The sequence below is a fragment of the Carassius gibelio genome, chromosome B22 (genome assembly GCF_023724105.1).
Source record: "Carassius gibelio isolate Cgi1373 ecotype wild population from Czech Republic chromosome B22, carGib1.2-hapl.c, whole genome shotgun sequence".
NCBI lineage: Eukaryota > Metazoa > Chordata > Actinopteri > Cypriniformes > Cyprinidae > Carassius > Carassius gibelio.
The window spans coordinates 558,203-630,291 of NC_068417.1; the positions used below are offsets into that span (position 1 = coordinate 558,203).

Below are 72,089 nucleotides of genomic sequence, written 5' to 3' on the forward strand. Positions count from 1 at the left end.
TATCATCGAGGTGCCCTTCGAGCGGATTGGAATGGACATAGTGGGGCCGTTGCCGAAGTCTGCCCGAGGGCATGAGCACATCCTGGTCATCGTCGACTATGCCACCCGGTACCCAGAAGCAGTCCCCCTGCGGAAGGCCACCGCAAAGTCCATCGCCCAGGAGCTGTTTCTGCTGGCCAGCCGAGTCGGCCTCCCCTCAGAGATCCTGACTGACCAGGGAACCCCCTTTATGTCCCGGCTAATGGCTGACCTCTGCCGGCTGCTGCGGGTGAAGCAGTTGAGGACCACTGTTTATCACCCCCAGACTGATGGCCTCGTAGAGAGATTTAACCAGACCCTCAAGCAAATGCTCAGACGTGTGGCGGCGGAGGACAAGCGGGATTGGGACCTCATGATCCCCTACGTGCTCTTCGGGATCCGCAAAGTTCCCCAGGCCTCAACTGGCTTCACCCCCTTTGAGCTCCTGTTTGGCCGTCAACCCCGGGGCCTCTTGGACGTGGCCCGGGAAGCGTGGGAGCAGCAGCCGGCCCCGCATCGTACCGTCATCGAACATGTCCGGCAAATGAGGGAACGGATCGACCGAGTGATGCCGTTAGTCCAGGAACACCTCACCAGGGCCCAACAAGCGCAGCAACGTCATTATGACCGGACAGCCCAGCCACGGGAGTTCCAACCGGGAGACCGCGTCATGGTCCTGGTCCCCAGCTCCGCCTGCAAATTTCTGGCCTCCTGGAAGGGGCCCTACTCGGTCGTCGAGAGGGTTGGACCGGTCACTTACCGCCTGAGACAGCCGGGACGACGGCAGGCGGAGCAACTCTACCACGTCAACCTCCTAAAGAAATGGGTGGGGACCCGGGACCAAGTAGCTGCCCTAAGCCTCACCGAGCCCGTGGTTGTGGATATCAACCCCCACCTTTCGGCTGCCCAGAAGACGGAGCTGCAGCACCTGGTCAGTCAGTTCCAGGATGTGTTCTCCTCTCAGCCCGGGCAGACCAACGTGCTTCAACACCATATCCGGACGCCCCCAGGAGTCGTCGTTAGGCAACGGCCCTACCGAGTCCCGGAGGCTCGTCGGCAGGCTATTGAGGAAGAGGTCCAACAGATGCTAAAGTTGGGGGTAATAGAACCATCCCGGAGTCCGTGGTCCAGCCCCATTGTGATGGTCCCAAAGCCGGATGGCACCCTCCGCTTTTGTAACGACTTCCGCCGCCTGAACGAAGTCTCCGAATTCGACGGGTACCCCATGCCTCGGGTGGACGAACTGCTGGACCGGCTAGGAAGGGCCCGGTATATCAGCACCCTAGACCTAACCAAGGGCTATTGGCAGGTACCGCTTTCCGAGGCCGCCAAGCCGAAAACCGCCTTCTCCACCCCCAGTGGCCACTGGCAGTACCGGACCCTTCCCTTCGGCCTACATGGGGCCCCCGCGACGTTCCAGCGGATGATGGACATCCTCCTGCGGCCTCACCAAGCTTACGCGGCCGCCTACCTGGATGACGTCGTGATCCACTCCGAGGCGTGGGACGAACATCTGGATCGTCTGCGGAGGGTGCTCTCGGAGCTCCGGCGGGCTGGACTTACCGCCAACCCCCGAAAATGCCACCTAGCCCTCTCTGAGGCCAAGTACCTGGGCTATCAAGTCGGCCGAGGACTCATCCGGCCGCAAGACAAGAAAGTTGAGGCCATCCACGCCGCACCAAGACCGGAGACAAAGACCCAGGTACGAGCCTTCTTGGGGTTGGCGGGTTATTATCGTTGTTTTATCCCCAACTTCTCCTCTTTAGCCGCCCCCCTGACAGACCTGACCAGGAAGGGGCAGCCGGAGAAAGTATGCTGGACCCCGTCGGCGGAAGAAGCCTTCTCCCAGGTGAAAGCAGCACTCACGTCCTCGCCGGTACTCCGCGCCCCAGACTTTAGCTGCCCCTTCCTGCTGCAGACGGATGCTTCCGACACAGGACTAGGAGCGGTCCTCTCCCAAATTCAGGAAGGTGAGGAGCATCCGATCATCTACATCAGCAGGAAGCTGTCCCCCGCCGAGAGGAAATACGCCGCTGTGGAGAGGGAAGCCCTGGCCATCAGGTGGGCAGTCCTGGAGCTCCGGTACTACCTCCTGGGCCGCAAGTTCACCCTGGTAACCGACCACGCGCCCCTACAGTGGATGGCCCGCGCCAAGGACACCAACGCCAGGGTGACTCGCTGGTTCCTAGCGCTCCAGGACTTCCACTTCGAAGTCCGCCATCGAGCTGGGGCCGCCAACGCGAACGCCGATGGCCTCTCCCGGATCTGGACAGCTTATGCAGGTCTGTCAGGGGTCATTCCCCACCCTCCCCTAATCTCACCCCTACTTTCTACATGTCTTCGCAGGACCAGAACGACGCTTAGGGGGGGGGGATGTGACGAGCACTCCCAGAGGAATCAGCGTCGCCCTGGAAACCAAACCAAAACACCTGCACGTCCTCGTCACCGGCTGATCGGTCACAGCTGCTCCCCATCAGCCAGCACATTGAAAAGCAGCACATGTTGCACTGAGAAGAGGTTCTCAAACAGAACGCAAAGCTGGACTAACCCCTCTCTCCTATCCCCACAGAAAGCAGCGAGTGACCGACAGCCCACACCCTTTGGAGCACGTCTGGACACCCACTTTCCCCTTGATTGGCACAGAGGAGCACGGAGAGCACACGGGGAGCACCAACCAGCGGAAAGCAGATCAGGACACTTCACCAGGCACCCTTCACTTTTCAATAAACCCACCCTCCGGGGCTTTTGATTTCACGTACCTCTTGTCGAGTGGTTCTTCACCCCGTGACAATATATATATATATATATATATATATATAATTTTTTTTATAGTTTTATCACACTTTCCGATGTTTAACAAAATACTTGAAAAATGACACGCATGCGCAGTATCATCAGTTCATCGGTTCTCAAATCGGACGCCTCCGAAAGAAATTTTTCGGTTCAGTGTACTGGTGATCAGAAAACTGATGCAACCGACTACCAGAGACATCAGCAGCAACCAACAGATGCTGCACAGCTCAGCATTGCAGGATTTGCAAGACCAGACCTGACCAAACAAGCAGTGCAACTTTATGATGCAAGTTCTCCAAGACAACAAGAAATTCATAATGTCATCATTAAGGATCTCCTCATTGGCTGCACTTTACCTCTGTCAAATGTGGGGGAGAGGCATTAAATAACTGAAATGTCATCTTTAACTGGAGGACAATATAGTGTGATACAATAATAAAACAGGTTCATTTGTATTTTCATGCACTTGTAATACAATAAAACCTTTGAAAACTTTTTTGATCGGAAACTAGTTCTGTTGACATAAAATAAAAATGTTCAGTGGCAATGACTAGATGTAACAGTGGTATTTTTTTATTACATTTTTATATTGCCATTGGTTTAATGGGTTGAAAGGTTAAAATATTAATAGAATGTAAAAATGTACAATACCAATTTATAATCTTTTTTAATTCAATTACTTTCTGGACTCGGGCGGACTCGACTCGGACTCTGCCTTTAAGAACTCGGACTTGAGTCCAACTCGGCCCCTTTTGGACTCGGACTCGGACTCGGACTTTGACTCGGACTTTGACTCGATGTTTGAGGACTTGGTCTTGACTCGTACTCGACAAAGGTGGACTCGGACCCAACTCTAGTTCTTAGAACATTAAAAATAAACATTTAAATAACGTTATATTTTGGGTGAAAATAAAATTAGTAGAACGTTGCAAAAACGTTTTCATAACCTTCAACTAATGTCTAATCACAAGATAGCTGAAGATGTTCGTAGAAAATTTTAAATAAACATTCAAAAAATGTTATATTTTGGGTCAAAATAAAGTTAGTAGAAAACTGCAAGGAACATTTTTGTAACCTTTAAACAACAACAAGAAAACGGTTTAAAACATTTCAAAACAACATTCTCACTAATAACCTATTAATTATGACCTAAATGTGTAAGCTGGTTATTATCCATTAAAGATCACAAACTGAACAGTTCTGCTGATGTTTTGCAGATTAATGATCTGATATCACAGTGATATCGTGATATGAAAAGTGCCGCGTCGGTGTGTGTGTTAAGTGTGTTATGCAGTCACACGGTCGTTAACTAATTGAGGTCAGCGCTCTTCCAGTAATCCCTGGACTGTGTGTCAACAAGCGCTTCCATTGCTTTCTGACGCATCTCACTGACTATAAGTCATCAGGCCATCGTTTATCATCTCGTCACGTGCTAGCGATCGCCGATTAGCAAAGCATCACAGCGCAGCTCGATGCTCAACGCTCTTTTGTTAGATTCAGACCGTATATTTCGGGGTCAAAGCTCATGTGTCTGAGTTTAATATTAAGCCATTAAAGTCAGTGGAAGTGAACGGTAAACACGGGCGGAGCCGCGGCAGAGGACGGTAAAAGAGCTTTATCAGTCAGATAAAAGCTAATGATACACGTGAGACACGCCACAGCAGGGCATCCTGGGTAACTGATGAGGGATTGGCACACTGATATTGTTTTGAATCAAGCTGTTGTTACAGTAAGTTATCAGTCTTGGTTGATTGCTTTTCCCATGATGCTCCAGGATGACCCGGCGTGCACACGCAACTGTGTCCCAGTTAGCATACAGCTAATATAATATAGAATTAACCAATTGAAATATATAAAGATGTGAGTTCATTAAAAAATAAAATACAATACTATACAATGTTTATTTATAAAGCACAGTTATAATTCGACCAAAGTAATGGATAGAGTATGAAAAATAAAAGAGATCAACACGATTAGAAATAAGACAAACTATTAAACACACACTTTAAAATGGATGAGGTTCACCAAAACAGAGAATCGTTGCACAGCATGTCAAGAAATATTGAATGCCATGGAAAAGAAACAAGTTTTAATAGTAAGACTTAAAAGAGATCAAACTTTAAAATGATTAAACCAAACCACTAGGTTTATGGCACATGTAGTGCTGTGTGGAGTACACAGGGTACGTAGGGATCATTTGAGTCAAACGAGAGGAATTCGGTTTTACTCTCATGAAGGCTTAGGTAATTACTTACAAGCCAAAGTTTTAGTTTGTCCAGACAATCTAAAATAGGATTTATTACACTTCAAGGGGATATAGATTTGTGTGTCATCTGCATACAGATGGAAAGAGAGCCCACACTTGTTAAAACAGATTCTAGAGGAAGCATGTAAAGGGAAAACCATATCGGACTAAGAACTGAACCCTGGGGAACACCAGACTTTTTTTATATATTTAAGATGAGGATTGGTTTCCAATACTAACAACATACTTCATGTTAGTGAAATATGAACAAAAACACTGCGGCATCATGCCCTGAAGGCCAATGGCTGTTTCAAGATGTGATAGAAGAGTATTATAGTCAACTAAATCAAAGGCACAACTGAGGTCTAACAGAATCAGAGCTACGGACTGCCCAGAGTCAGTAATTAGCATGATATCATGCAAAACTCTTAGAGGGGCAGAGTCATTACTGTGACAGGATTTAAAATCAGATTGAAACTTTTCAGAGATTAAACTGATAGACAAGTAAGACTAAAGTTGATATACTTTAGAACCACTTTCTCCAATATTTGGGAGAAATTAAATTTTTTTTATTTTTATTCCTGCATCCTAATAAGTGTTTTTGGTATAATTGATTATACTAAATTTATTAAGTATATACTAAGCATACTAAGTATAGAGTATAATGATTATTAGTTATTTAATTAATTGATATGGTTATTTTCTATTTTCATTAAATAAATATGACTATTATATTTTTTTATTAATATTTTGCATTAGATTATATTTTTATATTTTCAGTAAAATTTTACTTTTAGTCATTTTGTTGCATGTTTGTCACTTTTTTAAGTTACAGTTTTTATTAACATTTTGAATCATTTTTATATATTCTCAAATTTCATTTAAATTTTAGTGAAAGATATAAGTCTGTTGCATGTTTTGTAATTTTTTGTATTTGTTTTAAATACATTTACATTTAAATTTGAATGTTTTAGTAATCTCAAGTATTTTTGTTGGTTTTATTCATTTTGCTTTTTCATTATTACTAGTAAAGATTTTATTAATATTTGGAATTACATTTCCATGTTTATATTATACATTTTCATTTTAGTTAAAGTTTTTATAATTAAATTTTTGTTAATTTAAGTTTTTTTAAGGCTTTGTATCTATTTTTATAGTTTCTGTTGTCAATTTAATTTCAGCTAAAGCTAGTAATATTGCTTAGTGTTTTTTATTAAATATATATCTATGTATTTATATATATTTTTGTACATTTTAAGTTTTCATTATGTTAGTGCAGTAGGTAAAACTAAATGAAAATGAGGAATGTTTTCTTGGCAACTAGCTGAAATCATTTTTTAAACTTCATTTCAATCAACATTTATTTCAAGTTGTATTTTTTTATTGTTCTAGATTTATTAAACTCTTATAAACCCCTTTGCTTTGTATGCTTTGCATTAACATGTTAGCATTAACTAAATCAATTCCGCTTAAAAGTAAAAACGAATATTAAAATAGTCATCCCTATAATCTGTGTGTATAAAGGTTTTGGTTAAAAACAAACAAACAAAAACCATGAACAGATGCACAAAATCCTGAAGAAATTACACAGGCCTTTCATTTAAACAAACATACTACTCTGAATCTATTACACTATGAAGTGCAGACAGTATGTGAGTGTAAATATAGTTAGGATGTGTTTATGAAATACTAAATACTGGTGTGACAGGTGTGAAGTTTACACTACAACACACCAATAAAACGTCCAGTATTAGAATATAAACATGCACTGCCGGTAAAGCGGCTCGGACACTCCTTCATAATTGGTTATGATTGTTTTCCACATTTTATAACAGAGCAGTCATCAAAACCAATAAACAACACCAATGGAAGTGTGATGAGAGGTGTATGTTGTTTCCTTTAGTGCAGAAAACCATAGAGACAGAGTTTATATTTGATATGTGGAATCTGGGAAAGTGAAAGCTGCTGGTGTAATGATTGTCTAACATCTAAACCAAACTGACATGAGGCGTGGCTAATCAGAGCGCAAGCTCCGCCCACTGGGCACGGTTTACGGGCAGCACTCACACACTTTCCAGTAAAAGACGTGACCCACTGCAATGCTGGAGCTCTGCCAAATACACCTGCTCAACAGGTACATGAGTGTGTGAGAATACACACCAGCTCACATTACACCGCAACTGATATTATCTCATTAACCTCATTAGTTTCATTAAAACCGCAGACTAATTACAGCAGATATACTGTGCTAGATATTATTTACACTGGCGCAGGAAAACCTGAATTAGGTATCACATCTGTCAAAGTGTGCAGTGCTCGAACAGAGTATGCTTTGATACTGTATCCCACAATGCAATGCATATAGTGCAAAATTAAGAAGACCAAAAAAAAATAAATAAATAGAAACTCTTTCAAAAATGTACATATATAAATAAATATAAAATGCATTAAAAAATGTTTACATTTAAAAAATATTTAGAAATCGCACCACCAGCGCAGAGTGCATCAAATTCTATCCCACAATGCAATGCAAATTATTAAAATCTTAAATGAAAATACAAAAAATATTATTAATAATTGTAAAAAATATTTGTCATTGTGTGTAGTGCACAATGGAATGCAATAAAAATGTACACAATTTTTCTCCTTTAAATTATGTTCAAATGTCTGAAACAATTCCAATAGAATAATGTAAAATAAAACAAAAGTACGTAACAAAAATAATGAACACATGAAACAATACATGAATTGTAAATTGTTCTAAATTGTATACTGCATTTGGTTTATGTTGTATATTTGCAATTCATTCAAAAAATAATAAGTTCAACATTAGTTGGCAAGTAGTTTCACTTCTAAGCACTTTTAATAGATTTTGTTTTACATAGTATTATATTCTATTACATACGCTTACACTTTTTGCAATAGTTACTGCAACATATACAATGAACGTTATTACTTTTCGACATAAGTATAATAATTTCAATTACATAATGCATTTATGAAATGTTTGTGTTTTTTACGGTAAGACTCTGGCAGCGACCGCAGATGGCAGAGATTCAACACTTCACCGTCTGAGCTGAAAGAATCAGGAACAAAAGTGTATACCTTCAGGAAACAAACAGCAGAGAGACTATCAATGTCAGCGATTATGTAACAAAAATCTAGCGTATGGGTCGCTTACCGAAAGAGAAGACACACAAACACACAAAACACTGATGAATAAAGAGTATGAGAGGCTGAATCAACAGAGTTGACTAACGTTACAGAAATGTTGCGGCAAAACCTTCTTAAAGCGATGCGTATGGAACGTTCCTATGAATTAGATTTACGTTCTTAGAACACTGAGAAACATTCTCAGAGCAACATTCTCAAAACATCCGTACGATGATCTGTACTTGATGAATGTTCGAAGAAACATAATTTTTTTTGTAACATTTTAATAACATTCTAACCATGACAAGAAAACTGGAAATTTCATGGTTTTAAAAATATTCCCACAGTTTGTGCAACCTCAGTGTGTTAGTCTTGTGGGTGTTTGTGGGCAGTTAGTGGATGATGTTGGTAGCTAAAATCCAGCTGAAGAAATACAGCGAGCCGAAATAAACTGCCGTTAGTGTAGAGACTCACGTCTCGCGCAGCGCCTCAAACACACACACATATTCTGCATATTCTATGTTTATTTCCCAAACCGGTTCTGGTGGATTAAGTATGTTGTTTTTGACTCGTTTACACAACCTTGAGTTGACCTTCACGGCTGATCTGGATTAGCAGATAAACCCACGGAGACCTGATTTAGCTCTATTCCCGCTCGTGGCGCGACTGGTTTAACTGGAGTCCTGCTGTCAAAAGAACGAAACTGGCAACAGAATCTCATTAGTCTGACCTCAAATATGTGCCTGCCGGGAAACCTACCGATGAAATATGATAAATATGATTTAATAGCACTGAGTTATCATGACTACACCAGCTAGACACTGAAGGGTCCCTCCAGAAACTCACGGCTCTGAGTGAAACACCAACACAATCACTGTCACTTAGATAACATAAATATGACCTCATACAGAAAACCTTAGCGACTGCAACGCAAAGCCCTAGCAACCACATAAAGAATACATTAGCAACCACTCCAAACTCAACAGAATAGCAAGTTTAGCAAAGTGCAACACAAAAAATATATTAAAAGCAGCTGCATAGCAAAACCCTGGCACCACTTAGATGCCCTAGCAGAGAGGCATTTTCATCATCTGAGCTCTATACAGCTTGTACAAAGTGAAACGAAACAGTGTTTGTCTAGGACCATGTTGCTACACAAGACAACATTAACTTCAAAAACTCACATTGTACTGTGCAAAAGACAATACATAATTAAATTATCTTAAATTATCTGACATAATATTAAAACTGGAAAGAAGAAGAAAGTAAAAGTTGAACATAAAACAAAGTACAAAGTTCAGACTACATAAAGTGCATGTGTGCATGTCTGAATGAAAGCCATGGTTCCAAGTGTTTGTGATTCAGGTATTTATAGTTGGGGTGTATATCTGTGATTGGATTTTTTTTAGATCAGTTCACATGGAGTTGAGGAGTCTGACGACTCGAGGGAAGAAGCTGTCCTGCAATCTGATGGTGATGGCCCGATTGCTTCTGTACCTTCTTCCAGATGGCAGAATGGTGAAAAGCTGGTGTGAGGGTGTGTGGGGTCAGTATTAATCATAATGGCTTTACCAATGCAGCGAGTGGTGTAAACTTCAATGATCTTTTCAGCTGTCCTTAAGATCAGCTGCAGGGTCTTGTGATCTGTGATGGTGCAATTCCCAAACCAGGTAGTGATGCAGGTGCTCAGAATGCTCTCTACAGTCCCTCTGTAAAATGTGGTGAGGATGGGGTGTGGGAGATGTGCTTTCTTCAGTCTGTGTAAAAAGTAAAGACGCTGCTGAGATTTCTTTGCTGTGGAGCTGGTGTTGAGAGACCAGGTGAGGTTCTATGTCCAAGGAATTTGGTGCTCTTTATTATCTCCACAGAGGAGCCGTCGGTTCAGTGGAGAGTGGTTGGTATGTGATCTCCTAAAGTCAACAACCATCTCTTTAGTTTTGTCCACGTTCAGGGACAGGTTGTTGACTTTACACAAGTTCGCTAGCCGACGCACCTCATCTCTGTATGCTGATTCCTCACCTTTGTTAATAAGACCCACCACGGTTGTGTCATGAGCAAACTTGATGATGTGGTTCGAGCTGTACATTGCTCCACTGTCGTGGGTCAGCAAAGTGAACAGCAATGGACTAAGCACAGTTTCTGATCCGGACTGTCTGACGTCTCTCTGACAGGAAGTCCAGGATCCATTTACAGAGGGAGTAGTTCAGTCCCAGCAGGCTCAGCTTTTCAATCAGGGACTGAGGAATGATTGTATTGAATGCTGAGCTGAAGTCAATGAACAGCATTCTGACATGTGTCTTTTTTATCTAAGTGTGTGAAGATGATTGGTGGGAGAGGGGATGAACTTCCTCACAATTCTGTGCCTCAAAATGAGCGTGGAAATCATTCAGTGCATCTGGGAGGGAGGCATCACTGTTACAGGCAGGTGGTGATGGCCTGTAGTTGGTGATGGTTTCGATGCCTTGGCACATACGCCCAAGTGTCATTGCAGTCCCTGAACTGGTCGTGGATTCTCTTGGAGTGTGCACACTTTGATTTTCTGAGACAGTTTGGCCCTTGCTTGTCTTAGCGCTGCCTTATCGCCCGTTCGGAAGGCAGAGTCATGGGACTTCAGCAGTGCATGCACATCCGCAGTCATCCATGGCTTCTGGTTGGAGTGTGTAGTAATTGTCTTCAATCAATGCATTTGCTTATGTAGCTGGTCACCGACGTCGTATATTCCTCTAAGCTGATGGAGTTGCTAGTTGTTGCAGCCTCTCTGAATATGCGACACTCTGCTCAAAGCAGTCCTGTAGAGCAGAATATATTCTGCTTCAGAACCTGTCTGTTGCGTTTGTTGAGTGATCTGTATGCTGGAATCCACACAACAGAGATGTAGTCTGAGTAGCCAAGTCCATTGTGTTTATCCCTCTCATTGCAAAGTCTGCAAACTGATGGAATTTAGGGAGTACTGTTTTGAGATTCACATGATTGAAATCGCTACGCCACAATAAACAGTCTTTCAGGATGTGTGTTTTGTAATTTACTGTAGTGTTCCCCTACCTGTGGGTGAATTTGATAATACCTAGAATATCAAAATCTACTGCGGGCGGCAGATCCTTTTCCTATTTGGCGCCTAAACTCTGGAATAACCTACCTAACATTGTTCGGGAGGCAGACACACTCTTGCAGTTTAAATCTAGATTAAAGACCCATCTCTTTAACCTGGCTTACACATAACATACTAATATTCTTTTAATATCCAAATCCGTTAAAGGATTTTTAGGCTGCATTAATTAGGTAAGCCTCTGGCTTGCTTAGTTGGGGTCACTTCATCTACAGCGATATCATTGACTTGATTGCAAATAAATGCACTGACACTATTTAACTGAACAGAGATGACATCACTGAATTCAATGATGAACTGCCTTTAACTATCATTTTGCATTATTGACACACTGTTTTCCTAATGAATGTTGTTCAGTTGTTTTGACACAATGTTTTTTGTTTAAATTGCTGTATAAAGAAAGGTGACTTGACTTCACTGATAGCCCCATACAATTCACAGAGTGCCTCATTACCTTTAGCACTAGCGCTAGGAGGAATGTACACTCCGACTACAAATACTGTGGTGAACTCCTATGAGAAATAAAAAGGTCTGCATTTAACAGCCACAACTCCACTAGCAATTAGCAGTATCTAGAAACCAGTACAGAGTTTGTGCACCATTTTGTGTTGATGTAAACACACAAGCCACTGCGGCGAGCCTTACCACACAGGTCTTTGTCTCTGTCTGCATGTAACACAGCAAGCCGATCAAGTTGAATGGCGGTGTCTGAATTCTGCTACTGAGCCACGTCTCTGTGAAAACAAAACTCCCTCCATGTAGCTAGTTGAAGCTGAATGTAGTCCAATTTACTGTCCAGGGAGCAGACATTGGAAAACATGACAGATGAGAGAGCCGGCCAGCTAGGGTTTGTTTTTAGCTTAGCGCAGACTCTCGCTCTCTTCCCACGCTTATGCTTCCTCTCACACCACTCCCGGTGTCCCCTTCCCTGGTTTCTGGCATCAGGCGACGACGGGGATTGGGGGCCTGGTGTCCGTAGTAAGCCAAGAGCTCGTAGGTCCTTCAGCAGTGCAGTTTTAGGATTATTTCTGTACTTGAGTTGGGTCTGTCAATGATATATATGGAAATTGGTTGTACAGCTTCCATAGAACGGATTTAGAGTGGCCGCTGCGAGCTGCTGTCATGCCGCCATATTGTTTCATCGTGTTTCATCTATTATTACTCAGAATGCCATAGAAAATGCATAGCAACACCATGATAACCACTTAGAATGGCAAATGCATGGCAATGCCCTGGCAACCACATAGCAACCAAACTAAACACTTTGATAACCATACAGCAACTTTCTGGAAAACATGCAGAATGCTTTATTATCTCTGCAGAAATCCACTAGTAACTTTTGTAGTGCAGTAGTGCATATCTTTTATGCACTATCAACCATACATCATTCAGAGTACCTCAGCAACTGCACAGCAACACCCTAGCAACCATTCAGAATACCCTAGCAACTGTGTAGCATCTCGATCATTCAACTCTTTACTAAATAACAGCATAACAACAAGACCATAACCAGTGATGAGAGAAACACATTACAATTAACGTCAGCTTTGTATTCAGTATAATTTTTCAAGTAACAAAGTTACTTTGTTTTATATAATTTATTTTTTTAATTCAGCTCAGCTCAGGTGACGGATCTTATGTAAGGAAACTGCAGAACCAGTGCGTCCGGTCGAGCCAGCTCCTGAACACAAGAATGAAAGAGCTGGATTTGACAATAGCATTTGACTCAACACACACACACACACACACATACACACACACACACACACACACACTCGCAGCTCTCGGCTCTCAGGGTTATTATGTTCGGTCTGAATCCTGTCAGAAACAGCACAACACTTCAGCGTCTGCAGGACGAAGTGACAGAAACATTTAAAAAACAAAGCACATGATATTTGAAGAAAGGCAGCTGTGAGCAACAGGTATTCAGAAGATCTCTGTGAGTCTCTGCCCCCCCCCCGTGCTCATAACAACACCTTACTACTGCTCTACTGCAGCTCTTCTGCTGATCCTCTTCTGCCCCCCGTGCTCATAATAATACCTCACTACTGCTCTACTGCAGCTCTTCTGCTGATCCTCTGCTGCCCCCCTGTGCTCATAACACCTCACTACTGCTCTACTGCAGCTCTACTGCTGATCCTCTGCTGCCCCCCTGTGCTCATAACACCTCACTACTGCTCTACTGCAGCTCTACTGCTGATCCTCTGCTGCCCCCGTGCTCATAATAATATCTCACTACCGCTCTACTGCAGCTCTACTGCTGATCCTCTGCTGCCCCCGTGCTCATAATAATACCTCACTACCGCTCTACTGCAGCTCTTCTGTTGATCCTCTGCTGCCCCCGTGCTCATAATAATACCTCACTACTGCTCTACTGCAGCTCTTCTGTTGATCCTCTGCTGCCCCCGTGCTCATAATAATACCTCACTACCGCTCTACTGCAGCTCTTCTGTTGATCCTCTGCTGCCCCCGTGCTCATAATAATACCTCACTACCGCTCTACTGCAGCTCTTCTGTTGATCCTCTGCTGCCCCCCTGTGCTCATAATAACACCTCACTACTGCTCTACTGCAGCTCTTCTGCTGATCCTCTGCTGCCCCCGGTGCTCATAACACCTCACCACTGCTCTACTGCAGCTCTACTGCTGATCTTCTGCTGCCCCCCTGTGCTCATAATAACACCTAACTACTGCAGCTCTTCTGCTGATCCTCTGCTGCCCCCGGTGCTCATAACACCTCACCACTGTTCTACTGCAGCTCTACTGCTGATTTTCTGCTGCCCCCCTGTGCTCATAATAACACCTAACTACTGCAGCTCTACTGCTGATCCTCTGCTGCCCCCGGTGCTCATAATAACACCTCACCACTGTTCTACTGCAGCTCTACTGCTGATTTTCTGCTGCCCCCCTGTGCTCATAATAACACCTAACTACTGCAGCTCTACTGCTGATCCTCTGCTGCCCCCCTGTGCTCATAATAACACCTCACTACTGCTCTACTGCAGCTCTTCTGCTGATCCTCTGCTGCCCCCGGTGCTCATAATAACACCTCACTACTGCTCTACTGCAGCTCTTCTGCTGATCCTCTGCTGCCCCCGGTGCTCATAACACCTCACCACTGTTCTACTGCAGCTCTACTGCTGATTTTCTGCTGCCCCCCTGTGCTCATAATAACACCTAACTACTGCAGCTCTACTGCTGATCCTCTGCTGCCCCCCTGTGCTCATAATAACACCTCACTACTGCTCTACTGCAGCTCTTCTGCTGATCCTCTGCTGCCCCCGGTGCTCATAACACCTCACCACTGTTCTACTGCAGCTCTACTGCTGATCCTCTGCTGCCCCCCTGTGCTCATAATAACACCTCACTACTGCTCTACTGCAGCTCTTCTGCTGATCCTCTGCTGCCCCCGGTGCTCATAACACCTCACCACTGCTCTACTGCAGCTCTACTGCTGATTTTCTGCTGCCCCCCTGTGCTCATAATAACACCTAACTACTGCAGCTCTACTGCTGATCCTCTGCTGCCCCCCTGTGCTCATAATAACACCTCACTACTGCTCTACTGCAGCTCTTCTGCTGATCCTCTGCTGCCCCCGGTGCTCATAACACCTCACCACTGTTCTACTGCAGCTCTACTGCTGATTTTCTGCTGCCCCCCTGTGCTCATAATAACACCTAACTACTGCAGCTCTACTGCTGATCCTCTGCTGCCCCCTGTGCTCATAATAACACCTCACTACTGCTCTACTGCAGCTCTACTGCTGATCCTCTGCTGCCCCCTGTGCTCATAATAACACCTCACTACTGCTCTACTGCAGCTCTACTGCTGATCCTCTGCTGCCCCCTGTGCTCAAAATAACACCTCACTACTGCTCTACTGCAGCTCTACTGCTGATCCTCTGCTGCCCCCCTGTGCTCATAATAACACCTCACTACTGCTCTACTGCAGCTCTTCCACTGATTCTCTGCTGCCCCCTGTGCTCATAATAACACCTCACTACTGCAGCTCTTCCGCTGATCCTCTGCTGCCCCCCTGTGCTCATAATAACACCTCACTACTGCAGCTCTTCCGCTGATCCTCTGCTGCACCCCTGTGCTCATAATAACACCTCACTACTGCTCTACTGCAGCCATTCTGCTGATCCTCTGCTGCCCCCCTGTGCTCATAACACCTCACTACCGCTCTACTGCAGCTCTTCTGCTGATCCTCTGCTGCCCCCCTGTGCCCATAATAACACCTCACTTCTTCTCATTTCACACTATCTGCATCTAATTCCGTCATTGCTGTATTTTAATGTTCTAAATGTTCTTATTTACTTGTACCGCCACCTTGATGTGTAAACTTCTTATACACAGGCTACTCTTTTATTAATAATTAATAAAAAGTTATTGATAATCATTTTTTTTTCACATTTATGTAGATTTACCCCCACAATTGTAAGGGTAGCTTTGTAAAGTTTGCCGTAAAGTAAGTTTATTATTATTATTTAGTACTATAATCACTTTTGATTTTACTACAGTCTTTTGAGTTTAATACATATATACAGGGCTTGACATTAACTTTTTTGTATTAAGTTTTCCAAAGTTACTAGCCACACAGCATTTTTACATAGCCACATTTTTGTTGTTTTTAAATTAGCTGATAAAAGTTGACTATGGCGTGCTAATATTTACTTGAACTAGATTTACAACACTTTTAAATGTAAAACCACTGTACACACCCAAATCAAGACTACATAAATGTATAACAAAACAGGTCATTATCATTAGCTCTGATAAGGTTGTGTGTAAAGCTCCTTATTTTATTTGAACAAGTTTTTAAAATAAAACCATGTAATAAGATAAAGACATAAGTAGCTTCTTATTGCATAATAAAAGTGGTGCATGGATGTAATATATTTATAAAAAAAAAACTTTAGCATTAGCATTAGAAACACTGTCTTTTAAATATCAGAATCAGACTCAGAATTACTTTACTGAACCACACTGGGATATTATTTGTAACAAGTTGCAATGGAAAGTAGGTCAGTCTCGAAACCTCACGAAAAATGCATGCCATGGTTCAGACAAAGTTGCTTTTAACTTCGTTTAAATTTGAGGGGATCGTTTGTCTCATCATAAAGAACACATTTCAGTTTGTGTCATTATTGTTCTCTGGACCTATATATATATAAATATTTGTAAAATGGCACAGTTTTTTAAAATACACTTCTAACATCAGCAACATTCAAATATTGCCAGTGGATGGAGTCAGGCTCTGACCAGGGGTTCAGTTACTCTTTAAGAGAGGGTTATCAATCTTTAAGAGAGGGTCATCAATCCGGAAGTCGGTCATGTTTGACGCACTGAACATAAACAATGCCACTGAACGGACTAAACACATTTCGAGTTCTGTCAAAAGTTAAAGAGAAAAGGGCAAAAAAGTGATTAAAGAAGGCGTTTGTGGTTGAGAGAGGTACAGTTACAGCACATGTGTAAATGAAGCATCGACTATGGCTTAAATGTTGACGTAGTTAACTATGGCTACATTCACACTGTTAGTCCAAATATTATTATCTTTGTATCCGATTGGAATCTGATCTAAAATAATGATGTCCACACTATATCACAACTGTTCAGATAGGAATGACATTGCGTTGTTGGATATCACAGATCGCTTGACGGAGAGTGAAACTCTGAAGCCCTCAGTCAAAGTCAGTGTGTTTGGTATGACGTCAAAATATATCTGTGCTAATCTTATACTTAGCCTCCATCTCACACACTGGCTATTATTCAACCCACCAAAGTGGCTAGTTGGAGTCACTGTGTTAGCCGCCACGAAGCAAAATCCACCCGCGTTTGGCGGGTGTTAATGTCAAGCCATGCATATAGAGCACTATTTTTTTTAAGCGTGCTTTTGTTGGTTTAAATAACATACATATATATATATATATATATATATAGAGAGAGAGAGAGAGAGAGAGAGAGATTTATATTTAATATTTTTATTTAGCTTTATTTTAATATCAGTTTTAGCAAACGTGAACCAATTGTATTTAATTAAAACTAAGCTGAAATAAAATAGATGTTAAAATAAATATTTTTAAACCTCTTTATTTTGTCTTTTACTATATTTGGTCAGCTTTATTTTAATTAACCAAACACTTTATAAATAATTGAGTAGTTATTCAATAATTTTGAAATAGTTTAATAGATAACAATATTAACACTGATGTGTTTTCTGTGCTGATTGTGAAAGACAGTCTGAGGAAACTTGTCAGAATGTGTTAACTGAGCTGAAATACCCCTGAATCATCATCATCATCATCATCATCATCATCATCACGCTGGTCAGGATAGTTGATAAACAAAGCTGTAATTGTGCAGGAGTGACGTGAAGGAGATGAATCAAACATCAGGACTCGTGGCTAGTGAAGATGACGGAGCGTTTGAGGGGAATTCAGCTCAGTAAAACTCTACAGAAACGTTCAGAAGAGCGTCAGATCTGTAGATGTGTGGAAGCTCACGAAGGAGCCGATGTCTTCAGGTCCCTCTCATCAGTCACGATACTGACTATTTCAGGGACACCAGGGTAAAAATAGTTCTGTCACAGCTGCACACACAATCTGAACAAAGACGGGGATTTTCAGTCCAATCAGATGAAGGTTTATCAGTGCCTTTGTGTCTGAAGAGAGTGAAGAAATACACTGCACACCTTCACAGTGATGTTTGAAAGATTTTCAACATAGATGCAATAAATCAATCAAAAGACATTTATAATGTTACAAAAGATTATTGTTTTAAATAAAGACTGTTCTTCTGAACTTTCTGTTCATCTGTGAATCCTGAAAAATAAAATGTATCACAGTTTCCACAAAAATATTGAGCAGCACAACCGTGTTCAACATTGATAATAATCAGAAATGTTTCTTGAGCAGTAAATCATCATAAAAGAATGATTTCTGAAGATCATGTGACACTGGAGACACTTATTTTATGTTTTATCCCGTCTTTAAGCACTCTTGTTAGCACAGATACCTGAGCACAGAGTCGAGTCTGGACTGAATCCTGGAGATCCTGAACATCTGACAAACAGCACATCACTGATCTTCAGCTGAATTAATAAATGTGTGTGACAGGAATCCTTCAGCTGCTCATGTGAAATCAGTTCTCACTTCAGTGCTGCTTCACTGACATCTCCTGGAGGAATGTTAACATGACGGACAGACTTTGACTATCTAATAATAATGGAAAAACAACAGTTCTTCCAGTTATGGCACATGAATCTGAATCTGCTGTTGACAGTGTCTTTAAAAAGACTACGTGACACAGAATTGTTGCACACATTGTGCTTAATGCACACATAAAAATAGAATCTTAACACATAAATCTCATAAATTTCACGTCTGCAAGGTAAACTCCTACAAATGTATATTCAATAAGGTCAGGCACAAACATAACTGTGTCCATGCCTCTTCTGTGCTAAATCATCACTGTGTGTCTTTAGTAAATCATGACACAACTGTTTTAACACCAAAATATGTTTTGCATTGGCACAAGCTCTTAGTAAATCTTAATTCCTATTGTCAAAATTTCACATCACTGTAAAGTTTGTTTTTAATATAAATGTATTGTCCTCACAGAGATCCATTATTTGTATGAAGTATTTTACACTGGATTTGGATATAAATCAGATAGATGTACAGATCTGAGACACTTGGTATTTTTTTCACTCATCATTTATCATCAGTCATTAATATCTTTGATCAGTCGGACTGATTCTGGTCTTGAATCCTGGGCCCGGTTTTTCAAAAGGTTTAATCCGGATAAAACTGATCCGGATTTAGTAATCCTTTTTTTGTGATCCGTGATCATGTAATCCAGTTTACTTTTGGAGCCAGTTTTTTAAAGCAGCATCGGATTGGATCAATCTGATCCGGATAGGAACTTTTCAGGATCACCAAATCTGGATAACCAGTGCTCAAACAGGATAGGAAATCACAATGTAGAACTATAGATATGTAAAGAGCAACAAATAGAATAGCAAGTGAGGGGTCAATATAAATTATTTTTATTTGAAATGAAAACCCACACATTTAAAAAATAAACTAAAAACAAGAAAACCCCACCCCATCCTCTTCCAGCAGTCCGCTCATCTGAGACCTACAACACTAACACTGTACATTGAGGATATTTATAACAAGTATCAAGTATAGCCTAGATGTATTGAATTAAAAAAAAAGACTTAATGTAAAACAATATTTTTGATTGTGATGAATATATATATCAATTAGTGACAGAATAAAATGTATTGTTTTTGGTCAGTTTTGGCAGCTGTTTGGGGGATTATTTTATGAGGCTAAACTCTTTCTACTTTGCTGTAGGCCTATACTGAAAGGCTGAATACGTTAAAGCCTGACGGATGAACAAATAAAATGAAAACCTTATGAATAAATATGATATCTTGTAAGATACTGCATGCTCCAAATATAGTATTATTTGATACATTTTTTAAGTTTTCATTACATTTTGGCCATGAAATCCACGCTGAATCCACCCTTCTGATGGGATCAGTTTAATCCAGATTTTTTGGATCAAAGTGATCCAAATCCTACAAAAAAGTTCTAAAAAAACTCAAACTAAAGGTTTGATCCGGATCAAAACCAAGATTGGATTACGTGATCTTATCCATTTATGTAATCCGTTTTTTCTTTTGAAAAACACATTTTCAAGATTTGATCCAATCCATTATCCAAAATCCTACTGGATTACTTTTGAAAAACCGGGCCCTGGTGTGTATTTGATGAGATCTGATCTTCTTGATCTGTAGATGAGTCTGAATCTGAGAGAGACACTAGAGTCTCAGTCTTCATCTGCTCAATTACATGTATTCATCTAAACTCTCAATAGCATCTTGTTTTGAGTATCTTCTCCATTCGTCTGGTATCTCACCACTCCCCTCAAATGTTTTATTGAAGTATTTCTCCAGATGTTTCTGGAATCTGCACACAAACCACTTCCAGTAGATCTGTTCAGAGAGATCAGGAGTTATACTCCACTTCGCATAAACTCCTCCTGCTCTTCTGTACTCTCTGTATTTAAACTGTCCTCCTGACACACAGAATTTTTTATCACTCATCACTAAACTTGTGCAAATATCAGCAGAGAGAGTCTGTGTAGAAGAGTAATATGTGCCAGTAATTCCTCTCACTCTGTGGAAGGGAGCACTGTGATCTCCATCATGGTTTTCTATGGTGTTTGTGCAGATAGCTCCACAGAACGGACACTGAACCCAACAGCACTGACAGAAGTGACTAATCAGAAGCTCATCTGGTCTGAACTTGAGGTCCAGTTTTTCATTGAATGACCTTGAGTTGAATCTCCTGATGATGTCTGACACTATAGCAGTAAGTTCCCGTCTGATCACATCTTCTAGCAGTTTGAAATCAACATCATCACATCTGACTCCACTGAGGTGTTTCTCAGAGAAGATCAGCTCATCTGAGATCCGCTGTGTGAAACTCTTCAACCACAAACCAACATCTCCTCTGTTCTCTTGAACATGTTCAGTAGATTGATGAGCTGCTCTCATGATCTTCTGCTGCAGGAGTTTAATGTTCTCCTTCATCTTGGGTAAAACACGGACACTGAACTGATCAGTGATGTACCGTCTGACTTCATCTCTGATGAAACTCTTGAAGTGATCTCTGGGATGATGAATGTAGTTCATGTATTTGTTAAAGTCCTCCTCTTCTGCCAGTGTCTTCAGGATGTGTTTCTCCAGATGTGATCTGTTTCCTCTCAGTGATTCACAATCTTTCATCATTTCATCCGTCAGATCTCTGGCAGTCTTCTTATAGACGCTCTGCTCACTCGGCTCTTTCAGTTTCTGACAGAGGATCTCTCCAAACATAGCAGCTGATGCGGCTCCATGACAGTATTTCAGGAAAATACTATAGTACTCTTCTCTCCTCTTCTGAACATATATGACAGGATCATTTGCTTCTCTGAACCATCTGTGTTGGTCAGTGATCATCTTTTTTGCTCTCTTACAGATGGACAGAACCAAATCCATGAAGAACTCTTTCTTGAACACATATCTCACTGATTCTTCTTCATGTTGTGTTATTCTTGCTCTGATGTAATCTGTGATTTGATGAATGTAGCTGGTGTTGTAGCCCATCTTTGAAATGTTAAATGACTGAATCATTCTGTCTGTCTGCTGAACAACATCTGAGACTAATGATCTTATTTGGGCTTCGTCCTCTTTAGAGAGACGGTAATCAAACACTTTTTGAAATGATGTGTAGATATTTCTGCTAAATCCACTGGATTTCTTCAACTGTACATAATCTGAATAACTTGTAACAGTGAAAATATCCCTGTTCTCTCTCCAGTGATCTACAGGAACACTTTCATAGCCTTCACTGAGGATCTTTCTCACATCTCTCATTAAGTCAATGTCTCTGAATGCAGGAGTGTCTCTGATGATCTTCTTCACACACTGATCCCAGAACAAATCAAACTCTTTCTTCAGTGTTTCTTCATCATTTGTTCTGTCTCTGAGTTTTAAGGCGAGTTCTTTGCTCTTTTCATAAAGAGTGTTTTCATGATGTGTTCTCAGAGCATCAGTCTTTTTCTTCAGGTCTCGCTGATGAAGAACCTCATTTAATCTTCTCTGTGTTTCTCTCACAATGTTTTCCTGAAGATCTTTGATTCTGATTTCAAATGATGTTTTCCACTGAATCAGTATATCTTTATCTCTTTCTTTCTCAAAGAATTCAGACATATATTTTTTCACTTCTTCACTTGTCTTCTTCAGTTCTCTTTGAAGATCAGTTTCTTTAACTTCATGAATCACATCATTTTCTATTTTGTTGTGTAGTTTGTTCTCAGTCTCCATCATGGCTCTGCGCAGACTCCAGGTCCACTTCCTGTATTCTGTCTCCAGTTTCCTGTAGACTGAGATCTCCAGAGAGTTTCTAAAACTGAAGACAAAATGTTCATTCAGTAAAGCCTCACAGAGATCTTTAACACGATCTTTTAAATCTCTCAGCTTCATTCCATGTGATTTTGAGGCATGAGACATGATAGTCTTCTTCAGTTCTTGGATGTTCTCACAGTAGTTTGGGTTTGGTGGAGCCATGGGCGGACTGCCTTCCCAGAGCTGAGAGAAATACTTCACATCTTTCTGAACATCACATCTAATGACATCACTGAAACACTCAGTCTCACAGACTTCATCTTTAGCAGCGAGTTTTGTCATCTCATCCAGTTTCTCCAGCAGACGTCTCCTTCTCTCCATGTTTCTCTCTCCAGCTGTGACGTCTGACACGTTCTGATGCACAAACACACAGCTGAGATTCAGTCTCACCTTCTTCATCCTCATGAAGGCCTGAACAACAATCTGAAGAATGCCCTGCATCTCAGATGGGTTTTCTCCAAAGATGTTGATCAGTGTCAGATCTGCAAGACCTACAACAAATGTGGCCAGTTCATTGTCATGGTGTCTTGTTGATCTTCCAGACAGTTCTAGAGCATGAAGTCCCTCAGTATCAACAACCAGAATATAATCAAACCTCATCTGTGTTTTCATCTCACTGGAGACTCTGATCAGCTGCATGAAAGCTCCTCTGGTTGATCTTCCAGCACTGACGGCAGAATGGAGTCCAAACATGGCGTTCATCATGGTGGATTTCCCAGAGCCTCGAAGCCCTAAAACTGACAGCACAAAGACTCTCTGGTCTCCCAGTTTCTGGATGAGTTGATCTACAACAGCAGAGATCCAGGTCACAGGAACATGAGCAGCATCTCCATCCATTAACTCCAGAGGAGATCCAGAGATCATCATCTGTGCTGCCAGACTCGGGAGAGAAGAGAAGTGAACCTGCAGGTCTTTCCTGTTTCTCTGCAGAGATGAACATGATTCATAGATCTGACCGATCTCCCTCAGGATGTGCTCCACACCAAACGCTGCAGCCTGAAGATCCTCAGATATTCTCTCAAGCTCAGTTTGAGCAGCTTTGAGATGTTCAGATTTATCAGTGTTCTCCTTCAGTCTTAAGACTGTTGACCACTTTTCATCATATTTGTGATGAAGAGCAGAAAGATCATCTGATGTATGTTCATCCAGGAGGATTCTGAGCCATTGAAGGAGAAACATCTTTGTGACATCATCTGAGTTCATTTCTTTAATAAAGATCTTCATAAACTCACTGATGTCAGATTCATGCTGCTGTTGACGGAGTTTCTTCATCTCTGTTTGTTTTCTACGGATGTCCATTTCTCCTTCATCTCCTCGAGGTTGATGTATTTCTCTGTTCTTCTGACTCCACTGATGCCACAGTTTCCCCTGATGAGGAAGAAATGATTCTTTGTCTTCTCTCAGATCTTTCTTCTTCAGTAAACTCATCATCTTCTGTGCTGCTTCTCTTCCTCTCCTGCAGTCATCATCATCTTCCTCATCTACTCTGACATCTGGGTGTTTGGACACATCTTCAAGTCTGAAAGTGTGAGATGATTCTGAGACACAATCATGTATAGCTCTTCTGAGTTCTTCAGAAACATTTGACTGATTTCTGTATTTCAGACCAATTTTGAATTTCCCTTTCTTCATCTCAATTACAGTAGATTTATCCTCAGTAAAGAGACAAATGAGTGGCTTTCTGTCTGTGTACAGGTTTTGTATCTTTGTTGCACTTCTGTCATTCTTCTGAAGTCGTGGCAGGAGAACAACATTGACTGAGCTCATGTGAGTGAGGATCTGCAGCTGTTTCTCATGGTCTCCTGCATCTCCGTGTAGATTACAGAACGCTGCACACTCAGTGAATTTATCATCATCTGATCCAGAAGGACAGAACCAGGAGATCTCCACCACTCCGTCCATCAGGACTCTGGATCTGCTGCTGCCGGGACAGTTTCTGTGGAAGAACGTGTTGTGTTTCTCATTGATCAGACGGTTCATCAGCTGAGACTTGGATGAAGACACAGAGCCGAACCTGAAGAAGAACACCATTGGAGTTTGTGCTCTGTAGATGGGCTGGGTTTGACTGATGATCTGATTGCTGGTGTTTCTCATCTTCCAGCTCTTGTAGATTTGTCTGAATGTCCAGAGAGGAAACTCAATCTGTCGTGTGAATGGATCAGGAACAAGCAGAGGAAGAGCGAACTGACACTGGGACAGTTTAGTGACCATCAGCTGCTTCAGGAGAGCATCAGCACAATGAAACACAGCCATCTGGACATCCATCGGGTGAATGAGAGCAGACTGACTCGTTCTTTTGTTAGACAAAGACATTTCATCAAAAATATCATCATCAAATGTGTCACTGTCTGTTTGCTGTTCACTGGTCTGTTTAGTTGTGATGTATCTTGCTCTGTAGTTCATCATCAGTAGTTTCTGTAGGAAAGTCTGAATCATCTCTTCTTCAGCACAAGACTCATGAGACTGTAATGAATGTTTGGTTATCTGAAGAACATCTGCGGCTCTCAGTTTATTGTGGTGTTTGTCTTCAAGATGAAGTCTGTCAAATAGATTCTGGATTTTTTCTGCTGGTTCAATGTCTTTGTTTTCGTCCTGTGTAAAAACAATAATACAATAAGTTAAAACAACAGTGGCTCATGGCTCTATGGAATACCTGATTCTGATTGGTCAGTCGTGACATTCCCATGTATGATATCCCTGGATAAGAACCTGTAAAAGCTAATAACACAGGCTTATCCGGGTAACAGCAGTGGACGCTTTAACTATTTTTTTCTCGGTGGAAGCTTTGCGTTTGTTTAGCCAATAAAATATTCAAACTTGATTCAAAATGGTGTACAATTGCAGACTTGGTCTCGATTCATTTAAACGCAGCTGCTGCCATTTCGCTATAATTGTTTTGTATGCTGTAATGGATTGTAAAAGAACTAACAAACAAAAGGTTTTAAAACATCCATCCATCCATCCATCATCTTCCGATTATCCGGGGCCGGGTCGCGGGGGCAACAGTCTAAGCAGAGACGCCCAGACTTCCCTCTCCCTAGCCACTTCCTCCAGCTCTTCCGGGGGGACCCCGAGGCGTTCCCAGGCCAGCCGGGAGACATAGTCCCTCCAGCGTGTCCTAGGTCTTCCCCGGGGCCTCCTCCCGGTGAGACGTGCCTGGAACACCTCCCTGGGAAGGCGTCCAGGAAGCATCCGAAATAGATGCCCGAGCCACCTCAGCTGGCTCCTCTCGATGTGGAGGAGCAACGGCTCTACTCTGAGCTCCTCCCGAGTGACCGAGCTTCTCACCCTATCTCTAAGGGAGCGCCCAGCCACCCGACGGAGAAAGCTCATTTCGGCCGCCTGTATCCGGGATCTTGTCCTTTCGGTCATGACCCACAGCTCATGACCATAGGTGAGAGTAGGAACGTAGATTGACCGGTAAATCGAGAGCTTTGCCTTACAGCTCAGCTCCTTCTTCACCACGACAGACCGGTACAGCGACCGCATTACTGCAGAAGCTGCACCGATCCGTCTGTCAATCTCACGTTCCATCCTTCCCTCACTCGTGAACAAGACTCCAAGATACCTGAACTCCTCCACTTGAGGCAGGAACTCTCCACCAACCTGAAGTGGGCAATCCACCCTTTTCCGACTGAGAACCATGGCCTCGGACTTGGAGGTGCTGATTCTCATCCCAGCCGATTCACACTCGGCTGCAAACCGTCCCAATGCACACTGAAGGTCCTGGTCTGAGGATGCCAACACGACAACATCATCCGCAAAAAGCAGCGACGAAATCGTATGGTCCCCAAACCGGACACTCTCCGGCCCTTGGCTGCGCCTAGAAATTCTGTCCATAAAAATTATGAACAGAACCGGTGACAAAGGGCAGCCCTGCCGGAGTCCAACATGCACCGGGAACAGGTCTGACTTACTGCCGGCAATGCGAACCAAGCTCTTGCTCCGGTCGTACAGGGACCGAACAGCCCTAAGTAGGGAGCCGCCGACCCCATACTCCCGGAGCACCCTCCACAGGATGTCGCGAGGAACACGGTCGAATGCCTTCTCCAAGTCCACAAAACACATGTGGACTGGTTGGGCAAACTCCCATGAACCCTCCAGCACCCTGGAAAGGGTATAGAGCTGGTCCAGTGTTCCACGACCGGGACGAAAACCACACTGTTCCTCCTGGATCCGAGGTTCCACTATCGGCCGAATTCTCCTCTCCAGTACCCTGGCATAGACTTTTCCAGGGAGGCTGAGAAGTGTGATCCCCCTATAGTTGGAACACACTCTCCGGTCCCCCTTCTTGAAAAGAGGGACCACCACCCCGGTCTGCCAGTCCAGAGGCCTCTGGTTTTAAAACATTTTCGTCTTAATTCTTTTATCACCATAATTATTAACAACTCGCAGCTCTTGGATCTACAGCGCACATACATTTCAATTCAGGTAAGGAAGGTTGTTGTTTTCCAATGATTTTTTTATTTCTTTACATTTACTTTCCTAAGGAGTTAATTGCATCCAGACTGCGATATGCATTTACCGCCATCTCTTGTGCACATGCAGGCAGCTTCAATCAGAGCTGCTTTGCCATCCGAAAAATTCGACGGAGAAGAGGAAGAGCTGCATTTATGTTTGCCATGTCGTTGAAACGCTGTTATTTTCATCTCGGAGTACAATCATCTTTGTTTGGGCTTCCCAGGGACGCTGTACTCGGAGATTAATGGTTACAATTTATGTTTAACTCAGTTCCTGAAAATTATAATCCAGGTGTAAAACTATGTGCAGCACATTTTGCTGAGGACAGCTTCCTCAATCTCAATCAGTTTAATGCCGGATTCACACAAAGATTATTCTTGAAAGATGGAGCAGTTTCCTCTTTGTCTGGAGAAGGCGTTGTTTATGGACCACAACTGGTAAGTGTATTTTATTATTTAAGTTGGTGCGTTTTACTGTTTCTGTAACTTATTACACAAAGGGCAACGCTGTTTAGCTTTCTTAACTAGATGTTAGGGCTGTGCAAAAAAACGAATGCGATTTTCATGCGCATCTCGTCAGTAAAGGCGTCAGTAAAAATCTCCAGCACGTGCGTTCAGATCAGGATTGCCAGGATTTCAAAACAAATCCTGCCCTCTTGGTTCTCAAAACTAGCCCAATCACGTTACCAGGAGGGCAGCCTGCACTCAGCTGCTGGCGAATCACAACACAGGAAGCGCTGGCCCAATCAGAACTCGTCACGTATTTCTGAAGGAGGGACTTCATAGAACAAGGAAGTCATCAACCCGTTTTTATGACAGTGAAAACAGCGCTATACAGATTGTGTGAAAAATACGGTGGTTTTTTTACACGCGAAACATGAACACATGTTATATTGCACACTGTAAACACCATTAAAGCTTCAAAAAAAACATGAAAAACGTGACCTTTAATGTTCTTGTGACAGGTCTGAGATTAAAAAAATGGCGGTACTGGAAATGCTTCAGGACCAGACATGCGCAGTGGTATTCCAACGCCTTTGTTATTGTTTACATCTTTGAAATGGTCTTAATTCATGTCTAATTATTTACTTATGTGGCAAGTAGCTGTGTACAGTACATCCAGCTGGTTGAGAATAAACTCCACTTCACTTCAGGATCCTGATCACCCTGTCAGGGTTTATTCTGAGATAACAACTGACTGGATGTCCATTACCCCTTATTTATAATCATTATTAGATTTAAACAGACTTGTCATGAAATCTGAACTTTCTTACATATTAAAATAATTTAATTATGAATATAATATAATAATTATCTGAATTTATTAATACAATAATTATATATGAATATAATCATAAATATAATAGTGAGAAAACTTTGACAAATCTGTGTATAATCAAAAAGTCTTCTTTTGAGCTCAATCAAAAGATATTGTTCTGTTCATTTCTGCGTTACTGTCTGCACAAATAAATAAATCATTTAACAAGCTTTTTAGTGACAAAGATGACATTATGCTAAATATAAAAACAATAGTGGCACTGTTTTCTAACTCTTAAAGCTGCAAAATGTATGAAAATATTTATTCAGATTTAGAACTAGAGATGTTGAAGTTGAGCTGTATAAGGGTTAAAAAGGTGTAAAAGAGCATTAATATGTTCTCTTGACATTTCTCACCTGCAGTGACGGATCAGTTTCAGAGCAGATCTTCTTCTCCTCTTCCTCTCTTTCATATTCCTCTCTCACATCCACTCGTCTTCTCTTCAGTTCTTCTTCATGCTGTTCTTCAAGAGTCTTCTGTTCATCTTCTCTCATCTTTCCTTCTTTCATTCTCTTCTCTGAATCCTCTACTTGTTCTCGTCTCTCTCTTTCTATTCTGTCTTTCTCTGTGATTATTCTCTCCATTTCACTCTTCAGTCTCTGAATCTCATCACAAATCTGTCTCTCTCTCTCTATTCTTTTCTCAACCTCTTTTGCTCTTCGTCTCTCTTCTTCTTTCTGTTTCTCCCATTCCTCTCTTTCTCTCTTCATCTCCTCTTTCATATCTCTCTCTTTCTCCTTTATTTGTGTTTTAAATTGTTCTTCTCTCTCTTTAATCTCTTCTTCTCTTCTCGTCTTTTCTTCTTCTTTCTGTTTCTCCAATTCTTCTCTTTCTCTCTTCATCTCCTCTTTCATCTCTCTCTCTTTCTCCTTTATTTGTGTTTTATATCGTTCTTCTCTCTCATTAATCTCTACATCTCTTCTCTTTCTCTCTTTCTCATGATGTTGTTTTTCATTCTCAATTCTGGTCATCATTCTGTCGGTTTCTGTGTCGTATCTGATCTGAAGATTTTCTTTTTCTTTCTTTATAGTCTCTATTTCTTTTCTCATTTCCTTTATTTCATTCTTACACTCCTCTTTTACACTTTTCATCTCATCTCTCATCTGCTCCTCCTGTTCCTTCATTTCTCTTTTATATCTCTCCTCTCTCTCATTAAACTCTTCTTCTCTTCTCTTTCTCTCTGTGTCATGATTCTGTCGTTCTTCCTCCATCTTCATCTTCATTCTCTCTTTCTCTTCTTCTAGTTTCTTCATCTCTTCTTCTCGTTCTCTGAGTCTCTCCATCAGTATGTTCTTCTGTTGCTCTTGTAGTTCTCTCTCCATCTCTCTGAACATCTTACACGAGTAGTAACTCCCTCCGTTCTCTTTCACCATGTTGTCTATCTTCTGCAGTAGATCAGTCACCTGTGTTTGGTCTCCAATCTCTTTATTATTGAACACATGGAATCTGTTTCCACACACATCAATCAGGTTTCTAAGGGCAGATCCAGGTTTTCCCAAACACTGATCAATGGTTTTGTTCTCCAGAAAGTCTCCTCTGGTGAAGAGCACCATGGTGAACATTAACGATTTCTCTCCAAACGTCTCCTGGATGATCTCCACAGCTGTTGCTTCTTCTTTAGTGAATCGTTGTCCTAAACTGAGCACGATGATGAACACATGTGGTCCAGGCAGGATCATGGAGATGCTGTTGCTGATTTCTCTCTGGATTTCTTCATTACTGAGTTCAGTATCAAACAGTCCTGGAGTGTCGATCACAGTAATGTGTCTGCCGTTGATTTCAGATGTTTCTCTCTGACACTCTTTAGTAACAGATTCTTGAGATGTTTCTGCTGTAAACGCTTCTCTTCCTAAGATGGTGTTTCCAGTTGCACTCTTCCCGACTCCAGTTTTTCCCAGCAGCACAATCCTCAGATCATCTTCTCTCTCTGTTGAGCCTGTAACAGAGCAAATGCATCAGTTTTACAGCCTAAAGTTAAAGCTTTAATATAGAATCAAACTCTACTGTAATAAAAAATAAAATTTCAAAACATGCTCTGTAGTTTAAGACCCAAACTGATGTTCCCTTTCAAGGGAACTTCGAACTGCGTCCTCTAGGGGACGCTATGGGGAACACCTCGTCTTGACCCTGACTGAAGCATACTTTGAAAAACTTTGACAGCCTCAGACATCACTACCGGCGCGACTATAAATAAGAGCCAGGAGGACACATCATTTATCTTCTTCATTGACACTCTTGTTTGAAGCGTGCATCTGAGAAACGACCACGGTAAGAGCGATCTTTCTTTGTTTATCATGGCATCCACTAGCGAGGCTTTTAATCAGTGTGTACATCCGTGTCGGATGACACACACAGTCTTTACGTTTCTTGTTTGGGCGAAGAGCACGCGTGCGATGTCCTTTACGCTTTCCTCAACATGAGGGGCTTTTTGGGTGATTCTCGTGGTAGTTTAGCAGCGCTCCCCTTTTTCCAAGAAGGGTCGCCTATGAGTGCGCTAGTCTGAGCTCGGAGTAGACTAAATGAGACTGAATGCTCTGTTTTTTCACCAGAGTGCTCCAGTATTATTTCCATAGATCGAGTTGATGAATCTCAAACATACTGTTTTGAGATGCACTGTGAGAGCAGACATCCTGTTGAGGCAGGGGCTGAGGCTTGGGGAATGGCGGCTTCGCACCGAGGTGATGAAGCAGAGTTGGAGAGGTTGGCCAGACTTGGGTGGATCTGTTTGCAACTCGAGAGACATCGCACTGTCCCCTCTGGCTTCCATCTATGAGCTGCTTTATCAGAGCGCCACGAGAGCACCTCCTTAGAACAGTATTTTAAAATCCATGCTAAGGTGAGTGTGCACGTGAAGTCTTTGCACACTTTCTGAAATCCACAATGTGGCAAGTTCGCACGCTAGTACTCGGCGTTCTTTCTAAAATCCTATATGGTGAGGGCTTCACGTGGTTGCTTCGTGCCCTTTCTTGAGTTGGTAAAACCCCTGTTCATCTTGGGCGCCACTCCACCTATGTACCGTCGGATACCTATCTAAACAGGGTGTTGCTACTAGAAAACTGTTGAGACCGCTCTTTCAGTAAGCTTATGCGAAAGCTAGCGGTAGCCCCTGTGTGACAGGCAAGACTTGGTATAACATGCTAGGTTCTTAGCCATATCCCTTTAAAGGAATCTTTTGAGATTCCAAGCCTTCAGCTCTACCCCGGGCCGAGGCCCTACAGGTAAGTTGGGTATGTAGCTTAGGCCTTTGGTCGTAAGGGATAATGTCATGGACAGCCGTCTAAACGTCCCAGGGGCAACTCCCAATGAAATGGTAGAGTTGGTACTTAGTGCTCGCCTTGATTCTGGCCTGCATTCCCCTCAGCATGGCGGCGTGGGTATACTGTTCCCCATAGAAACCCCTAGAGGACGCAGTTCGAAGTTCCCTTGAAAGGGAACGTCTCAGGTTACGAATGTAACCATAGTTTCCTCAGAGCAGTGGTGGACGAAGTACACAAATCAAGTACTTGAGTAAAAGTACAGATACATATGGTAAAATATTACTCCAGTAAAAGTAAAAGTACTCCTTTTTCAATTTTACTCAAGTGAAAGTACAAAAGTACTCAATTTTTTATGTACTTAAGTAAAAAAGTACTGCAAGATAGATGTTTGCAATTTTACATAGGCTACTTAATTTAATTTTATATTAGCACATTTTTTTATAATCCTACTGCTCAAAATACCTGGGATTTTTTCCAAAATAACCACTATATGGAGTCAAAATATATTTTTGTTGTTGATATGGACTACGCTGATGAGAGTAATGCTCACTGTGAAGCTTACACTGTGATGTACATGAGAGAAAACAGAGATGACCATCTGATTTTCACCAGTAAGAACAAAGTATTTTAAAGTTAGTTGTTTTACAGAACATCAAAGTTACAGTACAGACCAAAAGTTTGGACACACCTCCTCATTCAAAGAGTTTTCTTTATTTTCATGACTATGAAGATTGTAGAGTCACACTGAAGGCATCAAGGGCTATTTGAGCAAGAAGGAGAGTGATGGGGTGACCTGGCCTCCACAGTCACCGGACCTGAACCCAATCCAGATGGTTTAGGGGTGAGCTGGACCACAGACAGAAGGCAAAAGGGCCAACAAGTGCTAAGCATCTCTCGGGGAACTCCTTCAAGACTGTTGAAGACCATTTCAGATGACTACCTCTTGAAGCTCATCAAGAGAATGCCAAGAGTGTGCAAAGCAGTAATCAAAGCAAAAGGTGGCTACTTTGAAGAACTAACAATATGACATATTTTCAGTTGTTTCACACTTTTTTGTTATGTATATAATTCCATATATAATTCCACATGTGTTAATTCATAGTTTTGATGCCTTCAGTGTGAATCTACTATTTTCATAGTCATGAAAATAAAGAAAACTCTTTGAATGAGAAGGTGTGTCCAAACTTTTGGTCTGTACTGTATATATGACATGATAATAAGGCCTGAAGTTAGGAAGAACATTTTAAGGAAAAAAATAATAAAAAAAATTTCATAATGATTTTTTCCTTCTCAAATCTTGTCTGTGGTTTATAAACACCCCTGGCCAAACGGGGTGCATCTCTTCCCACTGAAAATTACTGTAGTTACCATGTTCTGAACATCACATCCTTTCTTTTCTAACCAGGTGTAATCTATATTATGTAATCTATATAATCTATAATCTGATACGATGAACCTTCATGTCTGTCTACTCGTCTAGTTAATCCAAACAATATACATATGTATAACGTTACTTTCGATAAACAATATAAAAACAGACGTCACATAGGACATTTTAATAAAACTGTTAACATTACGGCAGCGGTGAATTTGAACGTGCATGAGTTATTGTATTTAATCTGTGTTATTTTATGGGGTTTTTTGTTGGTGGTTTTTTTTTTTTTACCTAAAATTGATGTGTCTGCATCGTCTGCACTCGAGCATTTCAGTGGGCTTAAATAGATCACTGTTTAGAACGGATTTAGTCCCCAAACAACTGACAGTTTTGACCTAAATATGATATTCAGTTACAATAATTAATCCAAAATTTCGACATTAATAACTTACTTTTAGCAACGTCAGACGCACGCGCGCTCACAAGATCTCCCGGTTCTTACTTCTGGGGACTCGCAGTCTCGCACTAAACGGTTCATTTGAATCAGTGAGTGGTCGACTCCAGAACAGCAGCAATCGATTCATTCTAATTCGTAAACGAATCGTTTGGTGCGATTCGCGATCCGATTTAAAAGTTTCTTTTGAAAAGATTCAGTTCGTTCATGATGAATCAGGCACCGCTTCTGCGTGTCGGAGCACGTGATATATTATAGTGAGTAACGATATGTTTTATGAAATGTAGTGAAGTAAAAAGTACGATTTTATGCTTTGGAATGTAGTGAAGTAAAAGTAAAAGTTGCTCAAAATAAAACTACTCCAGTAAAGTACAGATACTTGAAAAATGTACTTAAGTACAGTAACGAAGTAAAGCTACTCCGTTACTGTCCACCACTGATGACCATAAACAAAAACAGAAGTAAAAAGATGAACAAAGTAGACACAGGATGAACTACAGAACTACTTAAAATAACATTACATGTGAAAAATTGAGTTTAAATGTGAGAAATCAAGAAAATTCTGTTTCTGAATTACAATTAGGGATTCACCGGTTGAAAGGCCATAAATCGGACGGTTTGAGTTTAAAAAACGCAATCGGCTTTTGGCCGGTTTTTGGTCTTTTTTCGACCGATTTTTCCGGAAGTACGCCCGCATGCACAGACTACAATCATTCGCTATGATATCATTTGTGTGGAAGTATTTCGAAATCTTTTCGCAGGACACGGACAGCCAATCAGCGCCGGAAGTGCAGAGCTACACGTCTGAGGCACAGATAACAGGAAGCAAACAGCCGACTGCACAAAATAAGAGTCCCTTTATCGCGAGTGTATCTGTACCTGTCCGCGCCCTCCACAAGAGGAGACAGTGAAGGATGTTCAGATCAACTTCTCACGTGTTGGATGAGAAACCAAACAGACTAACTGTGACAAAACTGAAATGTCTGTTGTTGTTTTTTTGTAAAGTAGAGCTTGCAAAAAAGTTTTAATTCATCCAATTAAAAAAAAATAATAGGGTAATGATGGACATCTATATTTTTTAACTTGAGACAATAGTTATTTATTTTTCCAAGTAAAAAAAAAAAAAAAAAAAAAAAAAAAAAATATATATATATATATATATATATATATATATATATATATATATATATATATATATATATATATGTGAATCATAACACTTTGCATCTTTGTTTTATTCGCACCAACATTATTTGATTTTAACATTTTGGAATAATGCGTTTATATAGCATACTTTTATTTAGTCTCACTGGTAAAGACCTTTTTTTTAAAAACCAAACTTAAAAACTAAAATACTGAATGCTGATTAAGAAACCACTTATTGAATGTGTGTTGATTGTGTTGTTTGGATTGTAGAACTATGCAGTTGTTGCCTTTAATTTCACATGGTTACAGTTAATCTTTTATTTAAGGCCAGTTCTCTGTAGTTTCAACACAATTCAGAAACAAAAGCTAAATGCTGAGGTCTGTATCATCTGTGTTTGTATTGAATGTAGTCTGCTTACTGTGCAGTTACTGCCGTTAATTTCAGATGGTTACGGTTATTGTTTTCAATATCCAAAAGCCAATTTGGGCTATTAAATAACAAATAAACATCTTGTTTATGCACACTTTCCTTCTTTCTTATTTGTTGTTTAAAGATAAAAAAAACGCAAATCGGTATCGGCCATGAAAAATCATGATCGTGCATCCCTAATTACAATTTACTTAAAGACATTTGTAACTTTTTTTGCAATTGTCATTCTTTACTGTACAGGTCTGAGTGAACAAAATAATAATAATAATAATTTGGTCCATTAATGAACTGGATTACTGTGATCTCCGGTGACTGACTGAAATGAGACTGTTGTAAAGACTGCGATAACAAACAATGGACAGTGAATGCTATTGGTGGGCTTTTTAATTGACAGTTGAAACTACGACTCAAGCTTTAGCGTCATCTGAAAGTAGTTCCGCCAAAGGATATAGAAGTGTGTTGCATCAGAAAGTTTAGTGCGGAGCTAATGAGTGTTCTCCAAAGTTTATTTCAAGTGTGTGCGTGCAGCTAGAAGTAAGTTCAAATGTTCTTATCTTTGTTATTAATACATTTGTGTATTGTTGCGGTTTAAGATAATCACAGACTTCAGATATTAATGGTAATACTGTATGCGTGTGTACAAAGATTCAGCAATTGCCATTACTTTGTGTGAATTAATGTGATTATGATAGTTTATGACAGCTGTTTATATGCTTATCAGACCCGTTATGTGGATTATATGCTTATTTGCATGCGTACCTATGAATGCCTCAGGATTAACGTTCTATCATTGCACCGTCATTTGTTTACATAAGACCGCCGGAATGGCGCTAATAATGTTACGGCCGTGGGTTCGAGTCCCGCTCAGAGCAGTCTGTACATAATGCTGATTTATTGTAATTATACATTGAATATAGTTAATCCTATTTAATGCCTTTTGTAACTATATAATATTGTTGTCAATTTGTATTGTTGTTATACTTATTATTGTGTACCTTTTATTTACCATTATTGTGTGTATACTTTCAGACACATACCCACATATCTACAGTGGAGAATAAAAATTAAAGAAGAAACATCAGAGTCATTGCATTCTAACCGGATGTGCCATAGTGATTTCAAACCTTTACTAACCAGCCCCAAATAAATACCTCAAAACAGAGACCCTCGAGCAAGAACTGAAACCCAACTGTTCCTCAGCGCTGCAGGTGTGTGTGTGTGTGTGTGTGTGTGAGAGAGAAAGAGTGTGTGTGTGTGTGTGTGTGTGTGTGAGAGAGAGAGAGAGAAAGAGTGTGTGTGTGTGTGTGTGTGTGTGTGTGTGCGTGTGTGCGAGAGAGTGTGTGTGTATCTGTTCACGGTGTGTGTGTGTGTGTGTTAAATGCAGAGTATGGGACACTATATACTGTTCCTCAGCACTGCAGGTGTGTGTTTGTTTGTGTGTGTGTGTGTATGTGTTAAATGCACTAGACTTGGCCAAACGTCACATCCTTTCCTTCTCTTTTCCTGAAAGTAAACAGTAATCTTTAATCTGACTGTAACTGCTGTAGAGTATAATGATACTAACTCTAGTTTCTCCAGCTTGAATTGTGTGTTCATCAGTAGATCACTGAGGTGTTTCACTCCAGAGTCTCCTAGTAGTTCATTCCTGCTCAGGTTCAGTTCTCTCAGGTGTGATGGGTTTGATTTCAGAGCTGAAGTCAGGATGAGACACTGTTTCTCTGTAATACTGCATGCACACAGACTGAAGACAGAAAGAGAAAACACAATGAATCAGACACGTTATGTTCATGTGGGAGTAATTCATCGTGTGTTAACAACATACAGTTCAATAAATAAAACATTACCAAAAACCTTATTATATGACCATAAACAAAAACAGAAGAAAAAAGATTAAAGTAGATTAAGATACAGCATCAACTACAGAACTATTTAAAAATAATATTAAAACTGAGTGTGTTCATGGTATGTGTGTGTGTGTGTGTGTGTGTTCACTGTGTGTGTGTGTTCACGGTGTGTGTGTACACTGTGTGTGTGTGTTCACGGTGTGTGTGTACACTGTGTGTGGGTGTGTGTGTGTGTGTTCACGGTGTGTGTGTACACTGTGTGTGGGTGTGTGTGTGTGTGTGTGTGTGTGTTTTCAAGGTGTGTGTGTGTGTTCACAGTGTTTGTGTACACTGTGTGTGTGTGTGTGTGTGTGTGTGTGTGTGTTAAATGCAGAGCACATGTTCAGAGTATGGGACACTATATTTGGCCACACGTCACATCCTTTCCTTTTCTTTTCCTGAAAGTAAACAGTAATCTTTAATCTGACTGTAACTGCTGTAGAGTATAATGATACTAACTGTAGTTTCTCCAGCTTGAATTGTGTGTTCATCAGTAGATCACTGAGGTGTTTCACTCCAGAGTCTCCTAGTAGTTCATTCCTGCTCAGGTCCAGTTCTCTCAGGTGTGATGGGTTTGATTTCAGAGCTGAAGTCAGGATGAGACACTGTTTCTCTGTAATACTGCATGCACACAGACTGAAGACAGAAAGAGAAAACACAATGAATCAGACACGTTATGTTCATGAAGTCACAGCAGAACAACCTTCATCTGTCAAATCACAACATCTTAATCTTCATTGAGAGAAAGAGAGAAGATAGAAGAAAACTATTTAATAAAGTCACAATGTCTTGATAAAACAAAAAACAGAGGAAGAGTGTCTGAACATCTTTGGATAATTTTCCACAATTTGGTCTTCAAAACAGAAAAACAAATAAGTTGTTCATTTAATCAAATAATTGACACTTCTCATGATTTATGTACAATTTCTCCTGATTCTTGATAGAAATACAATGAAGTTTTAATTCCTAACAACTTTGTGTGAAAGGTGTTAAAATCTTTCCTATTTTTTATCTCCGTCATATAATTCTTATTTCATCTTTTGTCTAAAACTGAGCATATTGTCTAAAATAAAAGTCCTGACTGCTGTGTATTTGTGTTTAAACTGATTCTGGTCTGCACATCACTACAAGGTAAATGCATTCGCTCTGCTCTGTCCAGTGACTTGATCAGCTTTGCTACACAGATTCAACTTTGCACATCTAAATAAAACTGTAGGTTTGTCTGTGTGTGTAGATGTGAAGTACAGTAATATTTCTCTGAAACAGGTCAGACTGAAGAAGCAATGCCTGCACAGAATAAAGCCCAGTCTGGACCGGTTCTGTTCAGTTGTGTTACACATTCATTAATCTGGTGTTTGATGACAGAGAGATGATATTTCTGCCTTGTAAGGTGATCATAATCCACATCAGATCTCAAACAGAAGTTATTTCAAACACTCGCTGCTGTCTGAAAGTGAGTTCTGAGCTATTATTATTAATATCTTTAACTTTATGAAATGATCCTCAGCACTGATGCTCTCCAGACGCAGAGAAACCACTCCTTCATTCATAACCTCCTCTAACCTAAACTCAGAGACCCAGTTGGTCAAAAAACCCTGGCCATTGTCCCAGAGGAAGACCCAGAAGTGACAGTGGAAACCAGACTGACTAATTTTCAATTAGTCTTCAATCCTCAGTTTGTAGTCAGTAAACATGAACACATTCAGCAGTCACAGCAGAAGCTAGAGACTAAATTTAACTGAAGTCTATTCAAAAGTTGTATGAATCTATTCTAAGCTGTATTAAAGGCAAATTATGGTAAACACTTTAATAAAATACTGTCTATTTCTAATGTGTTCACATTATTTTCTCCAACCCCTATGCAGTTAAAGGGGTAGTTCACCCAAAAATGAAAATTACCCCATGATTTACTCACCCTCAAGTCATCCTAGATGCATATGAATTTCTTCTTTCAGACAAATATAATCAGAGTTATATTAAAAATGTCCTGGCTCTTCCAAGCTTTATAACATGAGGTCGGAGTCTCAAATGAGAATTAAAATAGACGACTGTAACATTACTAGTCATGTAACATGTGAAATGATGTAAGATACTCACTTCAGTGTGTTGAGTGTACAGTGTTTATCCTGCAGTAGAGCAGAGATCTGATTCACTCCTGTGTCTCCTAGTTCATGTTCACTCAGATCCAGCTCTCTCAGGAGTAACGGGTTTTTACCCACAATTCCAGTCACATACTGACAGCCTTCATCTGCAGCAGGACCCAAACACCTGCAGAAGAGAAGATGAAGCTGGAATCAATTCAATGTGCACTGCATCACAAAACATTTAAAGATTATCAAACATTGCTTGTAATGAAAAACTCTAGATCAAGTTTAAACAGTTGAACATTAAATATACAAATGTTTTTAAGAAAGACAAAAGTCAAAAGTAAATTCTTTAAAAGAAACTCGGGGGACAAAAGCTCACTAGATCATGATTCTCAAGCATCTGAAGATCTTTCTGGCTTTTAAGCAGGAGATGAGGAAAGTTAGCAAAGAGATAACTAGCTTGTGACAGCTAAGCATTCATAGAGATATATTTAGTTGATCTTTTGATGCCAGCTCTTCCTATTATTATGAAGCAGAATTCAACAAACACTGGATTACTGATCCACTAACAGAGAACATGATCTGGGTTCAGACCATCTCTGGATAGTTTTACTTAACTGATGTCTGTGTTGATGTAATTCTGCTCATTATGAGAGGAACTGCAGGTTCAGGCCTGTGAGTGTGTGTGTGTCTGTGTGTGTGTGTGTGTGTGTGTGTGTGTGTTATCACTGATCCTCTCGTGACACACATCACATGTTTGTGGTCTGTGATAGATCTGCTGTAGTAGATCTACAGTGTTGTGAATCTGAGCTTGATGGAAATTAATGTACAGTGCATTCAGTAACATTTAAACTATCAGGATACTAAATCACACAGAATGTTTTTTCATGAGAAATGTCCACAATAACACAATCATAAATGTTAAAACCCCTTTACGTGCAAATATCGCTGACGGCCCCAGTTTATTATTGTTTCACTTTCACAGCACGTTAAACATCACTGTCTTACTTCATCTGCACAAACTGTGCATCAATTGAAAGTTTAAAGACTCTAGCTTCGATAGTTGACCAATGTTTTGATAAAACATTATTGCAGTGACAGTTATTAAGTGATTTATGTCAGGAGTGCAAAATAATACATCCGTATTATGCCACATTTTGAATAGAAATTCACCACTCACTCATATTCAGTCACGTCAGCAGCGGTTTATTTGTGTTCACATAGACTCACTGAACAGCGTCAATAAGGATTTTTAGACCAAAGATGCATATCTGCGGAGATATATGCATATATTTACTGATGTTTACTTCATATTTCCTCAGACAGAATTGTCATTTCTATTCATTTTACACGGATTTACGCGATCTGATGATCAACAGCCTCTCCCAGCGCTGTCTCTGTCTGTTTTTGCCTCAGTGCTCGTGCTGTGACCCAGACAAACTCTGATTGGTCCTTCGCCTTGTCAATCTGACCGGACACCGCCACGTCGTGTCACATGGTTCGTGTACACTTTCTGGTAGTTATCTGACCAAAACAACACTGAAACACCTCTGTACACACAAAATATCCGTGTGTATAATAAATATAATAAACCCGAGATTACGATAGTAAAGCTTGGTATGAGATTTTATTGAGATCTGGGGCGTTTTTATAAAAAAAATATTGAAAATGTACATCTGAAATGCTAACTTATGCAGCGATGGAAAAGGCTATAAATAGCATATTTTACAACAGTAAATGACCCAATTCCACCCGTGATCGCAAAAGGATGTTATTAGAGACACTCGATCGGGGTCAGGGGCGTAGCCATCTTTTCAGAAGTGAGGGGGACAGAAATCACACACACACACACACACACACACATATATATTTGAATATATATATTTGAATATATTTTAAATGCAATGTATCCCTGTGATCAAAGGTGAATTTTCAGTGTCACATTAATCAGAAATCATTCTAATATGCTGATTATCAATTTTTAAAACAGATGAGTAAATTTTATTTCAGCATTCTTTGATGAATAGAAGGATCCACAGATCAGCATGTATGTGAAATAAAAAGCTTTTGCAACATTATACACTATATCAGTCAAAAGCTTAGTCAGTATAATTTTTTGTTTTGTTAAATAAATGATATAAATTAATACTTGTATTTAGCAAGGATTCTTTAAATTGATCAAAACTGATGATAAAGACATAATTTTACAAGGGATTTCTATTTCAGATAAATGCTGCTCTTTTGAACTTTCTATTCATCAAAGAAACCTGAAAGAATTATACTCAGCTGTTTTCAACATTATCAGTCACCCGGATCCAGTACGTATCCAGACCAGATGATGGATCAGCACCTAGAAAGGACCTCTACATCCCTGAAAGACAGCGGAGACCAGGACAACTAGAGCCCCAGATACAGATCCCCTGTAAAGACCTTGTCTCAGAGGACCACCAGGACAAGACCACAGGAAACAGATGATTCTTCTGCACAATCTGACTTTGCTGCAGTCTGGAATTGAACTACTGGTTCCGTCTGGTCAGAGGAGAACTGGCCCCCCAACTGAGCCTGGTTTCTCCCAAGGTTTTTTTCTCCATTCTGTCACCGATGGAGTTTCGGTTCCTTGCCGCTGTCGCCTCTGGCTTGCTTAGTTGGGGTCACTTCATCTACAGCGATATCATTGACTTGATTGCAAATTAAAACAGACACTATTTCAACTGAACAGAGATGACATAACTGAATTCAATGATGAACTGCCTTTAACTATCATTTTGCATTATTGAGACACTGTTTTCCAAATGAATGTTGTTCAGTGCTTTGGCGCAATGTATTTTGTTTAAACCACTATATAAATAAAGGTGATTGATTGATTGAGAATACAAGTTTTTGTTTGTTTGTTTGTTTTTTTAATAACAAATCAGAGTATCAGAATTATTTCTGAACATTTCTCTAATTTCTAGCTTTTAATTGGCTTAGAAATCTATAAATGCTGGACAATAACAAAGAATAATGATTTGTTTATATACTACAAACATTTTTTTTTATCACATAATAAGGCAGAATAGTTTATATACTGTAATAAATGCTATGTCAGTTAGCACTGCATTGTTCATATACTTTATTAGCTCTGTGTAGCTGTTTTTATTTTATTTTTTCTCTAGAATCTTTATCTTACTATCACTGTCTGTTTGTTTGTTTGTTTGTGTTTTTTTAAGTTGTAATATATAACTTAATTCACACCATATTTCTGATATTATCGATCAATCTTATCAGATTAACTTTGATCTTTCACTCTTCCGTGACTGCAGTACACCTGCAAAGCGTTAGCACTCGTTAGCTTGTCATTAGCGTTTTCTTTTCTCCTCTCCTCTCTCTCGCTCCAGTTTTTCACAAGTTCATCAAACAACCGCAGTAAGAATATTTCATCAAGCACGGTGAGTAATGGCGTCTCCTGCTATTGTATTTGCACATCTTGTCACATGTACAGTTTATCTATCTCTGTCGCTGATGAGGGATTCACATGTGATAAATGCAGGGAAACAGTTAGGCTGACAGAGAAGATTTCAGAATTAGAGACACGCATCCAAACTTTAATTGAGGACAGTAAGAATGTTAGGGCTCTAGATATGGCTTTGGATGCGTCTAGCTCAGGGATTCCTGTACATTGTCCGGTTCCAGCAGACCCCCTGCAGCAGGGCAACTGGGTGACGGTGAGGCAGCGTAGTCCTGGGTCAAAACACCGCTCTTCTGTTCCGATCAAAACATTAAACAGGTTCTCCCCACTCAGTGATGCACCCACTGAGAAACCTGATGAAAGTGCTCTAGTTATTGGTGATTCTATTGTACGGAACGTGAATATAGAGACACCAGCCACCATAGTCAAATGTTTACCGGGAGCCAGAACGCCTGACATCTTGGCAAATTTAAAAGTGCTGGCTAATGCTAAGCGTAAATACAGTAAGATTGTTATTCATGCCGGCGCTAATGATGTTCGACTTCGCCAGTCGGAGATCACTAAAAATAACTTTAAAGAGGTGTGTGAACTTGCAAGCACGATGTCAGACACTGTAATATGCTCTGGTCCCCTCCCTGCTTACCGTGGTGACGAGATGCATAGCAGATTGTCATCACTCAATGGCTGGATGTCTAAGTGGTGCCCAAAGAATAACATAGGTTTCATAGACAATTGGACGAGCTTTTGGGGCAGACCTGACCTGTTTAAAAGAGATGGTCTTCATCCCTCCTGGGGTGGCGCAACTCTTCTCTCTAGAAATATGGCACATAGTCTTAGTGTTTATCCTTGACTAACTGGGGCCCAGGTCAGGAAGCAGACAGACTGGCTAAACCGACCGTCTGCTAGCTGCCTCCCGTCACAGAGGTCAGTTAATTCTCAGCACATAGAGACTCTTTCACCTAGATATCACACTATAGAGACTGTGTCTGTTCCCAGAACTAGAAAATACAAAAAACGTCCAAACCAAGTTAAGGTAAACAATTTAATTGAGGTTCAACAAATAAAAAACAAATTCACTATGGATAAACAAATGATAAAGCTTGGCTTATTGAATATCAGATCCCTTTCTACGAAAACACTTTTTGTAAATAATATGATAACTGATCATAACCTAGATTTGCTCTGTTTGACAGAAACTTGGCTAAAACCTGATGATTACATTATTTTAAATGAGTCCACCCCCCAAGATTACTGTTATAAACATGAGCCGCGTCTAAAAGGCAAAGGGGGAGGAGTTGCTTCAATTTATAACAACGTTTTCAGGATTTCTCAGAGGACAGGCTTCAAGTATAACTCGTTTTAAGTAATGGTGCTACATATAACATTATCCAGAGAAAGCAATGTTAATGATAAATCCCCTGTTATGTTTGTACTGGCTACTGTACACAGGCCACCAGGGCACCATACAGACTTTATTAAAGAGTTTGGTGATTTAACATCCGAGTTAGTTCTGGCTGCAGATAAAGTCTTAATAGTTGTTGATTTTAATATCCATGTCGATAATGAAAAAGATGCATTGGGATCAGCATTTATAGACATTCTGAACTCTATTGGTGTTAGACAACACGTTTCAGGACCTACTCATTGTCGAAATCATACTCTAGATTTAATACTGTCACATGGAATTGATGTTGATAGTGTTGAAATTGTGCAGCCAAGTGATGATATCTCAGATCATTTTTTAGTTCTGTGCAAACTTCATATAGCCAAAATTGTAAATTCTACTTCTTGTTACAAGTATCGAAGAACCATCACTTCTACCACAAAAGACTGCTTTTTAAGTTATCTTCCTGATGTATCTGAATTCCTTAGCATATCCAAAACCTCAGAACAACTTGATGATGTAACAGAAACTATGGACTCTCTCTTTTCTAGCACTTTAAATACAGTTGCTCCTTTACGCTTAAGGAAGGTTAAGGAAAACAGTTTGACACCATGGTATAATGAGCATACTCGCACCCTAAAGAGAGCAGCCCGAAAAATGGAGCGCAGCTGGAGGAAAACAAAACTAGAGGTATTTCGTATTGCTTGGCGGGATAGTAACATATCCTACAGAAAAGCATTAAAAACTGCTAGATCTGATTACTTTTCTTCTCTTTTAGAAGAAAACAAACATAACCCCAGGTATTTATTCAATACAGTGGCTAAATTAACGAAAGATAAAGCCTCAACAAGTGTTGACATTTCCCAACACCACAGCAGTAATGTCTTTATGAACTACTTTACTTCTAAAATCGATACTATTAGAGATAAAATTGCAACCATTCAGCCGTCAGCTACATTATCACATCAGACTGTGCACTATAGATCCCCTGAGGAACAGTTCCACTCATTCTCTACTATAGGAGAGGAAGAATTGTATAAACTTGTTAAATCATCTAAACCAACAACATGTATGTTAGACCCTATACCATCTAAGCTCCTAAAAGGGGTGCTTCCAGAAGTCATAGGTCCTCTTCTGACTAATAATTTTTTACAAAACAAAAGTTTCAAAACAAAATTCCTGGTGAAACATTAGAGTAGACTAGTGTGATCAACATTAGCCATTTTTTTCATAATTTTTTTTTCATATTTCCAAATTTACTCATAAATTATTTGTTTTTTACTCAAAAAATTAGATACCTACTCTCAGATAAATGATACCCACGATTAATCAGATGCAAACAGAAATATAAAACCAGTCCTTATTGAAAGAGAACAAGTTGACAAAAAGATTGAATCCAAGATTGGGTGAAAATATGGTATAATGAGCAGTGTTGTGGGTAACGCGTTACAAAGTAACGCGTTAGAGTACTCTAATTACTTTTTTCCTGAAATTTGTAACTTAACGCGTTAGTTTCGTGCGTAGGTAATCAGTAACTTCGTTATTTTTTTTAAAAAAGTAATCCGTTATTTTAAGGAAAGGAAAATCCCGACTGCAGCCTGCTTTTTGTCAGACAGTAGTCCTAGGTCTACTGTGCCACCTGCGGATGTACAGTATCAGCGGAGCCGAAGCTCTGTGATCGTAAAGTCAATGGCTGTGATGCGTCTGTGCCCTGCGCCTGACCCAGTGTGTGTGTGTGTGTGTGTGTGTGTGTGTGCGTGTGGGTTTTTTTTTTTTTTTTTTTGAACTCCCGGCAAGATAGCAGAGAGGACAGCGTTTGGTTTATGGAAGTACGCACATTATTTTCAATTTGTCAACGAAAAAGAAAAGAACATAACGGTAAAATGCACACTCTGCTTTGGTGAAAAGCTTCTGTCGACCGCCAAAAATTCTACCTCAAATTTAACGCTACGTTGTAATCACTACTTTGAAGAGTAAATGTAAGAGGACTGTGTTAAAGCGAATTTAGGCTTGTGACTGTGAGTGACACTTTAATAATAATTAGTTCGGCTATTAAGTGATTTGTCATTTGCCTGTGTGGCAGTGAAGGATTTAATTCGGGTTGTTATCATTTTTGTTTGACAGGCAGCTGTTAATTTCTGTTAGATCGTTGGCTGGCTGGTTGTTCATCATTTCTAAATGGATTTAAATCTGCAAGCCTGATCGTTGGCTGGCTGGTTGTTCATCATTTCTAAATGGATTTAAATCTGCAAGCCTGTTTAAGGTTGTGTTTACAAGTAAGCATACTTGTACTTTGATAACTGCATTATTTAAAGTTAAAGAAAAATCAGGAGTTATCTTGTGGTGCTCATAATATACAGTAGCCTAGGCTACCCGGGCTGGGTAACGTTAGGTGCGAATTTTGATTAATAATATGTTCTGTGATAATAAATAAATAAAACGCCATGTGGAATAGCCGATTGCTGACTGTCTTTCCTGTTATTGTTATCCTGCAGTGTTAATTTAGTCGGATGACTGACGTTATTCATTGTCGGGAGTCACGACTTCTAGGTGCATTTAAAGGGGCCGGGGGCTGTGTCTGTCATGTGTGAGCCGCTGCAAACGGCTTTTAATTTTTGGTAACGCATGAGTACTCTAACGCGTTACTTTTATGAATAGGTAACGCTGTATCATAACTAATTACTTTTAATTGATGGTAACGTTGTAACCTAACTAACTACTTTCCAAAGTAACTATACCCAACACTGATAATGAGTAATTTATAAGCTTTTTTTTATAGGCCGGTCAAAACACCACAAGTGTAACTAGGTAACTAAACCCCCACAAAAAAGTAAGAAAATTTCCCAAATTTTTTTTAACTTTAGTTATACCCTTTGGGAACAAAGTCACTAAGTTTCAGTCCAAAGCGATAACATTAACTATTATTTTCGGGAAAAAGAAAATCTCCTCCGTGTCAAATTGACCCGAACACCACATGAGGGTTAATACATTTAAAAAATATTTTTTTAATATTTGTATTTTTGTTTTTATGTTTGAGCTTATATATCTCTATTGTCATAACAGTCTGAGTGATTCTGATTCCTGAACAGTAAACTTTGAAGTGTCAGCTTTGTGAACAAATGTCGATTATGTATCTAGTCAGAAAGAATCATGAGCAGAAACCTTTTTATTTTGGGTATGTCATTTCTGTCTCCATGCCAAAAAATGGGGGTGACTGGTAAGGGGTTTTAATTGAGGCACCAAATGCCAAATTGAGGCACCGATATTTGTCATTTTTTAATATATCGGCATTGGCCGATAGTGTTATTGGTGCGGTGGAAAGTGCTGCTGCCGCATGTGAAGCACCCCAAGCCAAAACTTTTGGAAGATTCAACAACAGTCCTGGGAGATAAATGTAGTCAGATAATTTCACTCTGTAAATGGGGTGGAGAAGTTGGCAGCTCTTACAAACACTGCAGAATGATTGAGGGCTACGTTACTCCGCCCCGCACACAGACAGCACCGCGCTCGGAGAGACAGCTGTTCTGGAGCTGCCCAGAACGCTGAATCACATTTGTTCGGAAGCATGGTTTGATGCAGACAATAACCAGTTTTCCATCCAACTCATTTGTATTTAGGGATGTTAATATTCAATAATTTCCATGATCGATCGTTGTTTAAATTAACGATCAATTAATAACCTTAATGCTGCAAAATACGTCTGTAGCGGTATTATTAATATGTGCAAAAGCCATTGGAAAAAAAAGCTTTCTCACCCGAATTAAAGGTGGTTTAGTCTGAATAAAATGCTAGTAGCCGGACTGTAAAATGAATAGATGTGATTATGATCATTTGATAAAATGAAGAGAGCGCGCCATACATTGGAGATCATTTTACTTTGTTGACTGTTTCCCGTCAAGGATACCGCTGAATGCGCGTCTTTAAATGTTTTTTTAAAACGCAACTGCAATGTTTTCAAATGCAGTAGTGCAATAAATCATCATTGATCTGTGATCCGTTCGGATCAATATTTTTATGAAAAAAATTGCGCATGTTCAGTCCACACTCAGTGGTCATGGCGAGCGGAGGAACGGAGGAGCTTGAATGCCCCGCGCATTTTGGCTTCCCTGTCAGATGTAATGATGAAGGAAAGAGGTTAGAGTGTAAAACCATGAGGGTGTGTAGAGCCACGTTACGACATCCAGTCGCGCACCCACTTCAGCGAAAAGATTGTGCCAGATCTTTATGAACAGGAGAAGAAAAAAGTTGTGGATGAACTATGCCAAGGATCCTCTGTTGCGCTCACGACAGACGGGTGGACGTCCATGGGGACGGAGAGCTCTGTGATGATAACTGCTCAGTTCATCACAGCAGACTGGGAGATGAGAAGTCTGGCTATTATGTTAACATGAAGATATTAATGCCATGTGCACTTTAAGTTGATTTCATATATTTTAATTTAATAATGTTAATAAAAAAGAAAAAATGTATGTTTATTTGTCTTGGCCTTTTTTTATTTTTGCTGATCCGAAAAATGATTCGATCCATACGAGGACAAGCGAGCGCGGGTTTGACTAGATGTGTTTGGAGGTTATTGCTCACGTCTCGTTCCGCACATATCCAAATGTTTCCATGTTCGCAATGTATCTGAATGTTAAACTATAATATTTTTTATTTCTTTAATGTAAACTAGACGGAAAAGATCATCCTCTTCACATGAGCAAAAACATCCTTGGCATAACAGCAGAGTTGACCAGTATACTACAGTCTATTTAAACGGACCAGTGTAACCTTTTAAATGTTTGGTTGACTGTACTTTATTTTAATAATGAACAGACTGCTATATAAGTTTGAAATTAGAATGCATTTTAGATGTTCTGTGTCATTTATGCCAAAAATAAATGTTGCTGGTTGCTAGTGTGTTTGCAGCACTACTGTTATTTAATTTTTTATATTTTTCAGTTTAATAGATTTTTATTTCTAAAATTGTATTTATTTAAATGTATATGTGGCTTCCTTTCCTCCTTAAGCCACTTCCGTGAGGGAAAGTATGTTTGATGCTACACATGTTTTAACCAGACTTGAAATTTATTGTAACAAAAAGGTGAAAACTTGGAAACAAAACTCTTAATTCAAAAACAAGCACTGTGGTGTAATGTAGGTCAAGAAACTGTCTCCCTTCCCCCTTCCCCCTTGCCACATCACTTCCTGTTTAAGATGGCTACCTTCAGGAAGTCCCCAAAAGGGGTGCAATTCATTCCCTTTACCACAGGGGGAAGTACAGACCCTAGCTACATACAGCCGTGACATTAAGTAACATTATTAATAGCCTTATGGCTCCTACATTCCGGCCCCTTAATTGACGATGAAAAGGCAATTATATAAATTATACATATATTGAGGAGCCATATAAATACATATTACAATGTACTTCAAGATTTTTTTTTAAATGTGTTCACACACACAAAAGTTTCTGAAATAGTCCAATAAAAAAATCAATCAAAGAAAAAGATTCAAAAATAGTCCAATGAAAAAATCAATCAAAGAAAAAGATTCAAAAATAGTCCAATAGAAAAATCTATCAAAGAAAGAGATTCAAAAATAGTCCAATGGAAAAATCAATCAAAGAAAAAAGGTTCAAAATATATCCCAAAAAAATTGTCAAAAGTGGTGATCGTTACCTTCATCAAGAGAGTATGTCAACTCTGCAAGCAACAAAAGTTACTCTTAGGGTTACTCTTGAAGAAGACATTGTGCTGACAAACTGCCTGGGAGCTCCTCAGTGGTGAAACTCCTCCTCCTTCAATCAGTGGTGAACCAGGTGGAACAAATCTTCCAGGTAATCTGAGCTTGCCAGTACCTGGCTCTGTTGTTGTCTTTAGACCGCAGTCAAAGGAGCATTTAAGGCACCACAAGACCAAGGAAACCATCTTTGTCATCAAGGTGACTGTGCAAGACCAAGCCTTCCACAATACTGTGAAGGACAGCCGGTAAGCGCTATATTGGCCATGTTTGGCTAGACTGACTTAAGCAGTGCGGTGCTAATGGTACTCTGGGAAACACAAACTCTTTAACTCTTGTTGACTTTGATAGGACTTTTGCAGTGGTATTTGTAACTTCAAATGTTGTTTGTGGGGTATAAAGGAAAAATAAGAAAAGCCAAATTGTTTGACAAAGAATGTGTTTGAAATTGTTAAAAGTAATTTCAACTTTGTAGAAATCTTAATAAACCAAGTTCTTAATTCAGTTAAAAATGTATAGTCTAAAATTATTTGGCTAAAGATACTTGGTTAAAAGATAAGAAAATTCTGAAAAGTTAAAATAACAATTGATTTGTTTTGTAAAGGATATATAGTTGTGTGGCTACAATGATGCCTTAGAATAATTCTTTACAATGAAAATACTTCTTAAAAGTGCTATCAAGGAATGGTAAATAAAAGACAAACAACTGTTCGCATGGCTGTTTATTGAGTGAAATCCAGTTAAAAGCGTCATGTGGTGGGATTGTCCTTTTCAAGTGGGGAATTGCACAAGGAATAGATCAGAACTTGACAGACATAGCTTATTAATAGGTCTTTCCAGTATGCTGGACTTTGTTTTAACCAAGACACGACGAACATGTCCTCTTTGTCAGGCAAGGTCTTTGTGATCCGTCCCATAGGCCAAGAGTTTCTAGGTGATGTATCATCCACTATAAGAACTTTGTCTCCCGTTTTAAGATTTTTTCACACTTCATGCCATTTCTGCCTCTCTTGCATCAGTGGCAGGTACTCTCTTGTCCATCTCTTCCAAAAAAGATCACTGATATAGTGGACTTGTCTCCATCTCCGTCTTGAATACAAGTCATTTTTTTATGAATAATCCAGGTGGCAGAATTGGTTTTCCTTTCTGGAGTAGGAGATGATTAGGTGTAAGAGGCTCGGGATTGGTGATATCATCAGACATGGTGGTAATAGGGTGATCATTGACTATATGTCACGGTTGGTAAACCGTGATCTCTGGGTTTTGCACTTTGTGGTGAAGTCTGTTTGTTTCGCCTCTACACTGATTAGTTTGTGGGCGTCTCCGTTAATTGTCATCAGCAGCAGCTGTCACTCATTAGTCTCTCCCTATATATTGGCTTGTCTCACATCTTGTGTTTGTGAGAAGTTTGTTTGGTGTATGGTAACTGTCTTATGCTTCTGTGGTGTTCTGGGTTGGAGGTTCGTGTCTTCCCCCGGAACCTCATCCACTCTTCGCACCTCCACAATCATCACCACTTACCTTCGGCTCGATTTCCCACAGTTACTGTGCCATCCTCTCCTGCTGCCAACTCACCATCACCATCCAGATTACTCACCGTCTCCCCACCATCTTGGATCGTCGTCTTCCCAGCATTGTGTTGTACTTTTTGTTTGTTTTGTTTTCATTAAATCATTTAACTCTCACTTGTTTCCAGCTCCTCCTTCACCCAGTCGTCACACTATAGCCTCTACCTCACAGAGTGCTGTCTGTAGTCCCTCTTCATCTAAGGCTTGTTGTTTTAGGATGGAATACAGAGACTTCTTAATCATGCTGACAAGCCTTTCCCATACACCTCCGTGATAAGCCCCTGAGGGAGGATTAAAACTCTTTTGATTCCCTCATTCAACATTGCACATTGGATCTTGCTGTTATCCAGCTGAGTGAGACAATCTCTAAGCTCTCGTTCGGCTCCTACGTAACTAGTTCCGTTGTATGATATAATTTCTTGAACTTTACCTCTTCCACATATGAACCTTCTCAAGGCCAAAATGCAGGAATCTGTATCCAATGAATAGGCCATTTCTAGATGGATTGCTCCTCTTTACCTCAACTGGACCAAAATAGTCTGTACCTACACATGTAAATGGAGGGGAGTCACAAGCTAGATGACTTAGAGGTAGATTGGCCATTTTTTGCTCCATTACTGGTGCATTCCAACGTCTGCATGGCAGGCAGTTCCTGACTACCTTCCGGGAATTGGCATTAACTATCCAGTATTTCTGGTGAAGCTTTGAGAGTATCTGATTTTTTTTTTCACAATGACCTGCTGATTGATGAATGTGGTCTAAAAGTAATGTGGACAGATAACTATTCTTTAGCAAAATTACTTGATGTTTCAAATCTTCAGGCATTGACATCTTATGCAGCCTCCCTCCAACTCCAGGATACCATCCATCGGAAAAGGATCGAGTTTGTAGATACTGCTAGTTTTCTTAACAGTATGTCCTTTTTCTCAGAGACGTCATTTCCGATTAAAATGTCTGTTGCTGGTTAAAGCCTACTAACGCCTTCTCTGCTTGCTTAAGATCATCCACTGAAAGCTCTTTATCTCCAAATTGAGTTTTGCTCTCAGCTTTCCTGTCATTGGACCTGGCCGAATAATGAGGATCAATTGTTTGTAGATGAAGAATTGAGTGAGCATCGTATTGTTTTTGGCTCCTTATCCGGAACATCCTTTTAAACTTCAGAATCCATTCAGTAGCCCTTTTGAGGCTATTCCAAGAAGAGAAGTGCTCGATGAATTTGTTAACAATATCAGAGCCTCCTGTTAAAACTATAGTAAAAGCCATAGCCCTTTTCACTATCTCAGAGGCGTCACAAGATATGGTCATTTGCTCCTCCGGAAAGCAAGGCCAGTTTGATTCATGTAATGAAAGGAATTCTGGACCATTCCACCATCTTTCTGAACCAAGAAAGGAATCGACTGACAGGCCTCGTGATGCCGCATCTGCAGGGTTCAGTGAGCCATTCACATAATGCCACTGGGCTTTCTCAGACAAATCACGTATTTTGCAAACTCTATTTGCAACGTATGTTTTAAATCATGTGTCATTAAAGATGTATTTTAAGACAGATGTGCTATCTGTCCAGATTTGGTGAGTGGAATTTCAATTTGTCTCTTTAGCATCCTGTCAACACATGTAGCAAGGACAGCAACTGCGAACTCAAGCCTGGAGATAGTTACAGGTTTTAATGGAGCAACTCTGGCCTTGCCCAATACAAAGGCCACATGAACATCACCACTGATGTTGGTAAGACGCAGGTAACTAGCAGTACCATACCCTGATTCACTCGCATCACTAAAGTGATGTAGTTTTTATTTTACCGTAACTTGCTGGTTTGATACATCTGCGAATACTTAGTTAAGTTTGTCCAAACCCTCAAGCCATTCCTTCCAATATTTTGTTAAGTTGTCTGGAATCTTATCATCCCAACCACAACTGATTTGGCAAAGTTCCTGTTGGATTCTTTTTGCAGGAAGAATCAATGGGGCAAGAAACCCAATTGAATCATAGATGGAATTCACAGTAGAAAGAATAGTCCTCTTGGTGGACTGTTGCTCCTTTAAGTTAACTTTAAAGAAAATGGAGTCTGTTTCAGTGCTCCACTTAATTCTAAGAGCTCTTTCCACAGGGAGTTTACCAATATCAAGATTTAACGCCTTCACGTCTTTGGCCTTCTCCTCTACTGGAATTGAGGCTAGGACAGAGCGACTATTACTTGTCCACTTTGTCAGTCTAAATCTGCCGGTGGCGCAGACCGCTGTCAAGTCTCGAATCAGGGCAATAGCTGCATCCTCATTGGGTAAGGAAGTTAGGCAGTCGTCAACATGGAAGTTCCTTCAAATGGTACTAAGAAGTTCTTTACCAACACTGCCCTCTTTGTCCTCTGCCGTTTTCTTGAGTGCATAGTTTGCACAACTAGGTGAAGAGAAGGCACCAAAGAGGTGAACTAACATCCGATATTCTGCCAATGTTTGGCTAATGTCACTGTTAGGCCACCAAAATAACCGCAGAAAGTCAACGTCCTCAGGTGTGACTTTAACCTGATGAAACATTCGTTCAATACCCGCCATAACTGCCACGGGTTCTTGACAGAATCAAAGGATAACTCCTAGGAGACTGTTAGAGAGATCAGGTCCCTGTAGAAGCTCTTTATTTAAGGATGTGCCTTGAAATGAAGATCCGCAATCAAATACAACCCTAATTTTCTTTTTCCTCTTGTGGTACACGCCGTGATGGGGTATGTACAATACTCTTCCGAATTTTCCTGACAGCTGATCTAGTGTCACCTTTTCGGCATACCCTTTCTCCAAGAGGTTACCCATGAATTCCTTTATAATCAGCAAATAACATGTTGTCTCTATGGAATCTCTTCATGAGGGTATTAGCTCTCTGTTCAGCTATCATTCTATTATTAGGTAGGTGAACCTCCTCTTGACCTAATGGAAGTCGAAGTTGATAGTTACCATCTTGTTTAACAACAGAGTCTGCTGGAATTTTGAGGAACATCCTGTCCTCGGCTGAATACTCAGACTTCTCATCACATACCTTTTCAGGAAAATCATGATTCAGCTGACTCCGGATGAGCTGTTCCATGCTGGAAATTGAAAGGGCCCTTACAGGACACCTTTAGTTGTCCATTTCTGTTTATAGATGGGCTTCTGCCCAATGGTCCATTAATTAGCCATCCCAATTGAGTTAGGATGGCATAGGGTCCGTCTTCTTGACTATTAATGACCCTCCATGGCTCTATAAGCTTTGGAGCATTCTAAAGGGAATTGTTTTCCCTTTAGAAAATCAATCTTCTCTCCATGAGGCTTTAACACTATCTGACGACATGCTTTCAATGCATGATTGCCAGAACTGAACAAGCAGGGAGCCTGTAATGCAACACCTATAGCCTCATGGATCTTTATTTCTTTCATACTGGTTATAAGTGGTGATATGGAAGTAGCAAAGCTTTTCTTACTCCCAGACTTGAAAGGACAAGACCCTGTCTCGGCCCTAATGCCCCTAATGAAGAAGTAGGGTCTAGAATATTGCTGAAGAGAGGGTCTTGAAGTATCATTGCCTGTTTTTCAATAAAGGCAACCACGTCCTGGAATTTGGCTCTACTGCGTGTTCTTTCAAGAATGTGACATGCTATGTTTCTTCACCTTTCACATAGTTTACATGGGAGTTTGGATTATATTCAAACTCCCATATAAGTATGGATATAATCTGTTTAAGATTGGAAGGCAAATCAAGATCAAGCATGTTAGGAGGATCTTCCGCAGCATTGCAACAGCCTCTCAAATAAAGTGCATAAGCACTAAGCACCTTTCCATCATCGATCCTGATATTACTCCAGCCCAGGGCCTTTTCCATATAAGCACTGGTGATTTGCACTTCATCACCAGAATGACATTTGTGGAGCTTCTTAGCTTTACCATTACCCCTTCTAGTATCTGGCCAGAAGTAAATGGTTCCAGATAGTAAAGTCTATCCCAATTATTGTCTGTATTATCTTCTATGCCATGTTCAAAGGCTTGCATGAAAGGGCGAAAATTTAGTGGATCTCCATCGAACACTGAAATTTCTCTAGATGGGAGTAAAGTGTGCTTTTGCTTCAAGACCAGAAGTTCAGCAATGTCATTTTGCCTCCGCACCACATTCGAAACAAATATGAATCTAAGATCCACGTCTGTGAAAACTAACAGATGGATTTTGAAAAGTTGTAGCAGGATTATCAGATGTTGCTGCTGTCGCCGCCTCAACATTGGACTTTCAATGTGCTACTTGGTTGAGTTTTGGATGTTGAAACAACATTCGTTGCAACAGAGTTTTCGGGATAGCTCCAAGTTGAAATCTAGATTAAAGACCCATCTCTTTAACCTGGCATACACCTAATATACTAATATGCTTTTAATATCCAAATCCGTTAAAGGATTTTTAGGCTGCATTAAGAAGATAAAACGGAACCGGAAACACTTCACATAACATTTACCTTCTACATCATTAGAAGAATGGCATCTACGCTAATATTTGTCTGTTTCTCTCTTGTTCCGAGGTCACCGTGGCCACCAGATCCAGTCTGTATCCAGACCAGAGGGTCACTGCAGTCATCCGGATCCAGTACGTATCCAGACATGATGGTAGATCAGCACCTAGAAAGGACCTCTACTGCCCTGAAAGACAGCAGAGACCAAGACAACTAGAGCCCCAGATACAGATCCCCTGTAAATACCTTGTTTCAGAGGACCACCAGGACAAGACCACAGGAAACAGATGATTCTTCTGCACAATCCGACTTTGCTGCAGCCTGGAATTGAACTACTGGTTTTGTCTGGTCAGAGGAGAACTGGCCCCCCAACTGAGCCTGGTTTCTCCCAAGGTTTTTTTCTCCATTCTGTCACCGATGGAGTTTCGGTTCCTTGCCGCTGTCGCCTCTGGCTTGCTTAGTTGGGGTCACTTCATCTACAGCGATATCATTGACTTGATTGCAAATAAATGCACAGACACTATTTAAACTGAACAGAGATGACATAACTGAATTCAATGATGAACTGCCTTTAACTATCATTTTGCATTATTGACACACTGTTTTCCAAATGAATGTTGTTCAGTGCTTTGACGCAATGTATTTTGTTTAAAGCACTATATAAATAAAGGTGATTTGATTTTGATTTGATTGAACAAATTCAAAAGATGGCAAGGGTCCTGGTGATGTATGATCCTGATGTCTTAGAATTCTCGGCACCGTACTTTTCAAGATATTCATTCATTTCGTCCTTCGGTTCAAAAGATTGCTGGGAATTAACAGATTGAACTTTTAAACTTGGACTTGCTGTTGTTGCAGCTATGTCACATTCCAAATTTACTGTTTCCAGTCTCATATTCAAAGCAGCTTTTTCCATTTCAAGGGCATGGTTTTTGTTTTAATACAGCTTTGCGAGCAAGAAGGGCTGCTTATTCACCAGTTACTTATAATCCTCATTGATGATACAGATGATGATATACTTGAGCTGTGAGAACTACGAGATTTATGTGACCTCTTGGACCTCTTTACTTCATTCATCCAACGTGTGCACACACCAAGCTTTCCCCTACGCATTGAACTGAGGGATCCAATGCTTTGACCAATTTCATCCTTTTTCATTTTTGGACATTTCATCAGCCATGTTTGACACAAACAAGCACAATCAAGTATCCAGCTTTCCATAGAATCAACAGGCCACAATGTACACGTAAGCATCAACTTCTTGTACCATGCTTTGATCAAAGCCAAAATTCTCAACCACAGCTCTTAGACATAAGTTCACCCTTGTTTACTCACGCATTGGATGAGTTTCAGAATCCTTTGAAAGCTGTCGATGCCTGCCACACATGGCTTGATCATTCTGAATGTAGCCTTCACTGGGCCTACCGCATGCCTGTATGTCCTTCTTGGGAGTTTTCTGACTTAATTTAATGGCTTCCTTTCCTTCTTAAGGGGGGCGGCAGTGGCTCAGTGGTTCATGTAGGTTGTCTACAAACCGGAAGGGTGGTGGTTCAATCCCCGGCTCCACCTGACCAAGTGTCGAGGTGTCCTTGAGCAAGACACCTAACCCCAGCTGCTCCCGACGAGCTGGATGGCACCTTGAATGGCAGACACCGCAGTCGGTGTATGAATGAGTGTGTGAATGGGTGAATGTGAGGCAAATTGTAAAGCGCTTTGAATGGCCATGTGGTCTGTTGAAAGCGCTATATAAATGCAGTCCATTTACCATTTAAGCCACTTCAGTGAGGGAAAGTATGTTTGACACTACACCTGTTTTAACCAGACTTGAAATTTATTGTAACAAAAAGGTGAAAACAAAACTCTTAATTCAAAAACAAACAGTGTGGTGTAATGTACGTTAAAAAACTTTCTCCCTTCCCCCTTGCCACATCACTTCCTGTTTAAGATGGCTACCTTCAGGAAGTCCCCAAAAAGGGTGCAATTCCCTTTACCACAGGGGGAAGTACAGACCCTAGCTACATACAGCCGTGACATTAAGTAACATTATTAATAGCCTTATGGCTCCTACAGTTTATTTAAGCTTACATTTATGTTCCAACAAACTTGACAAATTCTACTTGATAAATGCTCTAAAACTTATGTAAATGATTGACTTATCGGCACATTTCGGCCATCGGCTGACCCTGACCTCTAAACATCGGCATCGGCTATAGAAAAACCCATATCGGTCAATCTCTACACCAAACTACTGAACACCAGCACATCTAGTGACCCAAAATGTCTGTAATTTTTAACACAACTAAACTGTGCTGACATTTATCATCAAAATAACAGCAGCTGCAGCTCACATCTTCAATGTTTGATCATTTTCAACAACAAATTGTGTACCTTACTGAATTAGTGAAATAATGTAATATACAATAATACACTTTAAAACAATATAATATAATACATTTTCTATGTAATACATACAAATAATTCACATGTGTATCATTTATTTAGCATTATTTCATCATGTCTCACCTCAGTGTCTTGAGTTGACAGTTTGGATCCTGTTGTAAATCACTGAGCTGCTTCACTCCTGATTCTCCAGGATCATTTCCTGTGAGATCCAGCTCTATCAGGTGTGAAGGGTTTGATCTCAGAGCTGAAGACAGAGCTTTATAACCTTCTTCAGTGATACTGCAGTCTGAAAGTCTACAAAGATATAAACTTGAATTGAAAGCAACAATTTGGTTCAAAACATCCCTTCATCCACTACTGAATCATATTATAAAATCAAGATCAATTAATCAATTAGTTATTTTAGTAGCATGAACAAAAAAAAATCAAACTTTTTTTTTGTCATCAGTGACTAGTGTGAGTTATGTCCTCTTGCAAAAACCTTTCTAATCAATGAAGCTGTCTGGACTGAAAAAAAAAGAATCTTCTTTGCATAGTATCCAGTCCGTGTACTTTTGCATCCATTCGTTTTTTTATTTTTTTTTTTAACCCAGAAATGAAAAATGTGGTGCGCAACCGAGTTCAGACGACAGCGTTCACATCATCCAAATAAACTGAACTGTGACGTCAATCAAACCCTGGTGCAAACCAAAAGTGCTAGTGTGAAAGCACCCTTAAAAAGGGTGGTCTGGGGTATGGTTTAAGTGAACTATGGTACGGTTCACTGCTGATGCGAACGCAATCGTACTAAATTTATGAAGTGAACCGCTATTAATGACGTATTACTTGTGTGTTTGTGTATGTATTTCACTCACTTTCCTGATGAGTGTGACTGACACTTTGCAAACAGAGAGCTGTATATCTCATTTCTGTTTGCCTTCAGCGCTCTTTAGGTCATTTGCAGTACATTTGTTAGACAGACATAACTGCCGTTTTGTACCCAAGCTTTTGCTCAGCAACAGCGTTCCAGACGGCGCTATTCAGCTCGACCAGCTGATGTGCTATCGAGCGGACCGAGCTCGATAGAGGAGAAACCCGCGGCGGCGGGCTTTGTGTTTACATCAATGATGCGTGGTGCCGTGATACTGTTGTGATCTGCAAACACTGCTCACCCCTGGTGGAGTTTATGATTATAAAGTGCCGGCCGTTCTATCTGCCGAGGGAATATACTGCTATTCTGCTCATTTCGGTGTACATTCACCCGTTCAACATTATCAGCAACAGGAATGACGCACTAAATGAACTGTACCAGCACATCAGTGAGCAGCACACCCCGATGCTTTTCTCATCATAGCTGGGGATTTCAACCATGCTGACTTAAAGAGTGTGTTTCCAAAAATACACCATATTATATGTCTTTTTTTAAACATTCCCTTATTGTATAGTTGTATCTACATTTTATATTTTGATCTATATTTTTAGGCTTTAATGTTAATGTTATCTGTGTGCATCGGGGGTCTGAGAGTAACGCAATTTCTATTCTCTGTATGTATGTACTGTACATGTGGAAGAATTGGCAATAAAGCAGACTTGAACTTGAACTTGAACTAAACAAATCTAACTGTTAAAAAAATTAATATATGAAAGTGCAGAGAACAATTTTATGCATATGCTGCCTTCTCCTGTGACGTTGTTACTACCGTATTTTCCGGACTATAAGTCGCACATTTTTTCATAATTTAATTTGACATGAACTGAGATAAATGAACCAAGAGAAAACATTACCGTCTACAGCTGCCAGAGGGTGCTCTATGCTGCCAGAGATGCTGCTCAGTGCTCCTGTAGTCTACACTGAGCAGCATAGAGCGCCCTCTCGCAGCTGTAGATGGTAATGTTTTCTCTTGGTTCTTGGTTCTAAATAAATGCGAGTTATAGTCCAGTGCAACTTATATGTTTTTTTCCTCGTCATGACGTATTTTTGGATTGATGCGACTTATACTCAGGTGCGATTTATAGTCCGAAAAATACGGTAAGCAATCAGGTTAACAGCGCAAGCAATCAAACTTGGGCTCTGACCAAGCCATCGAACCAAGTGTGAAAGCAGAAAATGAGGTGTATTGTAGGCTGTAGAATGCACTGATTACTGTTACAGTTCTAAATCACCTTAGAGGACTATTTACACAACTAATGTCCAGTAACTAGGAGAGGATTAAAGAATCCAGAGTCATGGGTCCAACTCACTCAATGTATTAATGAAAGAATGAATTATTTTTTCACAATATTAAAGGTACAATTTGTAAGATATTTGCAGTAAAATATCCAAAAACCACTAGGCTAGTGTTATATAATTTGTCCAGCTAATTACTAACAATATCTCTAATGTTTATTTGTAAATCATTAGGAAATATCCAATCTAAACAGTGACACGGCCACCGTGCGAGGACTCGTCTGATGACTTTGTATTTAATCTACTCACGTAAATTGTTGGACTAGCATTTGCTATGTATGTCCAATTATTGTATTTGAATGTACACTAGTGTATATATTTGTTGAACAAGTGGTAATTAGGGATGCACCGAAATGAAAATTCTTGTCCGAAACCGAAAACCGAAAAAAGAGAAAACCAAGGCCGACAACCGAAACCGAAACACCGAAAGAAATTATGCCAATTATTAGTACCATTGCATTTATTGCTATGACCGTGTACTACCTTTACTAAAATTAAGACATTGCAATTGCATAAATTAATATTAAAGTTTCAAAGATAATTACAATTACATAACTTATTTAAAAAAAAAAACATAAAAATACATAATTACAAATGATGCAAATATTTATTAAGCACATTGCAACAATGCACAGTATAAAATAAAATTCAAACTAAAAATGTATCCCACTCATGTGTATATTTAATAATAATGTACAGGCCTACTGGCCTGCAGAAAGGTTTAAAATGAACAGTTCTCTCATAAAAACAAAGTGCATTTAGGTGAAGTGCATTTGAAATTGTTCTCTGTAGGACTAGAAAGTGCATCACTTCTCCAGTAGGCAAGACTGTTATCACTTCTGGGGATGGGGACTTCAGACAGATAACCATCTAGCTGTTGAGCAGTTGAGCTTGTCATCTGCCTGACATTTGAGAAATATTTGAGAGTGTATTTAAATAGGGCCAGGGCATAAATAAACATTTTTATCAAATTAAAGCAGAAATCTAGCAGAAAATCTAGCATAAATATGGCTACAATCTGATATTATGAATGTATATATGTTTGTGTGTGTGTATAAGAACAAAACAGCCAACGTATTATTATTATTTGAGGCACTTTCTTGCAGAATTCCACTGAACATATCAGACAGCGATGGTGCATGCCACTCATCTGGTGCAGAGACCAGTCTTTTTTTTCTGCGCTCTGATCTGTCTCCTGCGCTTGGGTTCTCCGCATCCAGCGCGGCCTGGATAATTTCCGCATCCAAGTAATGGTCTTTATAACGCGGATCAAGCACATTCTTAGTATACACTTAAATTTTGCACACAATATATATGTACATACATAACTTCACTTTGTAATATACCTGCCTACAATTGTCATTTGTATATTGTCATTCACTGTCTACATATTTGTATTTTTTATTCTTTTATTATGTGTTTTATGTTCTGTCGCTGTCATTCTGTTGTACTGCGGAGCTTCTGTCACGAAAACAAATTCCTCGTATGTGTAAACATACCTGGCAATAAAGCTCATTCTGATTCTGATTCTGATTCTGATTCTGATTCTGATTCTGATTCTGATTCGCGATGAAGTGCAGAGGATCCGAAAAGATCTCAGTGAGACGTGTGCTAACAGACTCTATAAGACTGTACTTTTCTTTGTTTTTAATTCGTGGTCCGTCTTAATCTCTTTGTTAGAAGACGCTTTAGTGCTGCGAATAAAGGAATACGAAGAGAGAGAATGTTCTCACTGGTGTTAAGTGAATGTCGCGGGGAGCTCGTGGTCTTTGCTATGCAGGTGCACATGCAGGTCGCGGTTTCTGTTTGCGTCATCACAACATTTCGGCCGTGTTGTTTCGGTGATAAAAGTCTATCAGCCGAAAACCAAAAAGGCCATTTTCGGCCGAAAATTTGCGGTGGCCGAAATTTCGGTGCATCCCTAGTGGTAATTGTTTTTATATTGTCTGATTGATGGCCTTCAGCGGTTGGGTAGTAGACAACAAATCCCATCAAAGCCAAATAGAGGCCTTGTCTCCAGCAGCTCCAGAGACAAGCGCTGCGACTCAGACATCTCACAGGCGTTACACACCGGATGTGTCAGCTGTACTCTATTCTGATGTTCAAGCTTCAACAGTGAATCTAATCACTAGTGCACAGTCAAAAGTTCACTTAAAGAATGAACAGTTGCATCAATTTATCTTTGAATGAAGTTGATAGAAAAAAAACTAAGCTGCCAATCTTCCAGCCTTTTGTGAAGTCAGGACACACATTTGTCCCAAATTATTGTTAAGCAATTTTAATGAAAAACTACACTGAACAAAATTACAAACGCAACACTTTTTATCACACAGCACAATGCCACAGATGTATGTAGCAAGTTTTGAGGGAGCGTGCAACTGGCATGCTGACTGCAGGGATGTCCACTAGAGCTGTTGTCTGTGAATTGAATGTTCATTTCTCTACCATAAGCCATCTCCAAAGGTGTTTCAGAGATTTTTTGGCGTACATCCAACCTGCCTCACAACCACAGACCACGTGTGACCACATCAGCCAAGGACCTCCACATCCAGCATTTTCACCTCCTCGTCTGAGACCAGCCACACAGAGAGCTGCTGCAACAATCGTTTGCATAACCAAAGAATTTCTGCACAAATTGTCAGAAACGGTCTCATGGTATGGACAGGCATATGTTATGGACAACGAACATAGGTGCATTTTATTGATGGAATGTTGAATGCACACAGATACTGTGACGAGATCCTGAGGCCCAGCATGTTGCAGCATGATAATGCACGGGCCCCATGTTGCAAGGATCTGAACACAATTCCTGGAAGCTGAAAACATCCCAGTTCTTGCATGGTCAGAATTCTCACCGGACACGTCGGCCATTGAGCATGTTTGGGATGCTCTGGATCGACGTATACGATGACTGCCAATATCCAGCAACTTCACACAGCCATTGAAGAGGAGTGGACCAACATCCCACAGGTCACAATCAACAACCTGATCAACTCTATGTGAAGGAGATGTGTTGCTGCGTGAGCCAAATGGTGGTCACACCAGATACTGACTGGTTTTCAGACACCCCCATACCCCCCAATGCAATAAAACAATATTATTGTGGCCAGTCTAACACCTGTGCAATAATCACGCTGTATAATCAGCATCTTGATATGCCACACCAGTGAGGTGGATGAATTATCCTAAACCAATATTTGAAAGAAATATTCCTTTTGTGAACATGCTGCTGTGAGCCCACAGAAAACCCACTTCTGGAGTATCGAATGGCTTAAAAAGACTTACAATATGTGCAAGTGATTCATTTTTGTGATGATGCAACAATGACCTGATTAGGTAATTGACAGTTCTGTCAACTGTCCCAGAATGTGAGTGAAAGTCTAGCATCGCAGCATTGAGCAGCTCTTTTAGTGCGGATGAGATTGTGCCGATGAGAAGCCGCTTTGAGAATCACTATTTGAATCACTCACGCTGTTCTCAAATGACAGATTTAATCTGATAGTTTGTGTGGATTTATTTACTTATCTATATTGAATTGAATGTTTTGTAAGAATATCCGGTAACTGGTATTGGATCGGTATCTGTATCGGCCAATACGGAATCGGAATCGGTATTGGAGGTGAAAAAAGCCGATCAAAGCATCCCTACTGCAGACTGTATATTTAATGCAAGTGCAGCATTTTTTTGATTTGATAACTGCACTAACACCTATCACAGTGTCAGGTTCATTTTAATTAATTGTGCAGTCCAGATGAGAAGTATCAAATATTTTCAAATTTATGAAACTGTGGTGGGTCACTAGAGTCTGGGTAATTAATGGGATACACTTTTAAAATACTTACTTCAGCTTTTCCAGTCTACACTGTACATTTTCAAACAGAGTCAAGATGATCTTCATTCCTGGGTTTCCTAGTTTATTCTCACTCAGATCCAGCTCTGTCAGATTTGAAGGGTTTGAATTTAGAGCTGCAACCAGAACATGACAACCTCCTTCTGTGATACAGTTGTTCTTCAGACTGCAGAAAGAGAAAACACTTGAAAAACAAGTATTAACACAATAACATTGTAAAAAAAAATACTATTTAAAATAATAGTTTTCTATTTTACTTTAAAATATTTTTCTGTGATCAAAGCTGAATTTTATCAGCCATTACTCCAGTCTTCAGTGTCCTATGATCCTATAGAAAACATTATAATATGCTGATTTAATATCAGTGTTAGAAACAGTGCTTAATGTTTATTTTATATCTTTTATACTTTTTTCAGGATTTGTTGATTATAAAGAAGTTCTTTATATATGTTATAACAATATCTCTTTACCATCACTTTTTTATCTATTTGACACAAACTTGCTGAATATTACAGGTCTTTTTTTGTTCAAATAAATGCAGGTTTGATAAGCATAAAATACTTTATTCAAAAACATTAAAAATAATGGGTCCAGACATTTGACTGTACTGTATGTACATATTAATTAACTTAATAAACTTTATCTAAGGTAAATTGTTTTTTGTTTGATGATGTTATTGTTGTTGTTATTTTGCTCTTTTATTCAATTTATTCACAGTTCCAGAATACCACTTCAGTAGTTGAACATAAGTGCTTTTATCATTTTTTTCCTAGTTGTGGAATGGGCAAGATTTCCTCCAATTTAATCAATAGTGACTACAGATATATTCATATCATTACACTGTAAAAAATCCAACTTACATTTTGTTTTGCAAACTCAGTTTTTAAAGTCAATTCAACAATTTAACATTAAAAAAGTTGAGATAACACAGAAATGTAAGTTAAATAGGAATTTAGATCAATTTGTTATACCAAATTAATATTTCAAGTTAGAACAACTAACAACTTTAAGTTGGTTATTAGTATTGCCAACAAAGGCTGATGAGCATGCGCAGTTCGAATACTTTTTTATAAACGACGCCATTTTATTTTCTCCTGTTTCATTTTCGAGTCACCTTAAGCGGCCTCTGTTTATTCCCTCATTGTGATCTGTTTATTCCCTCATTGTGATCGCTCTGGTAAGTGTAGTTCTATGTGTATCAATTCACGATATGATTTAAATGAAGTTTATTCACAATATGCGCTTTTGTACAACATAGGTGGCGGCAAGTTAGTCAGTTAAATTTTCCCGCCTGGTCTTACTGTTGCCTCAGGTCAGACGTCGCCTTTTTTTTTCTGCCTGACAGTGTAAATTAATATCTCTGGTAGGTGCTGTTCTTTATATAATATTTACCATAAGAGTTGAAATGTGTTTGTTCAAAATATGTGCTTTTGTATGCCGTTTTAGAGTTGCCTCAGGCGGCGCCCAGTTAACGTTGGTCCGTCATTGTTATCATCCGGTAAGCGGTGGTTCTTTGTGTATCAATTTAAGCCATGAAATTGAACAAATGAAATTTGTTCACAATATGCACATCTTTACAACGGTGTAGGTGGCGGCAAGTTAGTCATTTCAGTTTTCCTGCTTTGTCTTCGAGTTGCATGAGAAGGGTCAGACGAGTGCAAGTTTTTTTTCCCTCGACAGTGCAATCGCTCTGGCAGGTAATGTTCTCTGTAGGCTATGAGAATAATTAACAGTAAGGTCTGAATGGTATTTGTTCACAATATGTGCTTCTGTACAACTGTTTAGGTGGCTCCAAACTGGTCAGTTTAACCTCTCCTGCTTCGTCTTCGAGAAGTCTTTAAGTCATTCGACGGCTTTTTTTTCTGACAGTATCATGACTTAGGTAAGCACTGTTTTATATATATTAAGTAAAGGGATTTATTTATTGTTAAGGATATAGAGTTTTCTTTATTTGTTTATAATATGTTCATTTTGTACAGTTGTGTGGGTGCCTTTGAGTTTTGAATAAGGTTATTTAAGTTATTAATGTGTATTAAGTGTATTAATTTTTTTTTTAAACAAATGTAACCGTATAAGATAAGCTTGTGTGTTTTCGTCTCAAAGATGTATGTTCTTCTTTTAACTTCTTTTAAATTTATGTGCTTATGTTTGCTTGGCGTGCTATAAATCTGTATGTTTTAAAAATGCAAATAACTTAAGAGCTATTTTAAAGCTTAAATTCATAGTTTTTTTTTTGATATTCGTGTAACCAACTTGCTTGCTTTTAGATAGTACTTTAAAGGGATAGTTCACCCAAAAATCATAATTATGTCATTAATAACTCACTCTCATGTCATTCCAAACCCGTGAGACCTCCATTTAAGGTATTTTAGATTTAGTCCGAGAGCTCTCAGTCCCTCCATTGAAACTGTGTGTACAGTCTACTGTCCATGTCCAGAAAGGTAATAAAAACATCATAAAAGTAGTCCATGTGACATCATAGGGTCAGTTAGAATATTCTGAAGCATCGAAAATACATTTTGGTCCAAAAATAGCAAAAACTATGACTTTATTCAGCATTGTCTTCTCTTCTGTGTCTGTTGTGAGAGAATTCAAAACAAAGCAGTTTGTGATATCCGGTTCGCGAATGAATAATTCGATGTAACCAGATCTTTTTGAACCAGTTCACCAAATCGAACTGAATCGTTTAAAACGGTTCGCGTCTCCAATAACTTTGTTTAATGTGACTGACACTCCCTCTGAGTAAGAATAAATCAATATCCCGGAGTAATTCATGTACTCAAACAGTACACTGACTGAACTGCTGTAAAGAGAGACCTGAAGATGAACACCGAGCCGAGCCAGTTAACGAACAAAACATTGACTTGTCGGTTTTCGGATCACCAGTAGTTATTTCGGACAGTTTGATTCAATAAACTGGTTGAAGAAAACGGTTCACCGGTTCTTTTGCGCTCAATGTAATGACGTCATTGGCGACGATTGCAAGCCTTCGGTTTACCCGCACCCATAACACTAGCACAGAATCAGTTCAGAATCAATCACCAAAAGAATCAGTTCAGTTCAGACGCTCTGTGTGTCGGTCTGCTTCACGCTGAATCACACATGCGCAGTATCATCAGCTCCTCGGTTCACGAATCGGACGCGTCTGACAGAAATGGTTCTTGGCTCGTGAACGAGTCAGTCTATTGTTCGTTCTCTGTCTCGGCTCGGTGTTCATCTTCAGTTCTCTCTTCACAGCAGTTCAGTCAGTGTACTGTTTGAGTAAATGAATTACTCCGGGATATTGGTTTGTTTGAACTCAGAGGGAGTGTCAGCCACATTAAAAAAGTTAACAGCTTAAGTAATTTGTGGATTAATGCCTATTGGAGACGAGAACCGTTTCAAATGATTTGGTTTGATTTGGTGAACTGGTTCAAAAAGATCTGGTTACATCGAATGATTCGTTCGCAAACCAGATATGACAAACTGCTTTGTTTTGAATTCTCTCATAACAGACACGGAAGAGAAGACAATGCTGAATAAAGTCATAGTTTTTGCTATTTTTTGGACCAAAATGTATTCTTGATGCTTTAAAAAATTCTAACTGACCCTCTGATGTGTCACATGGAATCTAAATCTAAAATATCTTAATCTGTGTTCTGAAGATAAATAGAGGTCTTACTGGTTTGGAAAGACATGAGGGTGAGTTATTAATAACATAATTATGATTTTTGGGTGAACTATCCCTTTAAGTTATATTATATTGTTCCCCTGCAATTAATTAATCTATCCCTGGTAGTAAAAAATAAAATAAAATTGTATGTTGTTGCCAAAATAATTAGTTCTAACGTTATTTTGTGTGTTTTTTTTTGTTTTGTTTTTTTTGATTAGGTTGATGCAGTGCAAGATATGCAGATTTGAACACCCTGCCCAGGAGGTCCTTTTGAAACATGACCAGTTGTGCCACTACCAGGGAAGATACTGCCAACTACCCTGCCTCTACACAGATTGCACCTGCTCCTTTAAAACCACTGGTTGACGTCTCACCTTTTAAGATCACACAAGTGCTTATCTTCACGTGAGAGTCACTTAACATTGAATGGTGAATTGTGTGACTTTAAGGAAATTTGTAAAACTCCCTATTACTCCAAACATATAAGGAGCCATTTAAAAAAAAATCATGAAACTTTAAGGTGCCCTTTTAGCCAGTGTGGTTTTTAAAACACATCTGATTTCATCATCCAGTGGTCACAGAAGTCAAAATCATTGCAGCTTTTCCATTACAGACTTTAAAGCAAATATCATTATTCAAAATGCAGAACCAAAAGACAGCGAGCCACAAACTGTTGTTATGCACACACTTTTATCACCATTGCAGTTAATTTTATATTGCTTGTGATAGATATGAAGGACAGATATGGAAGCCAATACATTTTTGACTGGACCTGTTGTTATTTTTGCACATTATTTTGGACTTGAATTTTGTGATAGTTAATTTAATTGGGAAAGCATTAAATAAAAACTGTGTAGAAGTTTTTAAATTTTGCAACACAAATGTGACAAGCTCTTAACTTGAAAAAAACTTTCTATTGTAATTAATTTTATTGCGAATGAAATTACTTGATTTGGTTTGTGATTTAAACTTGCTGTTCTACAAAAAAAAAAAAAAAAAAATTATCATATTGATGAAATAAAATAAAAAAATTGTGATTCTGTCCATTTAAAGATACTGAGTAGCGTTTAACAAATTAAATCACTCATATTGGATTGGCAGTTTTGTGCTGAACTTTAAACTGCTTGACTAAAACCTAAAGTTCTGAAGCTGCACTGTAAAAAAAAAAAAAAAAAAAAAAGTTGAGAGCTCAAAAACCTTTTTGAAGTTTTTTCAACTTTTTTTTTTAAAGCAACTTCAACTATCAGGTTTTGTAAACAACTAATTGACCTTTAAGTTGAGTAAACTCAAAAATCTGTTGAAGCTGGTAGCCTCAAGCATAAGTTGGGCAAACTTAAAATTTTAAGGCAACAAACTTCAGCAGATTTTTGAGTTTGCTCAACTTAAAGGTCTATTAGTTGTACAAACTTTTGTGCATGTTTAATCAACATAATGTATTAAGTATTGGCAGTGGCAAATACCTTGTTTTATATTTAATTTGATGACATTAATGTTATAAGTTGAGATTTACAAAAAATATTTTAACTGATACTATGTAAGATGAATAATGCTGTAAAAAAAGCACCTTATTTTTTTGAAGTGTTAGCAAACCAAATGTTATTGCACTTTTGTGCATATAGCAGGAATTTAAATGAAAAAAGTGCACATTACACTACTCTTGAATGCATTAGGGAATTCTGTGCACAATGCGATTAATCACAGACAATCATGCAATTAATTGCGATTAAACATTTGAATCGGTGCCCAGCACTAATAAAAAAAAATTATACATATATATATATATATATATATATAAAGTGAAAGTCGTGACATTTGCCAAGTATGGTAGCCCATACTCGGAATTGGTGCTCTGCATTTAGCCCATCCAAGTGCACACACACAGCAGTGAAGAAGTGTGCACACACACAGCAGTGAAGAAGTGAACACACTGTGATCACACACCCGGAGCAGTGGGCAGCTATAGATCCAGCACCCGGGGAGCAACTGTGGGTTCAGTGCCTTGCTCAAGGGCACTTCAGTCATGGGTATTGAGGGTGGAAGAAAGCACTGTTTATTCACTCCCTCCTCCTACAACTCCTGACAGCAATGAGACTTGAACATGCGACCTTCGGGTTACAAGTCCAACTCTCTAACCATTAGGCCACAGCTGTCCCCTCTGTGTATATATATATATATATATATATATATATATATATATATATATATATATATATATTAGGGCTAATTTAATGTGCTAATTAGATTAATTATGGAGAAAAATAATGTGTTAAAATTATTAACGCAATTTAACACACTTTCCCCGCCCCAGACCTATGTGGATCATCTTACATTTCATACAGTCGCATGATCAGACAACAACTTACTGCATGATGGAGCCTAGAGAATATCCCTAAAATTCAAGATATGGGGCAAAATGCCTGTTTGAGATTGTGTCTCATATTTACATCTCATAGTTAAGAAATATCACACGAGCCGTAGGCTAAGTGCAATATTACACGAGTGCAAATGTGATACTCATCTTATACAACAGTTCATTAAGAAGTTAATATTGTGTTATTTTAGACACAATGTTGTCTGTTTTGCTCAGTTTTGCCAACCAGAAGATAAAGACAAATCAGAACCGTTCATCGACGAGCAACCCACAGAGGAATTTCATTTCTTAATTCACGTTTTGAACGAATTTGGTGAACCATTTGTCACGTTGAACCATTGGCCATAGTCCCATTGGATTTGAAGACAATAATTTTAAATAGTAATTATTTTCATAGTAATAATAATAAAATTAAGAAAATTAATTAAGTTATAGATAATTTATAGGTCCAAAAGAGTATATGTAATACATTTTTCAAACAAAATATTTCTTACTGAACCTACTTTTTTATCTCTGTTTGACGCTTTGCACAACGACTTTAAATTATCTTTTCAGATTAATTTCTCAAAATTTGATGTGCGATTAATTAGATTAATTAATCACCACATCATGTAAATAATTTGATTAAAATGTTTATTTTTTATATATATATATATATATATACACACTCACAAATCAGGGGAAATAGAAAGAGTACTACGCAGAAAGAAAATTATTTTCTAGTTAGTTGGAGCTGAAATTATAAATGTTATATTAGAGCAGTAATATAGTATCATCAGCAGAATTTAGAAGATACACACATCTGAGATCCTTTATTTGAAACATTAAAAAATATTTTAGAGTGTCTGCTTTTTAACTTTAAATATATACTTATCTGCTTTTACTTTTGCAGCTGTATGATTCACCTAATTTCCTTAATATACTGTAAATACATTATAATAACTGAGAACAATACTCACATCAGTGTGTTGAGTGTACAGTGTTTATCCTGCAGTAGAGCAGCGATCTGATTCACTCCTGTGTCTCCTAGTTTACGTCCAGTCAGATTCAGCTCTCTCAGGAGTAACGGGCTTTTACCCACAATTCCAGTCACATACTGAAAGGCTTCATCTGCAGCAGGGATAAAACATATGTGAATAAAGCACCATTTCCATCCAACGAGTCAAAGATAACAAAACAGTCACTTCCTGGTACACTGGCACTAAATATCACCAAGAAATGTAGGAGAAACCACTTAATATAATAATTTTCATATATGACAAGTTACGTGGCCTCAGAGTCAAGCAGAGAACACAATTACTTTCGGAGGTGGATACCAGCTGCTTGGGGACACAGTCGAGTAAGACAATAATACAGAAATACTTTGACGACAGACTTTATGGACAAGTTAATGCACAATTACCATTTTAGATTGACAAACTGTGATACTGTATAAAATTCAACAAGATATAAAAATTATCTGTGGGGTATTTTGAGCTAAAACTTCACATACAAACTCTGGGGACATCAAATAATTTATTTTATATCTTGCAAACAGGGGTATAATTAAGTCACCATTAATGTGACATTTAATTTGACAACAATATAGCATGACCACTTTTCTATCTACCGTAATGTTTTTTGTTTGGCTCCTGAATTATTCACTCCTTTTCCTTTGTATTAAACTGTAACAATGTGAGAAAGACAGCATATACTGAACACTTATGGTCTCTTCAGCCAATTTACTTTACAATAGTTAAATACTAGATCTCATGAATAATTCACTGGAATGCAAGAGGAATCTCTTGGTTTCCTTCCCAAATCCTAGCATCTTTTTCTTTTCTTTTTTTTTTTTCAAACAAATGCTTTAAAATATAAAGTAGATGTCCCTTTCTTTTTCCTTCTAATGTCTATTGGCAAAAAAAACACTATAAAAGCACTTTAATATTTTTTTCAATTCTTTCCTTCAGAGATAAAAGCAATAATTTTATTATAACATTCAAGAAGCACAAAGTCACTTTTATGGACTTTTTCATTAACTTTTTTCCTCCTGGTGGAATGACCTGCCCAACTCAATCCGAGCAGCTGAGTCCTTAGCCATCTTCAAGAATTGACTAAAACACATAGTTTATTTTCGTTTATTATATAAATAACAAAAGCAAAAAAAACCTCTAACACTAGCTTGCTCTATTCTTTTTCTATTCTATCTGTTTTCTTTTTATTTATTATATTATTTTAAATCCCATGCTACGTGTACTGTGTTAAGCTAACTGAGACTTGTTGTAGCACTTATAAATCATTGCTCTTTTTGTTGTTTTTAATTGCTTCCACTCTCTTCATCTGTAAGTCGCTTTGAATAAAAG

At 39.5% G+C, this 72,089-nt stretch overlaps 1 protein-coding gene across 1 annotated transcript; it reads right to left on the reverse strand.

Annotated features, from left to right (window-relative positions):
• Positions 1 to 17,952: 17,952 nt before the first annotated feature.
• Positions 17,953 to 30,008, reverse strand: LOC127987564 (interferon-induced very large GTPase 1-like; the record flags this gene model as incomplete). The annotated part of the gene is made up of 2 exons (XM_052589931.1): positions 17,953 to 24,870; positions 28,413 to 30,008. Coding segments are annotated over 2 exons (6,291 nt in total), but the record flags the coding sequence as incomplete, so codon positions are not given.
• Between the last annotated feature and the right edge of the window lie 42,081 nt (positions 30,009 to 72,089).